Source organism: Triplophysa rosa, linkage group LG17, assembly GCF_024868665.1.
Source record: "Triplophysa rosa linkage group LG17, Trosa_1v2, whole genome shotgun sequence".
Taxonomy (NCBI): domain Eukaryota; kingdom Metazoa; phylum Chordata; class Actinopteri; order Cypriniformes; family Nemacheilidae; genus Triplophysa; species Triplophysa rosa.
The window spans coordinates 12229051-12300054 of NC_079906.1; the positions used below are offsets into that span (position 1 = coordinate 12229051).

General features: G+C 37.3%; 7 protein-coding genes across 13 annotated transcripts in view; 1 reads left to right on the forward strand and 6 right to left on the reverse strand.

Annotated features, from left to right (window-relative positions):
• Positions 1 to 2622: 2622 nt before the first annotated feature.
• mc3r (melanocortin 3 receptor) lies at positions 2623 to 5469 on the forward strand. 2 transcript variants are annotated; one of them, XM_057356822.1, is made up of 2 exons: positions 2623 to 3154; positions 3541 to 5469. In XM_057356822.1, the coding sequence occupies exons 1-2, from the start codon at positions 2894 to 2896 to the stop codon at positions 3790 to 3792; spliced, it is 513 nt and encodes a 170-aa protein (XP_057212805.1). In that variant the 5' UTR covers positions 2623 to 2893; the 3' UTR covers positions 3793 to 5469. The 2 variants fall into 2 exon arrangements, with proteins under 2 accessions (XP_057212805.1, XP_057212804.1); XM_057356821.1 differs by having other exon boundaries at positions 2623 to 5469.
• A 493-nt stretch (positions 5470 to 5962) lies between these two features.
• Positions 5963 to 16964, reverse strand: LOC130568531 (uncharacterized). 3 transcript variants are annotated; one of them, XR_008964707.1, is made up of 10 exons: positions 16846 to 16964; positions 15987 to 16144; positions 11586 to 14576; positions 11234 to 11346; positions 10869 to 11091; positions 9292 to 10321; positions 8557 to 8767; positions 8272 to 8453; positions 8021 to 8111; positions 5963 to 7710 (listed from the first exon to the last, which is right to left on the reverse strand). XR_008964707.1 is itself a non-coding variant. In XM_057357463.1 (5 exons), exons 1-5 carry the CDS (start codon positions 16862 to 16864, stop codon positions 14481 to 14483), a joined length of 621 nt encoding a protein of 206 aa, XP_057213446.1. In that variant the 5' UTR covers positions 16865 to 16964; the 3' UTR covers positions 13840 to 14480. The 3 variants fall into 3 exon arrangements, 1 of the variants encoding a protein (XP_057213446.1); XR_008964708.1 differs by lacking the exons at positions 15987 to 16144; positions 16846 to 16964 and adding an exon at positions 15369 to 15588; XM_057357463.1 differs by lacking the exons at positions 5963 to 7710; positions 8021 to 8111; positions 8272 to 8453; ... (2 more) ...; positions 10869 to 11091; positions 11234 to 11346 and adding exons at positions 15369 to 15514; positions 15600 to 15801 and having other exon boundaries at positions 13840 to 14576.
• A 7325-nt stretch (positions 16965 to 24289) lies between these two features.
• On the reverse strand, positions 24290 to 25674 carry tcf15 (transcription factor 15). The gene is made up of 2 exons (XM_057357167.1): positions 24988 to 25674; positions 24290 to 24582 (listed from the first exon to the last, which is right to left on the reverse strand). The coding sequence occupies exons 1-2, from the start codon at positions 25471 to 25473 to the stop codon at positions 24517 to 24519; spliced, it is 552 nt and encodes a 183-aa protein (XP_057213150.1). The 5' UTR covers positions 25474 to 25674; the 3' UTR covers positions 24290 to 24516.
• A 6230-nt stretch (positions 25675 to 31904) lies between these two features.
• Positions 31905 to 34172, reverse strand: srxn1 (sulfiredoxin 1 homolog (S. cerevisiae)). The gene is made up of 2 exons (XM_057356970.1): positions 33893 to 34172; positions 31905 to 33489 (listed from the first exon to the last, which is right to left on the reverse strand). The coding sequence occupies exons 1-2, from the start codon at positions 34034 to 34036 to the stop codon at positions 33280 to 33282; spliced, it is 354 nt and encodes a 117-aa protein (XP_057212953.1). The 5' UTR covers positions 34037 to 34172; the 3' UTR covers positions 31905 to 33279.
• A 1483-nt stretch (positions 34173 to 35655) lies between these two features.
• Positions 35656 to 47091, reverse strand: scrt2 (scratch family zinc finger 2). 3 transcript variants are annotated; one of them, XR_008964706.1, is made up of 3 exons: positions 46442 to 47091; positions 42330 to 43310; positions 35656 to 41862 (listed from the first exon to the last, which is right to left on the reverse strand). XR_008964706.1 is itself a non-coding variant. In XM_057357428.1 (2 exons), exons 1-2 carry the CDS (start codon positions 46605 to 46607, stop codon positions 42517 to 42519), a joined length of 960 nt encoding a protein of 319 aa, XP_057213411.1. In that variant the 5' UTR covers positions 46608 to 47091; the 3' UTR covers positions 35656 to 42516. The 3 variants fall into 3 exon arrangements, 1 of the variants encoding a protein (XP_057213411.1); XR_008964705.1 differs by having other exon boundaries at positions 42009 to 43310; XM_057357428.1 differs by having other exon boundaries at positions 35656 to 43310.
• A 12634-nt stretch (positions 47092 to 59725) lies between these two features.
• On the reverse strand, positions 59726 to 65942 carry slc52a3 (solute carrier family 52 member 3). 2 transcript variants are annotated; one of them, XM_057356808.1, is made up of 4 exons: positions 65763 to 65942; positions 63690 to 64816; positions 62416 to 62539; positions 59726 to 61060 (listed from the first exon to the last, which is right to left on the reverse strand). In XM_057356808.1, the coding sequence occupies exons 2-4, from the start codon at positions 64670 to 64672 to the stop codon at positions 60848 to 60850; spliced, it is 1320 nt and encodes a 439-aa protein (XP_057212791.1). In that variant the 5' UTR covers positions 64673 to 64816; positions 65763 to 65942; the 3' UTR covers positions 59726 to 60847. The 2 variants fall into 2 exon arrangements, with proteins under 2 accessions (XP_057212791.1, XP_057212792.1); XM_057356809.1 differs by lacking the exon at positions 65763 to 65942 and having other exon boundaries at positions 63690 to 65327.
• A 1121-nt stretch (positions 65943 to 67063) lies between these two features.
• Positions 67064 to 71004, reverse strand: part of peds1 (plasmanylethanolamine desaturase 1) — a 9718-nt gene continuing 5777 nt past the window's right edge. Inside the window, exons 5-6 of the mRNA XM_057356612.1 lie at positions 70423 to 70635; positions 67064 to 70337 (exon numbers count right to left, since the gene is read on the reverse strand). Of these exons, the coding sequence (XP_057212595.1) occupies positions 70216 to 70337; positions 70423 to 70635 (335 nt within the window). The 3' untranslated portion in view covers positions 67064 to 70215. The remainder of the gene's footprint in view (positions 70338 to 70422; positions 70636 to 71004) is intronic.

The window sequence follows — 71004 nt, forward strand, 5'->3', positions numbered from 1 at the left end:
AAATGGCAGCCCAACACCGTGGTATAATGAACACACTCAGGCTCTAAAGAAAGCGGCCCGAAAAATGGAGCGCAACTTTAAGAAAACTAAATTAGAGGTATTTCGTACAGCATGGAAGGATAGTATTCGAAAATACAGGAAAGCCCTAAAAACAGTGGCTAAATTAACAAAAAATAAATCGTCAGTGACTTCAGATTATGGATATCAGCATAACAGTGATGAATTTATGAACTACTTCACAAATAAAATCCAAGGTATTAGAGAAAAAATTATAACAATGCAACCAGAAGTGAAACCCGCTGAATAAACTAACTACAGCGCCCCTAAGGAGAAATTGCAATTATTTTATACTGTAGATCACCATGAGCTGTCTAAAATCATTAGATCATCTAAATCAGCAACATGCATGCTAGACCCTATACCTACAAATCTACTGAAAGAGATGCTCCCAGAAATTATAGATCCTCTTCTTAATCCAATTCTCTGACATTAGGACACTTCCTAAAGCTAAAGTGGGATATCGTAATAACAGCATTCTAAAAACACATCTTATCAACCATAAACCTACATTACGATGATTCTATTGTGCTGAGAAAGATCGCTTTTTATGTTTCTTAAAAGCAGTCATGTGATATATGATAGCGTGCTCGGGGCTATGTAATGTACAGTGAACGCAGGTCAGCGGCGGAGTGGAAATGTGACAATCGCGCTCCGGCATGTTTCAGGGCACGCTGAGATAGGGCTCTCCAATGCTTAGTTTGTTCGTCTGTTAACTTATCAGAGATGCAAGCACCACACAACAACTTTCGGTATCACCAGGCACAGTCATCGTCATCATTACAAAGCGCTAAGGCCAAGCGCCTGACAAGGTCTACACACGTTCGTTCAATAAACGGATATGACGTTTTTTGTGGGCGTTCCCAGTAATGCAGACGCTCGTTCACACCCACTAATTAACATGTAATTCTGACCTGAACAAGAAAAAGAAAATGAAAACGAAAATGAAATAAAAGAGAAGAGAAAATAAATAAAATGAAAATCAAAGTTACATTTTAATTTGAAGTGTCAGTGATTATTGCCTGAACATTAATAAAACCTTGTAAAAAATGTTTTTACAATTTATTTTCACATTTGCCTTTTCATTTTCAAATTGGCAGTTCTGCCTCGAGATTTTAGTGAAAATGAAATGTCAAATCACCAAATTGTATTTTCTTTTTCAATTTGACAGGGACAACGCATTGTCAGTGTAAAAATGAAAATGAAAATAAAATAATTTCATTTTATTTTTCATTTTGGCACATATTGTGCACGCAGTTGTGTATAATGAAATTGCTAATCTGGTTTTCATTTTCATTTTCATCGTTTAATTAATTTATTTAAATTTGGCAGGATTTGCCTCCCATACATGTACAGCTGCTTTGTAACAATGAAAATTGTAAAAAGTATTATATAAATAAAGTTGAGTTGAGTTATGGCACGTTTCTAAGTCATCATTTGTCATCTTAAATATCGCAACAAATATCGTACCGTTGGCGTTATACCGAGGTATTACCGTACAGTAGGGCTGTCACGATTATTAAATAATCGTCTCATCGCGATTGTTTGACCTCATCGCGATGATTTCGGATCATCGCAATTATCGCACATCTCTATAGAAGACACTAGGGGGAGCTGTAGTGCATCTGCATATTGCATATTTTAGTGTATATATTGTTACTAAAGCATGGTAATACTTGTAAAAATGTACCACCACAACACAATCACTTAAAAAAAAAACTAAAACATATACAAATTACCTGCAGTACAATTTAATATTATTTAAGCAAATCTCAGTGTGAAAACCAGTCTACCAAAATTTCATTAACACACAAGTAAAATTTTACTGTAGTCTTGCAAGTGAGAAAAAAACAGACTAGAAGCTTTTCTATAACTGATAGTATTTTAATGGTGGCTTCAATTCACACCTGATCAATTTACTTCATTTACAAGTATTTGGTGGTTGTATTATTGACAGGTAAAAGCCTAAACCTTAAATATATGATGACCCAATTTTTTTCGATGTATTTCCAAGAAAAAAACATAGTCTTGTATTCAGAACAATATGGTCGTTTCAATCGCTGAATCAAAAATGAATGAGAATTAAAAGTCAAAGCTCAAAAACAGACAATTAATCGTCATAATCGCCAAAGCCCTAAAACAAACAATTAATCGCCATAATCGCAATGATTTATTAGACAATTAATCGGCAATCAAATTTCATAATCGTGACAGCCCTACCGTACAGTGAGATTTTGATATTGTTACATCCCTACTCCCAAGTGATAAAGAATGGTTGAAAAAAATAAACTCTGTCCATTGTAGTAAACCCCAGGCTTCAGAGGGTTAGTATAAATAAACATAAATAAAAACTACCCCGTCTGATAGCTTTGGAATACACAACAATTAAGTTTGACTTTAAATTAAATAAGACATTTGTTACGTTTTTGCATGTGTGCAGTCACATCTTTCATTTAAAATCCTAAGGAAACACACGCAAAGAGTAGGGGGAGGCTGCAAGCGCTGACGTGTGGCGAGTGGCTGTGAGCGAGTCAGTTTGCTCAGAGCATCTGAATCAGACCGCATCTCTCCAGGAGCATCACACACAACAGCAGCACAGGATTTTTTAAAGAAACATCTGTTGAATTGACAAATCCGACTCTTCAACTACATCTTGCTTTACAGTTCTCCTTCCTTTCTTTTTTATCCATTCCACCATCTTAATCAGTTTTATTGCTCTTTTTATTACTCTTAGAAATTGCATTGTGCTCTCACAAAATCTCTATTTACCTTTCTCATTTTCTGCTCTTCTCCATCACGTTTTTTTCCCCCACTCTTTCGCCTCTATACAATCCTGATGAACGACTCATACCTGCAGATCCTTAAAGGACAGATATCCATGAATGCTACGTCCTTGCTGCCTTCAAATGGCAGTATTTTGGATTCTCCATCGGGGGCGCTGTGCGAGCAGGTTCAGATCCGGGCGGAGGTTTTTCTCACCTTGGGTATTGTGAGTTTACTGGAGAACATTCTTGTCATCTCAGCAGTGGTAAAAAATAAGAACCTGCACTCTCCAATGTACTTTTTCCTGTGCAGCCTGGCTGCCGCAGACATGTTGGTGAGTGTATCGAATTCTTTGGAGACCATCGTCATTGCAGTACTAAATAGTGGCCTTCTGGTAGTCAGCGATCAATTTGTGCGCTTGATGGACAACGTATTCGACTCGATGATCTGCATTTCGCTCGTGGCATCCATTTGCAACCTTCTGACCATTGCCATTGATCGCTACGTTACGATCTTCTACGCCCTGCGGTACCACAGCATAGTAACCGTACGCAGGGCACTGGTTGCCATAGCTGCGATTTGGTTGGTGTGCGTGGTTTGTGGGATAGTCTTTATAGTGTACTCGGAGAGCAAGACTGTGATTGTGTGTCTGATTACAATGTTTTTTGCAATGCTGGTTCTCATGGCAACTCTTTACGTACACATGTTTTTACTTGCCAGACTTCACGTGCAACGAATTGCTGCCTTGCCCCCGGCAGCAGCCGCCGCGGGCAACCCTGCTCCCCGTCAACGCAGCTGCATGAAAGGAGCGGTAACTATCTCTATTCTACTCGGCGTGTTCGTGTGCTGTTGGGCACCATTTTTTCTCCACCTTATTTTGCTTGTGTCCTGTCCACAACACCCACTGTGCCTCTGCTACATGTCCCACTTCACCACGTACCTGGTTCTCATTATGTGCAACTCCGTAATTGACCCTCTCATCTACGCCTGTCGCAGCCTTGAAATGAGGAAGACCTTTAAGGAGATACTCTGTTGTTTTGGATGTCAGCCTCAGGTACCTTTATGTGTTTGAAAGTGAAATGACAGGACAGGGAATGTGATCCAGTGGTTGCTGAAAAAATATATAAATTATGTGTTAATAAAGCCCTTAATGAGCACAAGTGTACAAAAGTCTGAAACCACACTGACATTATGAGATTTCATTATTTAAACTTCTAAGTAAACATAATGTTTTTTCGATTTACAAAAATGTGTATGTATGCTCTGAGATATGACTGTGAACACTGTACCGAACAAGACAATCTATGGAATATTCTCAATATATTCTTCATAAAAGTAAAAGATCGTGGACTCCATGCCAACTGGTGTGTCATGAAAGCAAAAATGGGACTTTTGATAATAAAATGTATTCATGTTATTTATTCGTTAATTTATAAACGTATTTACATGATTTGTGTTAGACCTTTGGACCCCACTGTATACACAAACTGTAATATGTATGTAATAATTTAAATACATGAATACTTATTTACAATAGCTGTGTAACTCTATTTTAGGTATCTGTGGAACAATGGTTATGATCATATAAAAGTGTATAAACACTTGTTTGATTTGCATCTTAGTTAAACCAGGCTAACTTAATTCAGGAAAAAGTCGAGGAACTTTCAGAACATTTAGCATTAAGGTGTCAACTGCTATTCAGAAAATATACAAATTTAAGCTCTGTCTCTCAATAACAATCAACCATGAACTTCAGACCACTGAGTCAAGTACTAAGTGTATCTCTATTTTTGCAATCCTGAGGTAAAATTTGTATCTGACAAACTGCAGACTCACCAATTACTTCTCGGCTGAGATCGATCGTCTATGACCGTACTTCCGGTTTACCCGGGCAGTTCCGTTTTTTTTAAATATGTATATATTTCTCCGTTTTTGCTTTTATGCTCACTTTAACTCTTTCCTCTGAAATACTTTGCAAGTAATGAAAATTTGCTAATTTTTCGACAACTCAGCAGTGTACCTGGTTGCCATGACACTATTTTCACGCGCTTGCTGCAGGGAGAGCCGCATCTAGCACGCACGATCTGTTTCCAGCTGAAGTAAACCGATTGATTACTTCGTTCCGTTACTGCAGCCTGTAGCTTACTTGTCTCTTGTTTAGCTAAAGTACATGCACAAGAACGTTTTTGCAGTACAATTTCTTCAGGAATTGCCTAGCTTATGTGAAATATTCCTATTAAACGTTATACTTCAATGTTTGTACAAATAACAAATGTGTAAATCAATGCACTGTTTTTAATGTTGAAAAGTGTGTGTTCTCTGTTGCTTCATGTGGGAAATCTGAAACGTTTTTTTTTATTGAACCATGTTATTACTGAGTGTATAAGTGAATAATGTTTTTATCAAATTCTCTGCCTTAAATGCAATGCACTAACATTTATGAACTCTGGAGCAAACTGATAATGCAAAAGACTTGACTCACTCATTGCAGAAGCTAGCCATTTAAATGTTTATGTGGCATTCTGTTTACCAAAGGCTTTAAATGACATAAGCTTTTATAATGAAATTAGTCTTGAGCTTGCTGTGGCTTTAAAACTCTGAATTTCATTGGAGCATGGAATTGTTTCTACTAATCTAATAAATGCTTATCCTTCTTGTCATTACTTGCAATGATTTACATTTGATATTTAAAATGTATACCAACATCATGTTTTTCATGAATAAACATTCAGGCAGTCATCCACACTATACCCCCAAAAGACAACTTTATGTCATGGATTTCTTAATTAACTCTGTGCACTTGTCCTGAAATAAACCATAACATTAAAAAGTGGTCAAAGTTCCTATACCAAAGATCAGTCGGTTAATGGTTAACTATCTGCATTCAGTACATAATTTATAAAACACTAGATCTTGTGAAATACAGGTGCGATGAGGAACAGAGTAAACATTGTATTGGAACAAAGGGTGGGGAGGCCTAAAATGATTTTAGAAATAGCCATGTTTAATATGTTAATGTGTGAGCCAATATAATTATTTATATTGATATTATTATTAAAGAAATTTTACTAAATGAATATAATACAATTGCATTGAACGGGGTTTGCAAAATATCTAGACATGGTAAAACCATTGACCTTCTCTCTTGCATAAAGCCCTAAAGATCCTTGTCAGTACTGTAAGATCACAGTGAATTCATGGAATACATTTTATCAACATATGTTCACCTTGCCAGAGAGATGCTCTACCAGTTAAACTATCACAAGACCAGGTAGAGAAGGCAAAGAGACCATAGAAAATGAGCATGTTACATCCAATTATTTATGTAATGTGTTAAAGTTTTGCATGTATAATATGCATCTTATGCTTTTGTACAAACTCATTAGTAAATGCAAGACTAATTACCCCAAGAGCCAAGAATGGCATAATAATATATAATTACGGCTATATTGTTTTGCATTTATAGCTTTAATCCCCCAACACATACACAAACAATACCACCTCCATTGGATAGCAGGGGTAAAGTCATTAATTTTGTACACACATCAGCAACATTACTGAATACACAAGCTGGCAATCCAATGACTGTGCTCTCAGAACTTCTCAACAGGACAAAGAACATCAGAGAATGCAGATGAATAATCAATGAATCATTATTTTCCCTCTACACTCGGGACCCCATGTCTGAAAGACAGAAAACTCTCACAACGTGATCATGAACTCTCCTTTAAAGGGATACTTCACCCAAAAATGAAGATTCTGTCATCATTTACTCACCTTCGAGTTGTTCCAAATCTATATAAATGTATTTGTTCTGATGAACACAGAGAAAGATATTTGAAAGAATGCTTATAACCATACAGACTTTGCCCCCCGTTGATTACCATAGTAGGAAAAAATACAATGGTAGTCAAAAGTGCCCCAGAACTGTTTGCTTTCCTACATTCTTCAAAATGTCTTCTTTTGTGTTAATCAGAACAAAAAATATATAAAGTAATTCTTCCTATTTTCCTACTTTCGTTTACATCATATTTATGCACTTACATGCATATGAGCTTTTATCCAAAGTGACTAACAGTGCATTTAAACTACAGATTTGTGTGTGTGTTCTCTGGGAACCAAACCCACAAGCTTTGCTGCTGAGGCTTCAAACACAATGCTGATACAGAATACAGAACAACGCTACAGAAAGACTTTTTCTTTATCTCTTTTAGCAACCAAGGCCATGTTTCAAAAACGTCTTACTAAGTGGAAAAATGTCTTTCTACATCAGTCTGTAGAACACAAAACCTTTCTGACCCAGAAGTTGGTACTGCAACACGCAGACAGGTGCGAATTTTCCATTTACCTTTTGAATCTTACGTTTGTTGTCTCCACACGCATTAAACACAAGAGGGCGCTATTAAATCTTTCGACGTGCAGGTCATGCCTATTCATTTACTGCCATCTGTTGGCCATCAACTTAATTGCTTTTTGCGATTGGAAATCTTGTCAAAAAGACTTTGCCAACTTTGCCAAGTATAAGATACACTTTAAATTATCACTTAGTGCACATGCAAACACAATACAGACCACAATGTATTCATAGTATGCATTCAAAGTAACGTTCAGAAATATTCAAAACTTAATACACAGGCAACAAATTGTGAATAGGAAATGTAAAATGTGCAATAACGTTTAAAAAATAATAACTTAGCTTAAGCTATAGAGTTAATATAATTTATTTAAATATCAAAATATGACTAATTTAAAATGCTTTAAAAAGTCTATTTACAGTTTTACCATATTTTACAAGTCACATGTGTGTTATTTACACAATGTAAGTGTCAAAACGTTGTCTGATATGTGTTTTCTTTGTCTTCTCCTACGTTCGCTGTTCTCCCTGAATACCTGCAAAGCGAAACATCATAAACCTTCAGGTCTTAGAGGTTTTTCCCAATAATAACATTTCATGGAAATATTAAAATAATTTGGAAATGTTTAAATAAACAACTGGTTTATTTAAGGTACCTACTACCAATTGTTTAACGTTAAAAGAATTATGTGTTACAGCATTTTGGAGATCCATAATTTACAAAGATACAAATAATATCACATATAATTCCGTAACAAATTCCAGACAGGGATGCTACTTAACATTTCAGTTTTCAGTCTATAATATACAATATAGTAAAAGCAATGTCAAAAAACAACTGTTCACCTAGCTGTTGTATATTACGCTGTGTAGGTCTCTGTGCATCTTAGAGAAAGCATGAAAAAACCCTCTTCCTAATATTTTTATAATGTAGCACCTGTAGATTAAAAATGAAAGGGAAATCTGTTATGTTGTTACTATTGACACAGCTAAAGAGGACTTGTTTGTTTCATATTTGTAGAATAAAGAAGACTTTTGTAATATTGAAACAAATTCCAAATGTTCAGAACTGAAGTTACATAGAATAAGACACTTACCCAAATACATAAGACACTGAGGAGTAGTTTACTCAAAGCCACTCCTAAGTAAGCCAACATGATAAAAAGATCTGCATTCTTATCCATATGAGTCAATGGGGTGCTCATATTCATTATTAAATTAGTGCTATTAGTGAACTGGGTGGAGAACTCAAAGTAAGGTAAAGTTGTTGACATACAATCTAAAAGGAAAAAAGTAAATGATTGTAGGCTATTTACTAAAGTAGAAATGAGAGGTAAATTCAAAGAATTAAAGTGTTTAAACCAAACATAATATTAAATTACCTGAAATATTTATTGTAATGAAAGAGTGACTATTTTTGTATCCAACCTTTGCGTGAAGGCAACACTCAAAGGTCCCAGAATTTGCAGGAGCAGCTTTCCATAAGATCAAAGATGCATTGTTACCCAGTGAAACAGAATCCTGTTTTTTGTCAGTTGGGGTGAATATATTTTTTTCATTAATGAGGACTGAAGAGTGGGTTGCATTGTGGACCTTCAAAAAATAGCACAAAGAGTCTCAAATCTGGCATTGCACATCTTCACAAGTTAGTGTGAGACATCTCCCTATAACCATAACTGCATTCATTAAAAATAAACAAAGCTAAATGAATAAACCTTCATGTACTTTCACATATAACTTTAAAAAAGTATTTCTTCTTTGTCAATTCTTTCTCATATAAATGATTTAATATGTACTACTTACAAAACTATTTAACAAGGGTTTTTATTTATTTAAACTAACTAACAATTCTTTGTCTGAAGAAAGATGTACATTGCACTGCATGCAGTTTAGGGAAAAAATTAAGAAAAAATTGTGCTGAAAAGGAAATGTTTGTGTTTTAGCATATTTCCTGCCTAAAACCACAGATGTTCAAACAGAATGATGCCGCAGAAAAGCAGGACAAACACAGACTTACAAACTAGTAAAGTATTTCAACTGTAATAGTTGAAATGCTTTAATTACAGTAGGCCTATCTCAAAAATATGAACATAGGGAAGATATTCACCAAGTCTTACCTTGTACCAAGTAACAGAGGTGAATCTTTGACTGTTTTGGAGGGCATCACATGGCAAGTTGATATCATCCTTGCAAGCTGCCGTGAGGTACCTGTATGTGTGCTTCTCTTTGCCAGCTAGTACTACGCTTAGGGTAAACGCTAAAAGAATTCAAATAAAACTCAAAAACACATTCAGTACTGAATGAATCTAATACTACAAAGAACATACAGTACATACACTTTTCTCTGTTGGTTTTCACGTGATAGATATCAATGTTGTGATAATAGATCTGTTACATGTAATGCGTCCAGTTGCCATTGCTTTTTCTTTCAAATGTATTACTAAGTAATATTGAAATGTTTCAGGCCTTTTTTTACCTTTTAATATTGATTAATTTAAAAGTACATAAAAAAAGAAAAAACTAAATAAAATGTAAGGAAAATTTACTCACCCCAGACCACCAAACGCATCATCATGCATGCTCATTCACACTTACTAACACTTCTTCTGAACTTGCATACCCCCCACTTCATTGGAAAGGTTTGTTCTAAACTCTTCGTGTGGCTTGGTGTGGGGTTGTAGCAGGATTGCTGCAGTCAACCCTTGTGGTTTGCCGAACAGTAAAAACACTTTGAAGATCATTTTTTGCTCTGTTTTTATTTGCATTAAGTACATTTAAGTAAATTCAAAACGTAAAGGCTTTTTAAACATACTTTCAGTAAGTATATCTTCATTCTGACAGAGTATATGATGACATAAAATATAATTTTTTTAAGTTTCATTTCAATGCATTTCAAAGCATTATTCCAGTAAACTGAAAGTACTGTATATAGTACTGTGTTTTTCTGTTAATTATTCTAAATGTTTTCATTAGTTTTCACAAGTGTTTTAGCTTTCTCTTTTGCTCTATTCCTCATTGTCATGTGTACAAATAACATAACAAACGCACAAACCATGACCACAGGGACTGCGAAGAATTTCACATGATTCATGACTGGTACATCGTTTCTGCTGCTTAGCACTGGTTGAATTTGAGGTTTCATGCAGTCTGAAAACACACACATTTACATTATATATTAATCACAATTAAAAATAAAGACAAATAAAAGCCAAACACAAAACTATAATTATTTTTTTAGTAAAATTCTCCTATACGATTACAAGTTTGTCATCTTTATTATATGGTAAGAATTATAATAATACATTTTTTGTGCTCTGGAAAATTAATTCACAAACAATAAAAATCTATCATTCTTAAATTATCCTTATGTTGCTCTTATATGCTGTTTTATTCCTTCTGCAGAACACAAAAGAAGATATTTTGAGAGAATTTTGTTTTTAAATTTTGTGGCCATACAATAGAAATCAATGGGGGCATACGTTGTTTGATTAATGTTTTTCGAAATATCTTCACAGAAGAAAGTAATACAGGTTTGGAATGACATAAGGGTGAATTAATGATTTTTTGTGAACTATCCCTTTAATGCAAGTAGCATATTCAAAATGTTGTATTCAAATTATAATTTGCAAGTACAAAAACAGCAGTACACAACTCAAGGTATTAACCCCACCCTCACTCCCAGCAGTATACTCACCTGCTGAATAATATTTATAATCTTTTTCCTGTATGTAATGGCCCAGCGGTGGCCACAGGGTACATCTGTAAATGCCACAATCTTCCCTAGCAGTCCTAGAGAACTGAAGAGAGTTATCTTCCCCTACCACATAGGAATGACTGGCAAGCTTAAAGAGTATAGTAATGTTTTTATTCAGGTCCTTCAAAACAAGTCCAGTCAGAACATCAGAGCCCTCTTCAACCTGTAGAATAAAGGCTTTTTCAAACACATATCCAGTAAGTATATCTTCATTCTGACTGTCTATATGATGGGATAGCTGCAGACCTGCAGGTTACATTTATGAGCACATTTACTGAAACACTGGTATTACTGAAAACACAAACCTTGTACCAGGTAACTTTCCTGTATTGTATATCTTGTTCAACATTGGCTTGACACGGTATTTTAATCCATTGTTGTTCCTCTTCGACTGACACTGAGATGTGAACCAGTAGCACTAAAATTAAGTATAAAATATAACGCTCATTTGATGCATTTAACTGCCTAGTTTGTGCACGTATTTTTTTGCACACGGAAATACAATCGCAAATTTACAGAGATCGCAGTAAATTATTTAGGTTAGTGTTCTTGTTGTTTACATGTTTGAATTCGTAACTTGCTCGAACACTTTGCAGTTATCCAAAACATTAAGATTAAGATAAAACGCATGCAAGATGTACTGCATGTTCTACTTACAAATAATATATGTGCAAGTTTTCCGCATGATCATGAATGTTTTGTTGTTTTTTGTATATTTTTTTTGCGTATTTCCTGCTTTGGGGTTTCACAGCGTAGTCAACGAGAAAGTGAAAGCTGCGATCTCATTGGTTCCGACAAAACAAAACTGTGAAAAACTGTGTGCGCGGTTATTTTAACTGTTACGTATATATTTAAAAAGACATTTTTATTTATTTTCTTCAAGTTTTTATTGCATGAGTGAAACTGAAATCATTCAGTATGTATACAATAATCTGCACTCTTGTGCACTGCTGTGAAACACAAATTTATTAATACATTATGCCCCGGTTTCACAGACAAGGTTTAAGGCTAGTCCCAGACTAAAAGGAATTTTGAGCTGTCTTAACTGAAAATATCTTGCCCTGACATATCTTAAAATATGTCAGTGCCATTGTTTTGTCTCAAGATGCACATCGGTAATGTTGTTTCTAAGGCATTTTAATAAAAGCGACTTAAACAGCCTAAACTAACTAAGGCATAGTCCTGATTTAGGCTAAACCTTGTCTATGAAACCGGGCCTATATTGTCAAAATATGGGCATATTAGCACGATTCTGTCAACCTTGCACTGGCTACCTTAAGCATCTCATTCTTGCTTATTACCTATAAAGCCTTACATGGTTTAGCTCCTCAGTACCTGAGTGAACTTCTCTTGTCTTACACTTACAGTCCTTCACGTGCACTACACTCTCAGGCATCCAGTGTTGTGCCAAGAAATGCACCCCTACCAGATTATGCATCCTCCCTCCCCACAATGGCTAGGATTAGGATTAGGTGTTAGAGGAGGGGTTAGGATTAGGTGTGGGGAGGGGTAAGAATTAGCCAATCGTGCAGGTGGTAGATCCTTTTCCTATCTAAACTTTTTTTATTCCTAAACTTTGGAACAGTCTTCCCTGCGTCCGGGAGGCAGACATACTCTGTCAGTTTAAATCTAGACTAAAGACGCATCTTTTTACTCTTGCATACACTACACTTCCATAATATAGTGTAAATCTTCTGAGGGTTTAGGCTGCAATAGTTAGATCAACTGGAACCAGGAACACTTCCAAAAACAAATGATGTACTTGTTGCATCAAAGAGTGCAGAACAGTACTCTACTCTCAGCTGTCTTGTCTCATTCTTCTGAGGTTACCACAGCGAGCAGGATGCAGTTCATACCCAGACCTGATGGTAGAGCGGCGAATGGAAAGCAGCGATTTGACAAGAGCTGAGATGATAGAGCTGGATAAAGAAGGACGCAGCGATTTGACACGTCTTCGCTACAAAAATTCAACTGCTACTAGATCATTAATGATAATCTTAAATCTGTAATTTACCTTATTGCTAAGTTTATTTTTATTTTTTTATTTAGCCTAGTTGTGCAAGCACTGTCAAGCTTCTGCGGAGGCTGCAGCTTTTGTCAGAGGGGAACTGGTTGGGTCTGGGTTCTCCTGAGTTTTTTTTTCTCCATTGGAGTTTTGGGTTCCTCGCCACTGTTTGCCTAGCAGGGGGGGCTGCTTTATTTATTTATTTAAAAGTTTTACTTAATTAATATTACATATAGGAATTTACAGTCTGTTTAATATTTGAACTGTGTTTCTCTCTCCCTTATCTTAAAGGGGTGGTGCAACGGTGTGTCATGCATTTTGACTTCTTTACAATGTTAAACGTGCTGTCTTCTCATGCTTAACATGGTCAACTTGACAAAAAACAAGTTTGGCATATTACGTAGTATTTCTGTGCTCAATACACTCCCCCAGCGATCGTACAGGTTTCAGAAAGTTTTTTTTTTTAAATGAAACTGTTTGGTAACAATTTTTCTTAGTCCGTTATTGGACGATTCTCCCGGAAAAGCACGCGGCGAGCCCACGCTGCAGCAAGGAGAGCAGGAGAAGGAGCATGCGCAGACGTCACTTTCACTTGTGTGCCTGAGAGAGAGAAAGCATACATTCGCGAAGTTCAGGTGTTTGTTTGTTCACTGCATTTGGGTGATGAATGTTATATAAACGGTGGATATAACGCTGGATTTGGAGATCGTTTGAAACTGATGGAGCTTTTAGCGCTGCAACTGATGCAGCGCTAAAAGATGCCGGACATGATATGAGATTGGCAGAAACCGTGTGTGTTAGGGCTGCTTTAAATGTGTGCTTTAAATGTTTTGCTTATAGTCAATATGTTTTATGTACAGCTGCTTTGTAACAATGAAAATTGTAAAAAGCGCTATATAAATAAAGTTGACTTGACTTGTTAACATTATTTAATGAACAATGAACTAACATGAACAATTGTACTGGCATTACAGTACCTAATATTTGCAAAGATTAATAAATGCAGAAAAACTAGTTAACAAAATGCAGTCTTATTGTAAATCTAGTGCCAAATGTGAACTGGCTCTCCCTGTTGAGTCTCCCAAAGTTTGTTCTCCACTTACAACAATTGGAGTTTTGGTTTCTTGCCAGTGATGCCCTTGGCTTGCACACTGGAACACTGCTGATTAGGTTTAAGATGTCATGCTTTCCATAACAGTCCAACTATAATAGACCCTTCTCTATTTTGTGTCTATTAATAATTCTTTGGTAAACTTTATAAAAAAATTACCCTTTGTAATTTGCTCTTCTCACTCTGTACATATATACGGTAACACTGATTTTCTACAATACAAAATGAAAAATGCAAACTGCTATAGAAATACATTTAAATAGTTTAAAATGAATTAAATTGTAAAATGTAGAGAACAATCTAAAAGCAAAAAAGCAAACGTCACAGTGAATGTCTTATGACTCCCACGACTTTCTCTCACACCAGCCATGATTTCAATATTTTATCTTGGTTAATAGAACAGGCAAGCCAAAGCCCCATCAGCTTCTTGTGAATCTCATTTTTTCCAGCTCGACTTTGTTCCGCTTCTTGTCTCGAATCCCCTTACTTCCTGTTTTCTTTGTGTTCTTCTAAATATGACTCGATTGCACACCTGTGAAAGGAAATGTTAAATCAGCCAGCCTTCAATCACAGACATGCAAAAAAACACTCTCCTACATACTTTCATCAATCAGTTTTGTAGAAATCGCCCACTTCCTTGTCTTAAAATAAATAACATAATTATTTTATGCTTGCAATGTGTTTGTTACAGCACATTTGCAGATAAAGACAAACCATCGTTGGATGTTTATCGGTAGCATAAGTGCAAGGAAATGTGAGCGAGGGGGGACACATGTGAAGCGAAGTCGGTTAAGGGGGTGATAGGCCTCACCATCTCAAAGTTTCCTGTTGTGCAACAGTTTCTATAGGCGTTAAATACCAAACCAAGAGTAAAATGAGGTCTGTTAGGTCTGTCTGCTGCATGCATATACTGTATACCAAAAACATATTTTATTTAGGAATAGAACATAACAACATAACTAATAGATCATAATCATCTTTGTCTTTTAATCAAGCTGTCCAAATGGAACCTTGTGCTTGAGACAGCACACAAAATCTGTTAACCAATTTCTCATTTCTGCATTATGTGACCTATTGTAAACATCAGCATACAAAAGAACTGAAAATAAGAAGCAATGTGGGAACATCCGTGATACTGATTGATGGGCTGTTTTCCTATTAATCAGAACTGACTCGTATCATGTGTGAAGGAGAATGCAGGACACATTTTCAATCTCTGATTATCAAGTGGTCTAATTTTACTGTGAAATGTGCATTGCCTGGATATCTGTGTGGGGGGTGCGAACTAAAGGTCTTTTGATTGTCAGGTAGATATGATACTCACCCCCACAGTAATAATGCAAAGTATGATTTTGGTCAGGCTGATGAGAGAGAAGCCAAGCAGAGCCCAGGAAACAGAAAACTCAAATACAGAAGGACAGAAAACTGCAGTAACCGTGGAAGGCTGGAAAGTGCTCAAATACATACATTCTGAACATAAGAGAAATATATATTTTTAATGATACGTGTATTATAAATAAAGGTATCGCACAGCACCAAATATGGCCTGAATTACCTGAAATATTTAGTCTAATGAAAGATTCTACATTTTGACCCCCAACGTCTGCAGCCAGGTAGCACACATATACTCCAGAATGATTGAGGTTTATTCTCTGTAACTCCAGGGTCTCCTTCTCTCCCAGAGATGCAGAGTTGTTATAATTGTTATAGGTTGTAATATCACTGCTTTTCTTTTTGATAATAGCTTTTCGATTTTTCTATAAAAAAGAAAGTCGTTTTGTACAATTGAGGGGATTTTGACAGGCAGCAGGTGAAATGTTACTGTGTTAAATGTTACCTGCTAAATGACTTGTTGAGACAATTCTATTTGGTAAAGGAAATGCACTGTTTACATACCAATGATGTTCTTAAATAATAACTTCATATTCTTTCATATACTTACTTTTGTGATTACTTTGTACCACATGCTGTAGCGGTATTTGTTTGTTTGATCAATAGCTTTACATGGAAGTCTGATAACATCATTACAGTTTCCCTCAATAGAATCCATTCCCTTCAATATCCCACAAAGCAATGTTGCTGTTATAAATAACAGAAATGCTGCAAAAAAAGAACACTTCATTCAGCCCCTTTAAAATAATCAAACATCAGGAGCTAAAGTAGGATGAGAATGAGTCATTGACTGAACAATACCAGGAAATCATCTGAACATTTTTTTATCCAAACACATTTTTACACGTAATACACTGATCCATAATCTACAGATTATACCCAATACTAACACTTAAAAGAAACAAAAGCAATTAATGTTAACTTGTTCCTGACTTCCTATACTGTAGGAAAGTAGGGACTCGAATGAGTAAAATCGTTTAAGGGAAACTTTCACTTACCACAATTCATGTTTAAAACTAACTAAATAATAGATTAATCTAAATGCTTTAAAAATATTAAGAATTTTTTGTAAAACAAGGTGGGTTAACAAAGCAGGAAGTAGTGGTCTTTAAAACTTAAACTCAGTTCTCTTTTCACAGAAGCAAATCTATACAAAAAGGGAATGTGGAAATGTATTTCCAGCTAAAAACATTTTACAGCACTAATAAAGAAATTACTAAAGACCTAGAAAATATTTAAAAAGCACATCCGTTTTATTAAAATGCATCATTTCTGCTAAAAGAATAATCGGTTACAGACAAGTTCATTTGTTAAAGAAGTTATGTTTGAATAATATGCTTCCCATATAGTTTGAAATAAAGTAAACCTAAACTTATTTTCTAAAATAATCATGTCTGTATTAAACTTACCTGAACATTGATTTATCATTGTTGTCAGTGTTTGTTAAAGCGCCATCAGTTGTTATAGGAAGATAGTGGTTTTATAGCACACATGAACAGACATGTTCATCAGTCAAAAAGGAGATAGAAGTATGACAGGCTACATACAGATTAGCAGGAACTAAATCAAACCGTGTATCATAGTTTTATTCATGTCTCAGCTATGCCCTCTGCTGTGCTTTACTAAACTGCTGCCCTGTTGAATTTCTGCTTATATTATTATGTTGTTAGTTAATTTATTTATTTATTTTACATGCATATGTGTGGTCAGGAATTGTTTTATATTTTTAAATGACATTGTTTTTAAGGGGGTTATATAGCTCTTTTTTTATGAGAGGGCTTTTACCGGACCTCAGTACAAATTTCGTTCCATTTCATGCACATGTTTTGGAATGACAATAAAAATCCTTCAATCCTTCAATCCTAAAAAGAAACACTTTAACTGTACCTAAAAGTAAGGAAGTCACATGGTTGATGTAAGTTTATGTTTTATGTATGGCACAATTCAGTACAGTATAGATTTTTTTTAAAGAAATCTAGAAATGCAACAAATTTTAGTAAACTGTTTAAATAAAATATTTTTTATTGATTACATTTAAATGTATTTTTTACATAAGTTATTTATAAAATAAAAAAAGTCTTCCAAAAGTAGTGTTCCAAACATAGCCAATATTTGTGAAATTAATTATTGAGATGCTCATTGTACATTTCTTTAATGAAAGTTATTTTAAAATAAAATAAAAATAGAACAATATATTTTGATTTGCTTCCCATTCATACCAATCAAAGTAAAGCAGAAATATGATCAAATAATATTTATTTTTTTTCAATTTCATTTTCAAATAATTACGTGCATCTCACATTTCACACACACATTTTTAATTATGTTTTATGAAGTTCTAAATTATATAAAAATATATTTACTTTGTTTTGTTATTTGTTATTTGAAATATTTTCAAATTATGCAAACGTATGTTATCTGAAGTAATGTGTGCTGTTCTTAATTTACACTGAATTAAGTGAAGTATATTGGAAAAAAATTTACGAAATTGTGAATTAAAAGGCAGATTTGCCCACTTTAAAGAGTCATTTCTCATATAAATACTATGTAATCTAATGGAATTGCTTACAGTTTAGAAACTGCGCTGCACGCAAAAGGTCAAGATGGAAAACATGACTGCATATTTTGCACATTTTACAGTAGGAAATTTTTTTTCAAGAAACAGTTTCTGAATGTGGTTAAGTTACTCCGCTGCCAGACTACACTGTTATTTTTATCATCTATGCAATTGAAAATTTTCTTACAAATTATACATTTTATATATACTGTACACACCTGCTCTGGTGAATTTATTTTTACCATAGATTTTAACCACTGCCTCTCTGTTCTCTCTCTCTCTCTCTCTCTCTCTCTCTCTCTCTCTCTCTCTCTCTCTCTCTCTGCTTCTCATTCATTCATTCACTCACTCACTCACTCACTCACTCACTCACTCACTCACTCACTCACTCACTCACTCACTCACTCACTCACTCACTCACTCACTCACTCACTCACTCACTCACTCACTCACTCACTCACTCACTCACTCACTCTGTCATCTCATCTCCTGCTCTTTTGAAGTCTTTGTTTTCCTTTGAGTCCCATTTTCAGTCACAAATGGCCGAATAACAGTGCTGTAAAGCTGCTCTTTTCCAGCAGTAAATAAGGCGTCTGTGAAAGTGGTTGATGGTAGACTTGCTTTTCCTCAGTCCGGATCTCTGCCCTCCTCTCTCTCTCTCATGAGACAGAGACCCTCCTGGTGTTACCAGCCGAAAGACATGATCGCTTCCATCCTGTTGTGCTGCACATTGGGGATTCCCCCTTTTCTCTTTCCCTCTCTCCTTCTCTCTCCGTCAATCTCCTTATTTGTGACAGGATAGCGGCCGATCGAGATATTAATAGGAGGCGGAATGAAAAGAAAGAGGAAGAGAGAGAGGCTTGTAATTAGACCATCTGGATTAAACAATGCCTTGGCTACTCAGGATGACAGGGAAGTTAGACTTTTGCCCATGTCGGTGACCTGTGATATCTATACCATGACATACAAAAACTAGCCATATTCCCATCCATTTAAAGATGATAGTAAATTTGTGGAATGTGTCCTCTGTAACCCAAAGCTGTGGTCATGTGATGTCTGGTTGTGTAGCATCAGTTCTTGAGACCTTTCTTAGCAACAAGAACATGCTGTTTTTTTTATCTGAGAGGCCTATAAGAGAGAGATGTATGTATGTATGTACAGTTTAAGACCACTTCGGAAATCTGGGATTAGAAACTAATTTTAACCAAAAATGTAACTTTCAAATTTAGCAATAAAACATAAAAAATGAAGAAAAAACAGAGAGGGGAGGAAAAGATAATATGACAGACGTGTATTTTGTTTACATGATTCTTGTCAGGGAGATATCTGTTCATATTGGTCACTGAGTTCAAATGTGTGTGTGTAGTTTGTGCAGTCAGCAGCAGGTCCCTGAGGTTATTAGCAGACACAGCTGTGAGTGTGTGCGAGTGTGTGTGAAGGCCCATGTTTCTGTCAGTGAGCTTGTTCAGAACGCTCTTTCTGGCATCTGATTGAGGATTTCCTTTAGATTATTGTTACCGCTACACACACACAGACACACGCACACACACACACACGCACATGCATGCACACACACGCACACACACGCACAGGCTTTGGTTGACTATCCCCATGGGGACAGTCCATAGGCGTAATGTTTTTATACTGTACAAACTGTATATTCTATCCCCTAACCCTATCCCTAAACCTAAAGATCATAGAACACTTTTTGCATTTTTAGATTTGTAAAAAATATTGTTCTGTACAATTTATTAGCTTTTTTGCCCGTGGGGACCTCAATTTTGGTCCCCACGGTGACACGAGTCCCCATGTGTTGGTGTGTATTCAGGTTTAGGTCCCCACCGGGATATACAAACATGAACGCACACACACACACACACACGCACACGCACGCACACACACACACACACACACACACACACACACACACACACACACACACACACACAGGGAGAGAAACACCCCAAATGTTCCATCAATACAGACTCACAGCTGAGAGATTAAATAAACACAAAGCAATGACAAAGTATAATAATAATAATTATTATAATAATTCAACATAAAATAGTATTATAGAATATAATTATAATAGCATAAATTATCATGTCAAGGGTTATAATATTGTATTTTTTTCTCACAAACTGTAAACTACACTAGAAAATGCATTTTTTTTGTTTTATTTCACATAATTAACATGAAAAATAACAACTAACTCTACAAAATAAATAATTTTATGTTTTTTTTCTGGCGCCCTAGCTGCTGAAATTTTACCGTTTTTATGGGTATTTTTTATGGTGTATAGCAGCTTCTATATATCATTTTGCTAAACATAAGCGATAGCGGACCAGAAGCACTCCCTGGTCAAGTTACATATATTTTTGCATACTAATTAAAGGAATAGTTCACCTTCAAACTTAAAATGCTGTAATTTACTCACCCTGTTGTCATTTTAAACCTGTGTGATTTCTTTTCACAACACAAAAGAAGATATTTTGAAAAATGTTGGTAACCAAAAACCGTTGGTCCCCATTGACTTCTATTGTATAGACAGAAAACCAATGGAAGTCAATGGGGAACAACGGTTTTCTGTTACCTACATTTCATTGAACATTTATAAATGTTCTGTTGGTGGTATTCTTTTCTAGCGTTGTGTGATGTTTAAAAACTGAAACAGGAATTGCTTGCCAAATGGTCTACAAATAATTTAAAATAATCCGAAAAAATGCTTTTTTGCATTTAAGTTATTATTTGAACATATTTATGTGATTATTAGTCTAAAATAAGATTACAGGGTGTAACATGATGTCTTTGATTATATTTCAACAATATTATCTTTTGTTTGACTGATCATTTTGCACATTCTGAAAATAAATTAACATCCTGACATTTCAACATATTCCTTTTCATTGATTTGTTAAAGAAATGTATCTGACTGTCTACACACAAGATGAAACATCATTCTCAAGCTGAAGGCTTGAAGGCTCCTGTTTTGGCTGAGATCCTTTACTGACCCAGTTTTATCATCATTCTTATTTTGTTTACTTTGATGATGTCGATAATATGATAATGATGATGGTCTGTATGTCTCACTCCACTCCTCTCGCTGTGTGGGTGTCTTATTGTTTGATTGTTTTCTTTCGGAAGCATTGCTAGCACGATATTGAAACTGACCTCTCACCCGTAACTCACCACGTCTGGGAGGGTCACATCTTCTGCTCAGCGGCATTCCGTGCTGATAGCCATGGAGCGTTTACATTGTCCAGCAATTCCCAACTCAGGGAATTCCGCTTCCAGACTCCTGAACATTGGACAAAAACAATAAGTGTGTGTGTGAGAGAGAGACTGAGAATGTCAGACAGTATATGCACTAATGATGCTTCCTCCTTCCTTCTTAAAGCCTGAAGGGGAAAAAGTTGTAAATAATTTACCTCTGTTTATTGTTTTATTTGGATGCAACAAAGTTGAGTAAATCCACAAGTGGAACTTTGTGACAGTGTCTACATTCTGTAAACACTTTTCACTTTCATGTGCTTAAATATAATGTCAAAAAACTTTATGCCTGCACTGATGAGTGTTTAAATAACATTTTCATTCTTAACTGAACAAATGTGGGCTTCTGACAGTTTTCTAATGGTCTTGAAGAGTTTTTTTTCCTTATATACCCTCACATATCCATTCATGAGGCACAGGTTCATTTTCACAATCAGGACACCACCTTTGAACCCACATTTAACAGATATTCATCATAAAAATGTGTTAAGAAGTAACATTCAATACAAAAAATATATACATAATTTACAATAAATCAATTGCAATTATGTATGCATCCATTTTAGGTATTTTATTAATTAAACACCAACATAAACAAATTTTCCACCATTAAAATCTTTCCTTGAAATTTAAGCTACCATCTTATGTTCTAAAGCAAGATCATTTTATAAACCTTAATTCAGTAAAAAAAAGTGTTTAAACTGAATCATTTTTTATTATAATGTTAATATCATTACTTTAGAGTTCAAAGTTCCCTCTGCTCCCTGGAAAAAATGACATCAGTGAAATATGTCCGAGGCTGATGATCTGGCATGGCGAGACGGTCATGGTGGGATCGGACATGCATGTTTTGCTTTCCTGTGTATCCGTGACAACTTCCTACAGAACAGAAGCCTAGGGGAGCCATCTCACGTCGGACATATGGGTCAAAAACACACACACCGGAAAGAGAGTGAGAGATAGAGACGAAGAGAGAGTTTTTCTCTATATTATTAACAGGTAATGAAGTTTCCGTGGACACGCAAGCACCAGGGAGTCTTCCTCATCTCTTCTTCAACCATTTACTGGCCTGTCTGTTCTAAGACTGTCAAACACTCTGTGTGTATGTGTGTGTATGCATGTCTGTGTCCATGCTGGCTGTAGACTCTTTTATCCTGCCAAAATTTAGAGGAGGGAGCTTCCTTTTGGGAGAAGTGTCACTAGGCAACCGCTAGACATTAGTAAACGGGCGTCAAGGTTTGAGGTCTGTCAGCAATGAGGTTGTTGGGTTTGTTAAGAAGGGTTTCTAATAAGCCCAAAGAGACCAAATCAAAATGCATGAAGCTTCTAAAATTGAAGTTAATCTGCATAATCTGCTGTGTTGAAACTGCAGCGTTACAGTACAAGCATCTAGAGATCAGTCACACATTAGATAATGCTAATCTGCAGTTTATGGGGGGAATTTAGACTGAGCTGCCATAACACAGAAGTGCCATCATGACAAACTGCTGAACTAGATGAAACTGCTAAACTATAATAGAATAACATAAAATATCAATAAATTAACCATTTGAACAGTTTTAAAACAAGATTTTTTTAAGCATTAAATAGATTAATTAGCACAGAAACAATGCATTTTAGTTTTTTATTTTACTTCTATTAATCAAATGATTTTCCAACATAATTATTTAGTAGTATAAAATAAAAAACATCATATTTTAATTTTGACTGCATGTTACAAAATTATTATTAAAAAAATGAATGATTCATCTAGTGATTATTCATGTCGCACCCAAATCTGTATGACTTTCTCTCATGGATCACAATAGGAGATGTTAGGCATTTTATTGTTGGACCGCTAAGTTTAATCTTTTTTAGGAATTTCTTTTCTTATTTTTATCATTTGCATTTGGAAATGATAAATATTAAGTCTTTATTTTGTACATTTTGAAAGACCCACCACACTGGATTTTACAGCAACCTGTGACATTTATGCAAAACTTATGATTTCTAATATTCGCCCAGACCATCTCCCTCCTTTATAATCAGCATCCCCCCATAGTTTCTCTTACTCCACACTGAAACCCCCCCCCAGGTTGACCCGATAGTGATTTATGCAGCTCAAAGATGCACAGCTGTGGCAGGTCCCTATGCTGACCGAAGGGTAGTATTTACCGTGACTAATCCATCCCAGATCTTAAAAACACATGGTGAGAGTCATAGGGAGAAAATGAGAATATGAGAGAGAGAAAAGGTATTTTAACATTTACGTATTTGGCAGACGCGTTGCGAGTTACATTGCATTGTAATATGCATTTGTTTCTGACTATGTGCAATCCCCTGGGATTGAACCCATGCCATTGGCGTTGCTAGGCCATGCTCTAACCACTGAGCCACAGGAAAGCCACAAAGTCAAAGCAAAGATTGAGAATTTCAATTCCAGCTGAGCAATGATGAAAAAACTATCATTTGTGTAAGGATTTGGTCAATGAGTTATCTGCATCTGATTCCATTTTTTCTTATGACTGCAGTTCGAGGGCCTCCCATGGGCCTACAACAGTCTCATGGCTGTTCTTTCCTGGCCATGTTTGGATGTTTAACCAATGGGAAATGAATCCAGAGGGAAAGCACCACTTAACAGCGGAAAGCTTTTTCTTAAACTTCAATAAACCTCATTTGCTTTATAATACCAGCTAGGCAATATTTAAAAAAGAACAAGTTTACTTTTACAACTTTATTTAGAATGAGACACATTCAAATAAGATTTAAAATAGAAAAATGCTGCAATCTTTATTTTTAACACTCTCTGGATTCTCTGGATCTACTGAACACAGCTACATGAGCTATAAAAATCTGTATAGGTACCCACCATTTTGAATTTTGTGCTGTAAAAATAATTTTATAGCTGTTGAAAATATTGGCAAACTAATAAAACGAATAATTTACTAATAATTTTAATAACGTTTTTGTTTTTGTTTCTTGTAAACCATGCAAAACTCACAAAGGACACTGGAAATTTGATAAAAAATATATTTTATTCCCTCATGGTAAAGAAACAATTTGAAGAAAATTTTATAAATTCTCTTTAAAAAATAAAGAAAACTAAAAAGTATGCACTGCATTTTAAATGTTCATATATCTATACAAAACACAAATAAAAAAATCAAATAAAAGCCTGTTTGAATGGCGAGTCTTTTGAAAATCCTGCGCGTGTTTGGCGAGGAGACTCGCTCACCACTCGCGCTCCCTGAGTTGAGGCTTCATTCTCCTGCTGCTACCGGCGCGTGACGCGGAGTGCAGTGATGCCCCGGATCCGGACACAGTCCATTCCATCCTTCACCTGCCAGGCAACACATGGTTTGGTTTTAAAGGCATACCAACTAAATATAAATGTGGCCATGCATGCAAATTTTCAAGTCATATATGTGATATGGGCTACTTTTTCTATTTTGTATAATTTATTTCTCACTCACAGACTCATTAATCATGAATTAGTATTATTTATATGGTTAACAAGAGCATGGATGCTAAAAAACAGTGACCAAGACATTAAATATACATGTTAAAAAGTTGTTAAAAGGTGTATTGTAGGAATATTGCAGACAATTGTAGTTCGTCTTGCCCACTTGTCCATAACAGAGAAACCAGTGTTCAGCTTCTACAATTATAGCCTCAAGGCAAAAATTGGTTCTAGGGTTTTCTCTTCGCGTATGTTCATATACAGTATTTGAAAGGCATCTCTTACCCCTTTTCGTTGGCTGCTGAGGCAGAAAGTACAGATAGTGCGTGGCTGTTTTCCTCCGCACTCCGGCTGCGCGCTGTACACCGCACTCACGCATGGTTGCGCGTCTTCTCCTCCGTCCCCTATCAGGAGCACATTGGCCAGATGAGAGATATAACTGGAAGCTAAGCGCAAAGTCTCAATCTTTGACAGCTTTCTGTCCACCGGCTCGGTGGGAATTAGAGTCCGTAACGCCGTGAAAGCCGTGTTGACGCTCTGCGTTCTGTCTCGCTCCCGCGCGTTTGCAGCGTTTCGCTGTTTTACAATCACCACACCGCTCACGGTGGACTTGCGGGACATTCGTCGCAGCTTCTCCGCGCTGGGACAGCAGCCGTAACTTTGCTCCGAGCTGCCGTCGCTCTCACTGCGATTTTCATCATCTTCGGACATCATGGCAACGTCCGGATACGCCAGATGAGTCGCCAACGGCCGCAGCATGGCGAATGCCATCGCTTCTCAGGATTCCAATGAAGAACTCAAAAGAACTCGATCCCACAGAGAGGGCACTATCCAAAATATCCAAAAACGATGGCTTGCTGTCAAGCACTAGCCGCGCAAAGACTGCATTGTAAAACCTCGACGCCTGTTTTCTCTGATCTATATTAACAGATCAATCTCATTTGATCAGAAACATGTTAGCAGTCCTGTCGATGCGCCTCCATGCGCGAATAAACCAGGATCTTGGCGCACAGAGTCTTATAGGCTCAGGGAGGAGCGCATGCACAGTCATATGCAAATAACCAAATCAGTCTCACAAAACACATTGGGAAAACATGAAAAACATATTCAAGCAAAAGGCATATTTTCAACTCTCAAAAGAAAGTAAACATACAGCGGACTGTGTGTGACCCCATGTATGATAAAGAAAAAAACATTATAATCAAACGAGATCAATTAACGCGTTTAGTGTTTTGTGCAATTAAAAATAAAAATATGAATAATAGCCTGAGTTAATATTTATTCTATCAATGTAAAAAGTTTCCATCTTGTTTGCGTTTTGCATCATGTATTTCTTGATCCCAAATGTTAACAGCACTTACTATCTTTAATGAATGAATAAAAGTCTACTGTTATTACTTTTAACACATTAACAATTACGTTTACATATATTAGTATGTACTAGTATGTATTTTTAATACAAATACTAGATATAGGCTAGATATTTGTGGCCTAATATGACATTTACAGAAAGGTGCACCTGCAAGTAACGCAGATCTTAGTTATTCCAAACTTTACTGCCTTGAATTGCCTGGCCATTTGACAGCCAAGCGTTAAAAACAAACACGGGCCTAATAATTCACGCGCAGTAAACACACTGGCAAACGCAACTTAATGCTACACATCAGATCAACACATGATTGTTTACACACGGGACACCAGTACGTGACTGAAAAACAAGAAAATACGTCAAATGCTTATTTATCTGCGCATTTGGGTAATTCGACTCGAATTTCTAAACAGCAGTAGACAATTGTTTTGAAATACCACACAAACTCTTAATTGCTCTGAAAATCACATTATTACAGCAAGTGAGAGTTTTAGACTTGCTGCCGTTTGTTTTTCGTCAGTAGCTCGAGTACAGGCAAGATAAAGAACCAACAACATAAGGGTCTCTCCCCCATTTTTCCCTCTCTTTCTCAGCCTCTTTATTTTTTTCCATTTTTTTTGTTCCTCATGCTTGCATTCCCTTCCTTTGTCATACACATTAGGTTATGACTAAATTATATTTGTATTAGGGTATTCTGTCTATGTCTACGTTTAATTTTATTTAGTTTTAAAATGACTAAAGGACATAGTTTAGTCACATTATTAATAACATTCACACATTTGTTTTTTCATGCTCCCAAGTTTTTACTTTTCTTTAATAACCTATGACTAGATATATAAAGAAAACTGTCTCTCTGTGTCATGACCATTCTTTTGACTTCTGTTGCAAAGGAATGTAAGATCTTAAATCAACCATATGGTTTTATGTGACCAGACTCAGTAACCTGTGACCTCTCATCTTTTAACCTCAGCTTATGTGGTCATCCTCATTTGGTTTAATAATATCTTCCTGTTTCTATATGCATAACTAAATGGTGCTTTATTGGACCAAATACATTTTGATATTCAGTCCATTTTTAACAAGATCAAAAAAAGTGTCAAAAAAGTCTGAACACCACATAACAACAGCTGAGATCAACATTTTCTCCATCACTAAATAATATAATATTATATAACAAACTGTTCAAAAGCATTACAAAAATGAGCCAAAAAAAAGTAAATTAGAGAAAAGGTTAATAAATGTCAGCAAAATATAAAAGGAAATTAAAGAAGCAAAATTGAATGTAGTTCACAATGGCAACTCTCAATAGACTTAGCCAAGATTTGACTTTTATTACTTTTGTGCATTACTTCCAACTGCAGTGTTGAAATGTTTGCTGATCTCTCAACTGTTTAGTGGATTGTCAAGCAGTAGTCCTGCTTGAGGCTATGAGCTTCTGCAGGGGCTGATCTCATGCAGAGATGGTTTGTTTATAGCCAGAAGCGGGTGTTGGGTAAATAAACACGGGGCAGATGTTTAGGGTGATCTAAGAAATAGAGAGTGAAACAGTGGCAAATGGTTTCCAGACCATCTCATTTATTTTCTCTGCGCTTGCACAGCCCCGTAATATGTCACTTGGAGCAGCTTTCACAAACATGCCGTGGTGTCACTTAAACCCATTATCTGTCCTTTCAGCTGCACCAACAACCACCCCTCCCACCATCTACAATGTTTTTTAACACCTGCATTGCAGTTTTACAAGCCGGGGGGCAGTAATCTATGAAGAAAGAGCGACACTAATCAGCAATGATCATAAAACCAGTCAAAACAAACCTGATTCTATATAAACTATGCATAGAATACATAAGCAAAACTGAATTTATACCGTATCTACTCGAAATCATCATCAATTAGAGCAAAGATGCTCGCTCTGAATTTTTTCATTTTTTTACAAGAAGGGGGAACAGTTTTTGAACATGTTCATAAATAGTTAAGATTCATATACAGAATAATTCTTTACTAGTTATTTATCACAGACAGACTAAGGGTTCCCAGGTGTGTTTGATGGGGTCACAGAGGTAAAAATGCAGCTGAATACACAAGTTTACAGGGCCGATAACATCATGCCAGAGATAAACTGACAGTTTAGGGTTCATATATTTGAGTGAGTGGAACAGGTGTGTGTGTGTTTTGGCAAAAGGGGGTTGGTTATAAGAACTCTATAAGAACCTCCCCTCCACCTAACACAACACACACTACTGAATTATGCTCATGAACTGCTGGCACACACGTTTGTTCAACGTCTGTGCATATAGTGAATATTTTGCTTTCGCGATGTAGAGAGTGTAAGGCCAAACAGAAATTAAATTAATATTATTAATTGATCATAGCATGATATTATGGTACATAACTGTTTGACCTTGGTCATTCTGTGCATTTGTTCCGATAACTCATATTGTAGCCACATGGGATGATGGGGTGTGAGGAAAAGAGGAAGAAAAATGTGTTTTCGGGATAGCTAATTTTTCACAGCATTTGTAAGGAGACCGTTTGTCCATCCAGAGGGGACGAAAGGTCCATTATTCATATGTAACTCACAAGCATACCGAAATAGTTTCGTAGATGTTTCTGTGTAAGTGATGATGGGAACCTCCTGGACTGTACTGACAGCAGGGGATTAGTCCAGCACACAGAGCCACAGTGTGAAATCACATGCTATTCAGGGAAAAGTTGACTGACCCCTGCAGGTAAGGGTCAATGGTAGGATCCTGCCAAAAGCTGTACAGGAAACGGAAGTCTATTCATGTCCTATATTGCTCCATAACTCTTTGACTTTGACATACAAAACAAGACCAACGCGCACACGCGCACACACGCACACACGCACACACACACACACACACACACACACTTACATGACACCTCAAAACAAGAGTAAGGCAAGTCAATATTAAATGTGAGCACTAATGAGCTCATATAAATGAAAACGGTGAACAAATCTATTTCATTTTTATATTGTGAAAATGCTGTATCTAGTTTGTTCTAGAAAATGAAATTCATGTATATCTGAAACAGATTTAGATATGGCGTGACATTACCTTGCAAATGATAACATGTAAACAATACCTGACATAACATTTATATATAAACTATACATTCAAATACCACAAATGAATGTAAATTTAAATTCAATGTTTTGTATTACTGTTTCAACCTATGGAGGTGTGTGTAGGTTCATTCTTAAATGTGCCATAAACTGAACATTTCTGCCGTATTTCTTTACAGTATCTGCTACCCAGCTACCAATTTCACAGTTCGCTTCTTTGTGTACCGTAAACCAAAGAACATTTTCACCATATTTTTTTTACGGTTGTTTTCTGGCAACCACAGCTGCCAGTTTTTTACCGTAAATTTAACCAGTTTGCACGTTTTGTTGTGTAGCTTTTTGCCAATCCTCCTTAAATTCTTTTCAAAGCTGAGCTTCAATTTACACTTCAAGTCCAATTATGCAACACGCATGCAAAGTTGAATAAAAAGCAAAGCCGTAAATTCACCAAAGTTGGAAATCACTTTTGGACAGGGCTGTATGTTGTAAATAATGTCTGGTTCAGTATAATCATGACATCATCATCAACAACAGCCATAAATTGTATCAACATTGCATTGCATTAACATCTACAAAACATTTAAATCTTTATGATCACACATTTAGAATCACATGCCCTGGATCATATGAAAAGAAACGGAGTTCTGCTTCCAGGTCAAAGTTAGTGTCCTGTGCCCTCATGATTCCAGAGTGGATTTGAGTGAGAGATCATTGTCACACCTGTCAAAAGCAGTAATAACATCAGTCAGCGGACAATGACAGGTGCCCGTGAGGCCAAGATAATCACTCACAGCAGTCCGTCACATTCACTTTTTCAAACACATTCTTAAAGGGAAAGTTTAACCAGAAATGTAGTTTTAGACACCATTGACAGAAATATGGACAAAAATATTATTCAAAACTAAGAAAACATTAATTACTTAACATATAAAAGTCATATGTTTGGAACAACAAAGTTATCAGTACTGGGTTAGTTCAGTTAAGGGATAGTTCACCAAAAAACTATCATTTTTTCCCCCTCATTTTGTTCAAAACCTACAAATTATGCGTTCTTTTGTTAAACATAAATAAAGATATTTTGAGAAAGTCTCAGTGGTTTTGTGTCCGTTCAATACAAGTCAATTGGGACAAATGTTGTGGCAACTTTCTTCAAAATATTTTCTTTTGTGTTCGGTAGAAGAAAAAAAGGCACATACATGTCACATGTTTAAAATGACAACAGGGTGAGTAAATGATGATAGAATCTTAATTTCGAAGGTGAACTTTTCCTTTAATCTGCAAGAAAAAGTTCACGGAAAATACAGTTCCTTCTACCTTGTCTTCGCTTATGGTCAATGTAAATCTCGGTCTAGTTAGAACACATCTTTGAGATGTAGGAGACAACATTACGGCTTCCTTTATTTCCCCAAAAAGCAGCAGGTGCACCCCACTCTTCCTGAACTGGGTGTGTAACCGTCTCTCTTTATTCCATCTCCTCAATCAGGGTCGTGCGTGTCAGGAGATTTCTAAGGAGACATTTTTTCTAGGCCGTGAGGAAGCCACAGGAAGTCTTCTCACACGCGACCATTCTTCTGCCAGAAATTTACAGTCGTGCAGGTTTGTTCCGCCGAGGCCCGGGGCCCCGTCTTCACTTCCTGAGGGGCCCCAAAGGGAGGCCAAGATCAGGGCCGGCACCCCAGGGACTCGTATATCGTCAATGGAGAGACTCTGTTATGTTCCAGCGGTGATCTACAAGGTAGAAATCAGCAATCGCTGGCCTGTACCTTCCTCAGTGATCAAAGGACACGGTCGTAAAGACGTGATTCCTGTAATCAGCAGCTGTTTGTATCCTGTTAAACGGTCTCACTACAAAGACTGCGACAAGGTCTCACAGGGCAGAGTTTAAGACCTTGTCGCTCAATGTTACATAAACCCCTGCATTGATGCACTATGAGAAGCATGACTTCAGAGCTGCAGACATTTTCACGATTCTATTTTGTTTGTTTCAATGGGAATTTTTAACTAACGAACTTTTGTTTTCATCCCTCAACAGTAGACATTTTGGATGTCATATTTTATCTGTCACTTCCACTTTTTTTTCTAACGATGTGATGGATTTGATCCTTTGCATTTGATTCGGGAAATGCAATGGTTCCCAACTATGGCCATAGTTGAAAAATTCAGAATACAATTCTCATATCATGATGCTCTTGCATTGACAAACCCCAAAATAAAACATGACGATTATTCTTGCAGTTTATTACTCAGCATTACTTTGTAGTTAGTCACCTGCACTCAGAGGTCTTCATTGTTGACATGGTCTTCTTGCCTGACAAACCTATGGTTATGGATATCAGGCCGAGGTCAGGGGTCAAAGGGAAGTGAAATGCCGTTAGAGAAAAAAATCTGAGAATGGCCGTCTCCCGATCCTGTGGACCACAGCTGAGATATCAGAGCGGAAATGACTAATAGAACTTCCCATCTATTACTCATAAGTCAAGAAGCAATACAGCAGTTCCACTCTTAATATCTGACAGAGAGTTTAAATCTATATATAGCAATGCAATAAAACAGTATTCATTCCTTTCATCGCTCTTCTCTGCTGAAGAGAACATCGCCGGCCAGTTCTCATGACCCCAGACGTGTCCTGCCCTTATGGATAAGCTTCAAAGAACATTCAACCATTCTCATGCCAATGGCATATAAAAATCAAATGTAGTTTTTAAAAAACATTTAATATTTAAAATAAACAGCACAAAATTTGCAGTTAGTATAACAGGTGCGCCAATAGCTTTAATTGCGGTTTCTAAGAGCAGATTGTGTTTAGCTGTAGTTGTAAATGTACAGAAGTGATTCAAAACAAAAGGACACAGTATGAGGAGCAAAATTCTTTTACTATCTACTGTGAAACCTCTTGTGGCCCATTTTCAAAGCTTCCGGTACAGAACGCACAGTATATAAGTCCAGTGGTCAGCACACGCCTGTGGTCATCTTGTGGATGTTCAAACTGTGGTTTGGCATAAGAAGTTGAAATGACACAGATGTTTTGAACTGGAGTTTAAAACCATAATGGGTCAGAGACGTCTGGAAACAAATCCACTATTCCAACCCATTACTTTTTAAATAAACATTTTTTATTTACAGAATAAAAAATAAATTACTTTACAAATGTGACCTAAAAAAATAAGAATATAATCTGCATGTTACCAAATCACTTTTTTTCACCCAAAAATGAAAATTATGTCATCATTTACTCACCCTCTGGTTGTTTCAAACCTGCATAAATTACTTTGTTTTGTTGAACACAAAGAAAGATATTTGGAAGAATGTTAGCAATGTTCAGTTCTGAGACATCCTCCACTACTATAGTACTAGGACATTTTTTTTAATTTTTTTGTTCTGTTGAACACAAAATGAGATACCTGAGGGTGAGTAAATTATGACAGAATTTTCATTTTTGGGTGAACTGTCCCTTTAATGCATTTGGTGCATAAATATATCCATTTATGAGTTTATTCATTGTTTACAAGTATGTGCATCCCATGACTTGGCAAAAAAATCAATTAGGCTATCTGAAGAGTTAGATCAGTTGTGTTAAGGGAAACATCAAAGATTTGTTAAGAACAGTTTGACAATCTGTTCTGTGGGCCACACCGTTGGAAGAAAATGTCACTCTGTCCGTGAAATCCAGGCTAAAGTATCATAATGTCATAATGAGATTAGGAACTTTTCACAGGCATGGTCACATATCACTCTCATGGTGTTATAACGCTGCCATCTAGTGGTGAGAAGGAGAGTATGCAGAAAAAGGAGATCTGTTTAGTCATGGTGACTCGTACACAGTAGCCTACCTGGAATTAAATGTCAGATTGTCTTCTCAGAAACATATTTTGGGCATAAAAAAGCCTTTAAATATTCATTTGGTGAAAATCGGTCAAAAATATGTAGGCCCCATGTATCTGAGAATCTGTGTCACTGTCTTCGCACTTCTTTCCATGTTTCCTTTCGACAAAGGGATGTATGAATTTTCCCATTACTATAAGCCCTAAATAAAAAATTTTCAAAGTATAAACACTTTTGTTAAAAAAGTTACATAGAATAGATAAATAGATATACTAAAAAGAAAAAAAAACTATTATAAAAGTCACTGTAGATTTGGCGTTGATGCTCCCAGGTAGGTCCGCAGGTCTGAGATGTTTGATTTGATAATCTTGGCTGGTATGGATGTCATCTCTAACCTCTGATAGGCAGCGAACCGATGGCAGCCTCCAAAAGAATAATAATAATTTCCACCCTTTTCTCCAGTGATCCACAGTACATCTATAGGAGGCACAACTGAGATTCCTGATCCTCCCTAGAAAAACCATTTTCAGTCTAGTTAGGAAAAATGAAGACCAAATATACACATCAATTTTTCTGTTTTAGTAACTAGAGGATTTGTCTTGTACCATAATGACACCTCTGCTGAAAAACTCAATATAATTTCTTACATTGCACATGGTTAACATTATAACCCCCAAATTGCTTTATATAATGTAAAATCCACATTTATTGGCGTTATACTGATTTCCATCTGCCAAATAGCATCCAACCAACAGAACCCAACACACATCAGACCATTATAGCTTCCATTAAAACTAATTCCAATTATAATCATTAAATCTATTACAACTTCTGTGATGGTTCCAATTGTTTTTTTGTTTTGTTTTTCAGGAAGGACAATGTAAATATATTAATTAGTGGAATTGTTTATGTACCTGTATGCTCGTCATGAGACTTTGGATCTTCTGCTCGTCTATCACAGGCGGAATGGGTCGTATGATCACATCCATTGGGATGAGATGAACGTCCGGAATGTTGTAAGAATGGATCGAGCGGTTTTCTCTCATTAAACTTCCCATATTACGGGTGTATATCCAGAACGGGTTCAAAGTTGGAGTGCCAGTGCACTTTCTGAAAACATCTCAGAGTTTGAAGCATCACTGTTTAATGTTTAAGAAACGAGGAAGTGTTGTTCCTGCGCATGCGCTGGTAAACCCCGCCTTCTCTCTTCCGTTTGCATTACAGACCAATCAAAACAGCAGTTGGTGCATTCTAATGAAGTGGTATTAAATAATATCATCAGTGTTGGGTGTGACTGGTTACTAAGTAATTAGTTACTGTAATTTAATTACTTTTCCCTTGAAAAAAGTAAAGTAAGGGATTATTCTTTTTTTACTTTTACTTCTGATGTAATTGAACTAAATACTGTGTAATATATGCAATAGTGGAACTGACATCAAAATTATAAGTCTAACTTTAAAATCTGTGCCCTAATGTATAATCCTCACATTTGTAATGCTTCAATCAGTTAATAATACTACTTTATGTAGTTTTATATCATTTATATTAATGAATTAAAAGAGCCGTTTCATGTTTATCCTTGAATCACTTAACTAATCAAGGTTGATGTAGGATATAGAAAGTAATTAGTAATAAGTAATTAAATACTTTTGGAGAGTTATTTGTACAGTAATCTAATTACACTATTGAATATGTAATTAGTAACTAGTAATTAATTACTTTTTCAAAGTAACTTGGCCAACACTGAATATCATGAACCCAAATAATTGTTAAATCTTAAAAATAGTATTATTAATTATAAATGTATTTTAATGTTTTAGCTGCAACAAAATGCTAGAGACTACCCCCTGTAATATTTTTCTGTATGTAGGTTGTTTTAAGATAAACTCAGTCGTGCACTTTGCTCTCTGTGGACTGTTAATGGTAAGTAACACATGAACATTCGGATCTCTAAATGCTGTGACCTGATTCTTCTGACAGGAGCAGAAGGGAGGTTTGGGCCTATACTGCCACTGCCAGCAGGCTGTAACGGGCAGATGGGTTTGCACACAAACAGCAGAAAACATCAAGAGCAGTCAGGCTGGCACACACAGAAACTGAAGAGAAGAGAAGGTGAAGAGAAAGTCTGGATAATGAGGCACTGCTAGAAGGAGATGTTAATTTATTCTGTGCTGTAACAAGACAAACTGTCCACTCGGATTATACCCATTTATATAGCTGTAAACTTTTAAAGCCGTATTTAAATTCAATTAATATAATCCATAATTTGTTAGAAGCAATCTAAGATGTCATATTGTCGTAACTGCACCATGAGCACTGCACACCACATCACATCTAGCAAACATCTGCTAATCAGTTTCTACCTTCGTAATAGCTACAACAAAAACAACAATTCAAGAAAAATAACTAAAATAATGAAGGTTTCATATTTTGCCAATTTTGCTGTTTTTCCTTAGCTTTTCAAAAGAACAATGAGATTTGGCAAGTGTGAGCTGGGATCTGACTGCAGTGAAACATAACTACCAGCAGATGTCATGCAAACGTCATTCCTGTTGACGTCAATGCATCAGAGTTATTAATATAATAAGTTCCAAAACAGCCCTGAGCATTTATTATAATTAACTACAAGTAAAATGTTCTGTACAACATCAACACATTTATTATATGTTTAAAATATATATAATATTAGGTTACATTGTTAATATTTTACATTTTATATGACACTTTTCATATATTGAAAAAAATAAGCACTTGGTTCCAATATATAGAAATGTATTACAGTATTTATTACATTGCATTATGTTTCCAGTATATTCCCAAATATTTTTGTTTCATAGAGGTGTAGCCATATAACCATACCAGTTTCTTTTAAACAAGTACACATGATTGGATGGTAATCACTCCTACTTGTTTTACATTGTATCAGCAAATTCATTCTCTGGTATCTGAACCCATGATATTGCTGTTGCAAGTACAGGGAAACATATCTGAAAGTGACTGAGAGGCAGCTCTTGTCTCTTTATCTCTTTATATTTAATCAGTAACTTGAACTTGTATAGCCTTGAGACAGGAATATTTTAAACACATGCCCACAGCACGCACAAACCATTTCCACACCACACATACTGTATTATGTGTTAATTCTACAGGGTTCCGTCAACATTGTGATTCTCTTTCCATCTTCCTTTGTCTCTTGTATTATACGATTCATGAGAACATGTGGCAGTAAAAGATGAAACTCTTAGGATGTGTGTTATCAGGGTTCTTTACTGAGAGTTGAGTGGTTTAGGGTTGCATGTTCAATATTGTAGATGGTGGTGTTTAATAATTAATTCTTATGAATTCTAATGGTTCCACAAAGGGACGTAGCATCACCACACTGACTTTAGTTACACTGAGACCCCCCCACGAAAAAAAAAATCTTCAGGTTTACACGATTCACATAAATGAACCTATTTTTTTTCAAAAGGCGAATTTCGAAAATTACGGCGAAGTTTAAATAAAACTAATTAAACTTAGACTTCATTTATATTGAAGTTAAATAGTTATATACATGGGACATGAATATATACAACTGGAGGATATTGTGGTAGCTTTGAATCAACTTAAAGGGACAGTTCACTCAAAAATATTCTCTCATCATTAATTTACCCTTGTGTCGTAATTACACTTTATTCACCATCATTTTGCAGTAAACCTGCCACAATACAATAATTGGTCATAATGAAAAAGAAGGAAAATATGTGCATTACAGTGTATCATATTTACATGTGGCATGTGTTAATAATATTAATACTGTTAATAATACTGCATTTTTTTAATTCATTTTAAAGTACAAACTAATGCAGACTTAATGGACTACTCAACCCCAGCTGTTCTGCATGAACAGTTCATACATTTTTTAATGCTTTTAGATGCATCTCCGGTCTGAAAACATGACCCATAAACAGCATTGATCTGTTTCTCGGCTCACTTTGTCTCTCCGCTCCGCTCTGACTGTCTGTTTAATGAACCGTCTGACTGATGCTTAAGCAAAACTTATTATGTTCACTTTTTAAAGACATGTTATTACATTAAAAACTTTTATTAATCTTAAATGTAGGCTAATAGTTGAAAAACAGATGTCTCTACCTGGAAGTTAATGTATTTAACCAAGAACCGTTTAAATGCCCTTAAGGGGGCAGAAGAGAGCCAGCCTTCTCTCATTTTTACATTTTTAACTGCATCACTTGAGGGAACTGTTAATGTGATATAACAGTGAATTCACAGCCATCTGTTAAATCGCAGGCAACACAGGCAAACTAAAACAGTCCCTTCTCTGCTAGCGCTGCATGGCAGCGAAGGACACAATGTTTGAATCTGACTCCTGTTTCCAATTTCCTGGACAACTGCTCTCTCCTGACGTCTCTCTCTGTCTTTCTATCTTTCTTTCTTTCTCGGTGCTATTCAGCTCTGAGTGCTGCATCTTTGTAGGGCCAGAGAGTAACATAAAATCAATGTTTCATTAACATTTAATGAGTTAGACTGGCTTAACAGCACCAGAACAGATGCAGTGCCAGCTTTCAGATTGACTTTAGCTGCTGACTTGACAACAGTTTTGAACTTTTTCTCAGGATACTTATAGGCTTGGTGCATAAAGGGAAGGCTGATCCCAGTTCAGCATCAAGTTCTTTCATTATTGCTGAGATGAGTGTTGTGAGAGCAGGGCACACGCGGTGTCTCTGTGTTTATGCCCTTCATCTACGTACACTACAGGCTTCGTATCTCAACAACACATCCTCACTCCCGACTCGCTCGGTCAGCGCCCTTCGGAGTCACTTTTGAACGCGCAGGGTACCCCTTTGGCGTCGTTTTTCGACGTGAGGGGCACGCGAATTTTACCGTCATTATTAAAATGTATATTAGACATAGTTTGCAATGATGATGTTTCGGGGATTAATTTAAGTTTAATGGCCAGGATAATTGCGTTTACATGACGCTAATCAGACAGTTTGAGAAAGTAATGTAACCGTTTATTTATCGTAATATAAAACAAATAATACAAGCATGTCGTTCAAAAATACAGATATTCCAAGGATACCAACGCGAAACCATCGATTTCCGAAAGCGATAACCGTCCAAAGTAAATCTCAAATCCAGTGAAGAACGACGTTCAAATATTGCCGCCAGAGGAAGTTACGATAGCTTCGATGCCATTGGCTCTCCCGTGTCTCGTGACCGCTCGCGTCATTTCGTTGGCTTTGAACGTGAAACGGTATTGGCTCCCGCGACCGACTGCATCTAGCTGTTCCGGTTTATCTTTTCAATGGGAGCCGACTTCATGTATTCACGAACACGCACGGCATCTTCAGGTAAAGTTATCGTACGGCTTTGGTGCAAAAAGGTCTTCAAAACGAGTTGTTTTTTGTTATATTTTGTAATGCTTTTGGTCAGTTTGTGCAATAAATACACGTGACTGTACTTTTATTCGCGTGTTGTGTTTTAAATGGCTGAGAAGTGGATAGGGTTAGGTTTAGGGTGAGGTTGGGGTTAGTTGCTACAAAATATTCAAACCATAAAAAATTATGAAATGCTAAGAATTGCACGCATCTCGGTCTGGAGCATTTAGCAAACAGAAACGCAGTTCCCTGTTCCCCGAAAAACGACGCCCTGCGCGTTCAAACGTGACGCCGATGGGCGCAGACCGTGACGAGTCGGGAGTGAGAACGGGTTGATCTCAACGCTGTGGGCAAGTTTTTACATTATATAACCATGATCAGTGTTTGTGGGTCTGTTTGAATTGTTGCTCTCTTTAAAAAATGGATGAATGAGGTAGAAAGTCGATAAAATGGAACAGACACATCAGACTGCTTGTGCTATTGATTTTATTGTTCATAAACATCACTATTGGCTTTACCTCTCATAACAGGCCAAATGTAGTATCAGAAGTGGAAAAATCTATACGTCTTTACACAGAGAGGAAGAAATAAGCTAAAGAGAGAAGGCAAGGGAGAAAATGAGAGACAATTTGAAATCTCTCAAGGACCATATGGAGGGCTGTGAGTTGCCTACCATATGCTGAAGGCTTTTGTCATGGAAATAACTCTTTATTTTTTTGGCACTTCATGTTATTGTTCAGCCAGGCTGGGCACTTCCACAAAAGAAAAAAAATAAGAGAAAGAGAGACATGGAGAGATCCTGGTGAACAGAGAGAATAATCAGCATTGTTAATATTGCTGGTAGCTACAGCAGGTAATGAACCGATGGAGTCCCTGATCCTTTCCAACCTGTCCAGGGTTCGACTGTTCGGAAAAGGTAAAGCAAATGTCTCATGCGACTTCTCATTATTGCTGAGATCTATATACACATATACATTTACACTCGTTTCAGGAATAATGCTTTTCTTTCTTTGTCTTATCAGGTTTCTGACATTTCGTCATGTTTGTGGGAAAATATTTTTCTGGAAAAGAGAATGAAGAGCTGATGGTAGACCTTTGAAACAGCCTTAAGAAATGCTCTACATTACAGCAAACTTTGCATAATCAGAATTTCCTCTCAAACCCTATTATAAAGATTGACAATGGAACAAATCCAAACGTAAAGTAACTTTCAGGTCATAGAAGACCGTGTGTTGATTCTCAAACAGTGGGTGTGTCAGAATAATGAAAGATGGTTTCAGAACAAAAGCGGGATGGGTGTCCATCAATGATGCTGAGCTCTGCTAGGACACGGCATGCCAATGTACCAGGTCAGAAATGGATGGATAAGAGATGAAGTGCAGGAGAAAAATGGGAGGGGAAACTCGTTATCTATTCCCTGCAGGTTTTGGCCCATTACTTAGATTGTGCCGTCCTTTTTACAATATGTAAAAAGCTGACAGAGCCTTTGGCTGCTGCTGCTCGACCTACCTCCCAAGGTCAAACGCAGACTCAATTATATTCCTTGACTACTGTCTGTCCACCAACACCTGTTAACCCCTTAGGGATCTGCCTATTCACTTTGACATGAGCTACATCTGTATATGTTTAAGTACATGTGCCTGTATGTGAAATATATGCTGATTCATATTTTTGGATCCAAAGTAACTTACAATGAGAGAATGTACTAATCATATATGGAGAGTAATGAACTTCTCTGTCACTGAAGTACATTTTTAAGGTAAAACAAACAGTAGACTCTAAATTCTAATTGTATGAGCTGCATTCAAAGGTGTAAAATGACTATAACTGCACACCTGTGATCTCTGCCAAGATGACATAAGTTAGGATAATTAAAAAATCTGAAAATTATTCATTAAAACATATTCATTGTTTATGTATTATTAATTTGTTTACTGAACTTTTTGGTGTTTTTATCATATTGCTATTGCTGCAGTAAAAAAATGAACACACTGCTTGTCATGGTTTATTGCTTTACACTCTTTTCCTTCTTAATGGTGGTAATAAAATATCATTATTATAAAGTAAACTGTTCCACGGATGTAAAAAGAGAGACTGATTACACAATTGTACCTCTCATCCTTTCATCTCCAAACACCTTCTGATCTTTATTATACAGCAGCGGCACATCGATGCCATATGCTCAGTTATTACCAGCAATTCTGCCATTAAGCCTCTATTTTGTTTCATCTCCATCCTGAACTCATCACCCCCTCACCCCAAACACCGTCTGGCTGAATACAGCATTCTGATTGGTCGGTGAGAGGGGCGGGGCTGTGGGGTCATTATTTCTGGGTCTACGATTTGGGACTCCTATTTTACATGTCACTGAAACTGTCATATTCATGTCATCATCTGGCAGCTGTCGCTTATGATGGGATTTATTTGGATAGCGAGCTAAAAGCAATGAATATGTAACGCTGTGGGTTGGTCTTTTGTAATTACATTCAAAAGCTATTGCAAGACAGTAGCATTACTCCTGTAAAAAATATTGGATATGTCTAGTTAAAATTATTGCTGCTGATTCCATTATTAAAGTGTCATTTAAATTTGTAAGTACAAAATGAAGGTATTATACGTTGGATTTGCTCCTACGGGGAGCAGTATAATTATATTTTGCTGTGTATGTCATTCCTGTTTTTCTTGGTGTTTAGATATATATACTGAAGTGTTTGGCCTTAGAAATGAATTGTAATGTCACAGACATGTGGGTGGAGTCACACAAGCACTTATAGACACTCTGGGTGGGTCCTAGCCTCAGCAGGAAATGGAACAGAAACAACGAAATGGAGAAAATTACCTTTGAGATATTTAGGAGGTTTCGTTTATTGCCATAAATGACTGCTAACAGGACAGCTGTGATTATATAAGTGGCTGTACCTAAGAAGAATTATTGCCCATTATTCAAAGCATCATCACCTGAATTCCTCTTTATTAAACACTGCATACCGTTCCTCACCAAAAAGACTAAAATTCCTCTACAGCTGAATCATGCATATAAAGAGTTTCATTAAAGAGCAGCATCTTCAAGTTCAACGGCAGTTCAGAATCCACAATAAAAAAACAAAACAATAAATAAATAAGTACATAAATAAATACACAATAATAAATAAGGAAGGGAAAATAGTGCATAAATAAATAAATACTCAACAACAGCAATATTGGAATGGTAGAAATGAGGTTTGTTTGATGGGTGTTTTAAGAGCATGGACAGAGCAGAGGTTAGGGGTCATACCTGCCTCTGGGTGAGGTAATCATGGAGCAGGAAGACAAGGGGAGGAGCTCCTGTCACTGGGAGCACATGTAGTCTGTTTAAGTGTGGTTTGTGCAGGAAGACCACCAGAGTGAGTGTTCAAGTTCTTCAGTCGTTCATGATGTTGAAAGTCCCTGTTGTCCGTGTCGTAATGAGAGATGCTGTATCCTCAATGTATCCATGCCAACCGTGGCAAACTTGATCTGCGGTCACTCTGCTCCATCATACACCAATAGTTAAAGGAAATGATTGGCACAATAAATAATTCAATAAATTAAAATGGAACCAAGTATTTGTGGGAATTTCAATATAAAAATGACACTTATAAATAAAATACCAAAGTGTAACAAAAGTTTTCACCTTTTAGAGGTCTACAATCTTTTTTCCTTTTCTTTTTTTGCCAATACTGTCAATATTCACATTTTCATAAAAAAGTTCATGTTGGCAGTTGCAAAAGAATTCAAAATAAAAGAGCAGCATAAAAATACAAATTGATTTTCATTTCTCAAAAAGCACAAACTTGTTGCTGTCCTTTTTTATGTTTTTTTTCTCTTTTTTTGTATTTGCTATAAAACATCAGGAATCTAAATATTATTACTATTGTTAATAATAGCATTATGCTCATAAAATTTGCATGCCAGGCCTCATAATTGTAAGTGTCTGTATGAGTGAAGTCTTTACCAAAGAAAAAAATCCAGCATCTATTCATTAATGTCTTCTTATTATTGTTTTTTCTCGGTGAAAATATTGCTTTCTAAAAAGGGGAGAGTGGGGGAACTTGTGAAGGAGTAAGTGGAGGGTAGAGGGATTTGTATTCTCATTTAACTCTTTTTAATCTTTCTTCTCTCTCATGCTGCATCTGCATTTGTTAATTCTCAGATCCAGACTCATCCTCGTCTCCGGAGCCTCTGAAGCAGGCGGACTCGTAGTGCTTGTTCAGGTACGACTTCAACGCAAAGGTTTTATTGCAACGTTTGCAGCGGTAGTGCTTGAAGGCCGAATGCGTCTGCATGTGCGCCCGTAGATTGGAACGGTCTGCGAAGGCTTTACCACAGTGGGCGCAGGCGAACGGTTTTTCACCCGTATGTGATCGCATGTGCCCCTGGAGAAGCCACGGCCGACTGAAGGCTTTGCTGCACACATGACATCTGTGCTTGAGGTTGTGGGTGAGAATATGCATGGCCAGCGCTGGCATGGACACGTAGACCTTGTCGCAGGTGGGACACTTGCGGGCCATCTTGCTGTCGAGGCTACGGTGGGTCTGCTTGTGTCGGCTCAGGTTCGAGGAGGTGGCGTAGGTCTTTCCGCACTCGTTGCAGGTGTGTCTGGGGCCTCCGTTGCTGACCCCGCCCACTTCTTTATCTTCTGGGGCAACTTTCTTTGCTTCGACGACCTCTCCCTTCCGCCTCGATCGCCCATCGGATATGAAGAACGCGTCCATGGTGTAACCCTCAGTGAGGGACTCGCTCTCGCTGCTGAAATATCCGGGGGCCGTGAGGCCGGACTGAGGGCTGTCCGGATGTTCCAGGTCGGGTTGGCAGTATTCCCCTCCACCACTGCTGACGGGGGAGTACAGTGGATCTGACAACCCAGAGCCCAGCTTCATGTCGGCCTGCTTCTCCTCTGAGTATGCTGAAGAAATGATGTAATCCTGGATGTAGCCTGCAGCAGAAACATATTACCAATGAGCAAGTTATTCATTTATTAACCTCTTGCTTCTCCACTGAACTGTAGGTGTGTGAAAAGCAATTACAGACACTACAGATTACAGGTATAGTGAGAACAAATAGACACAAAAAGAAACAGGTACAATGATATTGAAACACCGCTACCACAACAGCTATATCGCGTCATCTCAGAATCAACACCATCAACAAGCATGTCCTATTGCAAAGTTTTAAGCACGTGGATTTTCATAAATAAAATAAAATATTTCTATTATCATCAGAAGAGAATGAATAAGTGAGTGCGTGTGTGTGTGTGTGTGTGTGTGTGAGAGAGAGAGAGAGAGAGAGAGAGAGAGATTTTAATTTTACTTTAATGTTTGTCTTTTGGTATATGTTCAATACTTTGGCAATATTGTAAGAACAAGCAATCATGCCAATAACGTACCTTGAAATTGAAAAATTGAAAATTGAAAATTGAGAGAGCGAGAGAGAGAGAGAGAGAGAGAGAGAGACCCAGAGGGTTCTAACACGTTTAACACAGGTTAACTGTAGTGGAAGCATAAGTGCCTATTTTCTTTCTTTTTCATGAGGTGAAGAAGCCATTCAGTTATAGGATAGGATGTGATAGGATTAAGCTATAGGGCTCCAATAGTTTTGTGTTCATTTGTTTATTTAACTGTACATAATACAATGGTAAAAGTAAATGGCGGTTAACATTCAAAATTGTGAAAAGGAAACTAATTAGTTAAATGGATTCCATAGAGAACTGGAGCTCTTTCACAGATATTAAACCGTCAAAACACCGTTAAATACTACAAACATTGTAGAAATATATATTCAGTAAGACAGAATAGCTTGATCCATATACGTACTGAAACAAATAAACTCACACTAACTTCTCTAAACGGATTATTGAGCCCTATGGCAGCGAGGATCGAGCCTTAATGCATCTTGAGGGTCATTCAGGACCCGCTAAAAGGATTTCTGGCAGCCGTGGGGCCCAGACACACATTTATCGGCATTTGAATTTACAGAAATAATATAGCTTCCATGCAAGGTGCCACATCTTTGAACAAAATCTTTTTAATTCGATATGTGCACTAAAAGGGAAACCCAAAAGCATTAAAACACAATTAAGAATCAGTTTTGAGCTAATAAACCAGTGAGAATAAAGAAGGAAAAAGGTCACAAAATATGCATCTAAATTTACAATTTAAAACATTTAATAAATGTTATCTATTTTAATTTATTATGACCTATAGTAGAAACAATAAAATAATAGTAGCCTTGGTTCTCATTGGGTTTCTTAGTGGGTATAATAACCTAATCCGGGTTTATTTTTCTAAAACTGCTGAGAGATGCTTTTTCTTATTTATTTGTTTATTTATTTATTGGTTAAATCTTAGTAGTATTACGATATAAAAATGTATTAAAATAATATAAAATATATTGACTCTTCAAAATATATTGTTAGGTCAAATGAAAGCGTGCAACAAGTGTCAGTCAGTATACTGTCTGTCAAACAAAAGGACGCTCGGATCGCACTTGCGTTTCCAAAACATGTTGTCTAGTCAGCCAGCTCACTGTGATTTTGAGATGCATTCTTTGTTTCGTGCCTTTCCTCGACAGCCCATAAAAGGCGATCGCGTCTCCGAGCAATAGACACACGTTTTTAGCGTTTCTTGTCAGCCTTTGTTGACTGTCGTGACATGAGGAGTTGTTCGTTCTTTGTTAAGGAGGTCTTGACGCTTGACCTTCACGATGCCGCAAAAACGTTAGTCTGTCACAATAATGACTGAAGCTGAGGACGAAACCCATATATAACCGAGAGAGAAACACCATGCGGTTCGTATGAAACAAACGCTTTCTCTTTTTATTACAAAGTTTTAAAACGCAAATGCAATAAATAAAATGTTATAAATTAAATATGTCCCAAATAAAACCATAGATGTAATTTTTAAAGGAGCAGCGTAGCTAAAAGTTCATATCTTGGCCCAAATAAACAACAAATGTCTGCTGTTTTTGTAACAGGTGGGATGATATCCCTCTTGTCTTATCTCGCTTATCCCTGAAAAACATCATAGCAGGCCAGATAGAGCCACACATCTGCTACTAAAATCTGCCTGTTAGGACAGAGAGCTCATGGACTCACTTTAGTCTCACTAGACTGGCTTAGTTTAGCTCAGCCTGTCCCATCATGCCTACTTAGAGATGCTGGGGATGCTGTGATGCTATTTGTCCCATTGTGTGTGTGTTTGTTTGTGTGAGTGAGTGTGTGTGTGTGTGTGTACAGTATATGTGTGCGCTTCCTGTACCCTGCTGCCTCATGTGACAAAAGTCAGTGCTGCCGCAAGCATTTTCATCCTCTATTTCTCCTTATCTTTCCCCCAAGCAGTACAATACTGTACAGAAATGTCTCGGGAGACATCAATGATGGCTGAAATTCGAACCACCCCCCACTCCCCCAGCAGCACTTAGATTCATGTGCCCGGAAGAAGCAGCGAGAAAAGGAGAAATAGTTAGATGAGGCAGAAAAGGAGGATGGGGGAGGAGTAAGAGCAAGAGAGAGAATACTGAAGCGATGCTGTGGGGTGGGGGGATTGAAACTCAAGGGCAGTATGAGCTAAGGACAAACACATCAGCTCCACAAAGCGCCAGCATCCACAGCGCTTAGCCTGACTCTCGAGGTGTTAGCGTTAGCATTAGCTGTTACAACTATAAACTGGTATCAGCCCGTGTGCTTTAGTACGGCTTTATTCGAATAAGCTGATCTCCCCGTGTGACCCGATTTGCATCCGCACATCTGCATGTGTTAAAAAAATACAAAAACAAATGGGGTACAATGGGAGACGATGAGGATGGGGGGGGGGGGGGGGCTGGGGGTGAAAGGATGGAGGCTTTTAGGGATTAGTTTGGATCCTAAATCCAGAACAGGATGCTTTATGTAACATCTGCTGGACTTTAAATGTTCAAAACACACTGAATTTTCCAGTCATGTAACATTTTAAGTAGGGTATTTTTAATGGCAATGTCATCTGAGCTTTTGGAGACAGGATTGAACATCAAGTGAATCTACTGTATGTGTAACTGCATGGAAACAATATCTGGGACAGACACCGTACTCACCATTTTGGCAGAGCCGGACACCCAGGCTCGTCGTGGGACGGGAACGGGAACGGGAACGTGCAAAGGAATCGTCGAGTTGATCATGATGATGGTGATTAGATGCTGTCACAGAAGATGAGGAGAAATCATCCAGTTTGATTTTCTTCACCAGAAACGAACGCGGCATGATTCACACACGGTCGCTCGCACACGCAGACGCAGCAGAAATCCCTCACATCGGCCGCAGACAGAAAGCCAACACGAACAAAATCCCTAGGAAAATATCGGTGCTGTCCCAAATGAAAATTCTCTCCACTCCAACAAAAAAAGATGGTCCACGTCCAGGAAACAAAAAAGAGTCAATGTAGGAAATAAAGAGCACGCAGGAGGCAAGAAAGATGTCTGATGATACAATAATGCGTGTGTGTGTGTGTGTATGTGCTTGCTACTGTACACACACACGCCTGCTTACGCTTTGGAAAAAAAAAGAAAAAAAATCACTTGTTCAGCACTGGATAGCTCCTAGCCTGCAGCGGAGGCGGTGGAAGAGATAGAGAAGAGAGAGAGAGAGAGAGAGAGAGAGAGAGAGAGAAAGAGGGAGAGAGAGGCAGAGAGAGGAGAGACTGTGAGACTAGCTGAGATCAGCAGTCAGGCAGGTTTTATAGAGGCAGGCAGTGGGAGAGAGATCAGGTGGTACATCGCAATGGAGCTGCTCAGCATTAATCCATCAAACATCCCTCGGGACACACATCACATTACTACTGAACCGTCTGTGCCTTCACACGCAGGCAGACAGACAGACCCCCCTCTGATACCCCCCTCCCTCCTCTCACTCCCCCATTCTATGAGAGAGAGAAAAAGAGGAGGAAAGCCTGAAATGACACGCAGATCTCAAACTGAGTTGATATAACAACCCGCATGCATTCTGTTCTGTTTTGTGTCCCGTCTGTTTCGCTGACAAGCGCATCAAATGCCGGCAAGCCGTACCTGCTTCCTCTTTCTCTCCAGCCCTGTCTAAATCAGCAAACGTCAGTTATAGTTTATAGTCTGTCTGCAAATTCTTCAATAGCGGAATAGTGAAACTTTTGCAGTTCTTGTGATTTTGCAGCAAAACCTGCATGCATGCATGTTAACATGCAGCTAACATACATTCATACATTTTTCAAGCTTATGATATTTTTTATTCCCCGACCCCAGCACTACCCTTTAACCTACGACCCTGACAGCAATGTCATGACTTTGATTGGTAAGGAGAACACAAACAGATAAATTAACGCAATAAAAGTCACTTGAAGCAGCTGTCAGAAGCAAAAATTTGAAATGTGAAGTAACCAACACAAACCAGTTACATCTGTAGATATGAAGCAAAACGTGATTTGTGCAATTTAAAATTTGTGACACTTCATTCCTCAAAAGCATAGCCGATCCTGCACAAATGATCAGCAACAAATGCAAGAGTGTGTGTACAATGAGGGAAGGTGCAGGACACAGTTGCTGTGAATGGATCTTCACAGGACGGGATGATGTCGGCATCTGCCTGCATGCTGCAGCCTTTATGTTCTTTATGTCTTTGTGCTCGTGTGTAAAGCTAGAGGGAGTCTCTGAAACCAGCCCCCCATTCACTTAATGAAGTGTCTGAATACATCACATGCCACTCTCTCTCGCCCATTCTCTCTCTCTGAACAGTTCTCTAAAATAATAATACAGTCCAAATGTTCTACAACTTGCTTCTGGGATCGATTTTAGAATGTTGTATTAAAACTTTTAGCAGGGATTTTTGTTACCTTTTTTCCATACAGAAATACAGAAATGCAGATGCAAATTTAAATTTCCTATTTAAATGAAATACAACCAGAATGCAAAAAGCAAATCTTTACACAATAGACCCGTATAGCCCTAAAAAATACAGTAAAATTCATTCTATTTATTTAAATGTTATTTTTTTATTATTATTTTGCATATTTTTAAATAAAATTCATCCACAAATCACTGCAATTATCAACAAGTGAAATGTTACAGGTTGTGTGTATGAACCCCCACCTCTTTCACACACAAAGAGGAAAAATCCCAATCTTTCATTTGAGCATCTGGTCACTGCCCCAGGACAGGCGGTTCCCTGCCCCACCCCCAATGCCTGCGGGCCAGATCAGATCTGCCTGCTGCGTGCTATGAAAGACTTTGGGTTTCATCCAGTGATTATTGTTTGGGGGGATTTATTCTGTATCTCCATCCATCTCATCCTCAGATGAAGCTACTTTTCTGCTCCCTTCGCTCTATCCATCTCCATATCTCTCTCTTCCTCTATCATCACTCTTTCTGAAATGCTTCCTGTTTCTCAGATCCCCGGTGTCTGATTCTCTTTGCCTTCTGTGTGGTTTCATTTATCCGGAATCTTCTGCTTGAAGGAGAAACGCAAAACCCACGTTGGGAGATGCTCTCCTCCTCCTCTCCTCCTCTTTTCTTTTTCTCATTACTCTCTCTATATCCTGCAGTCTCTCATTATTTTGTGATTCTATGACTTTGTAAGTCATAGTACACCATGCTTCCCCTTAATGTGTCTCAGTAATAAACTGAGATTGAATTTTAATTCTTTTTTTAGAATTTTTTTGATCATATTGTAGACTGTTTTGTTCCTGGAGCTCTAAAAGCATCATTATGTTCTGAAACCCTTTCTTTGGTCATTTATCATTCCATGTGTAGGTTATGTGAAGACGCTGGACTACTTTCTCCATGTTGTAATATCATATTCTTTGTACATGTAAATAAGAATTACGTTAAGCAATGATTGGATCAGTAAAAAAGTGTTTCACCAAGAGACTCAAAAGGTCATTTGTGAAAAAATGACACTTGTGGAAGCCCTTAGCATCTAATTGCATTCTCTCTCTCTGTTCTGGTGTCAGCCGATGTAGATAGCAGGGGAATGGGGCCTCAGGGACCAAGAGATATGAATAAAGACAGTGGAACATAAACAGGGGACACTATGGAAACATTTTGATATATTCTTTGATTTATAGCTAGATGTGTGAGTAGCATCATAGTTTCAGTTGTGTTTTAGGACTCTGGGGTAGAGAGTGAGGGAGAGAGAGTATAAGTGGAGGAATATTACATGAAGAAAGAGTGCCACACTTCCTGAAAGCCTTGCTCTCTAAAACAGGCTCCAGAGATGCCATTTTGGGCCAGATGACAAATGGCTCCTGTCTGCATCACTGAAGAAGAGAAGCATGCTGGGAGACTGCTCATTTCCACATAATTACCCTCCTTCTCTCTTTTCAAGATTCTTTTTCTTAGTTTTCTCTGTCTCTCTATTGTCTGTCAGTAGTAACTCAGTTTAGAGAGTTTTTGATCTTTATTATCTTGTTGTGTCTGGATAACAAAAGTGAAAAATAGATTTTCTATTGTGAAGACTATTTTTATTATTTCAAAGTTCTTACAATTTGAAACGTATTGTACCTTTAAACTTTAGTGCTTCAGTGCAAATTGTACTTTTACCTTTTTCTCTTTGTTTCCCTTTTTTTTCTACACTGAAAAAAAACTTTTTATTTTTTTTAAAGTAAATTTTGCTTGTAAAAACTGTGTGCAAAAACTTTACACAAAAAATGTAAGTCATATCTACTTTAAAAACAGTTTGCAAAATCTTGACAAAATTTTTAAAGTAACATTTACTTTACTAACTGTGTGCAAAAACATGCGCAAATGAACACATTTTTTTTATCAATCCTATTAGTTGTTTTTTCAGTGTAGTGTTTATCATTTAATGTATTCTAGTCCAGTCTCAGTTGTTTTATTCTATTATTTAATTTATTGATAGTAATTTTTCTTATTGATAGTACGATGAAAGTTATTTCGGTTTTACAATTGTATTTGTGTTTTAACAACAAGAAAGCTGTCAAGGTAAAACTTGATTTACAAACAAAATCTATTATTGGCGTAATTATAAAACATAAGATTTAACACCCTGGCCAGAAAACAGTTGAACTAGCTATATTAATACTGCATAGTGCTAGAAGTAAATGGATTTGATTCCCAGGAAAAACAAATGGTGTGGCTTTGAATAAATGCACCTGCCAAATGCACAAACAACAAAAGTCTGTGAAGCTTGTAATGGGTACAGTTTGTCATTTACAAAGTAAACTCAGGTGGTACCGTTGTTTTTGTAATGAGACCTGTCAACCACTAGTGGAAATTGTGTAATCACGAATCCCGATAAAGACCACAATGTGTCTGAATTGGCTCTTGTCTCTGTTTTGTCTGAGATGTTGAATAATAGTATACATAATTGATGCTGTTAGTTCCGTCTCTTCAAAATGTCTTCAGAGAATGAAGGGCCCTACAGCAATGTCTGCACTCAGCCAAATTACACTTAAGTACCTGCTCAATATTTTAACAGGAATCTGGAGTCGGACGGGTGGAGTGGAGTTAAATGATGGGGTGTTGGATGCAGGTGCCTTTATATATGACAGAAGCACCAGGCAGAAGCTCTTGATAGCACTGCTAATGGGCCTCTTAGTTAAATACAATCTATTCAAATCCCAAGTCCTGAATAGCCCGTTTGGACGCCACTCTAGCACTTCCTACACATCAGACAGTCCATTACATCACACGTCTACACGTTACACAGTGTTTGGTTTTTTATTACTCCTCTGTCAACTTTGTCAGCTAACAAATTTTAACAAATTATTTTATACATGTGCACAAATGTTATAATGTGAACTGCAAGCACTTCAGTAAGAGCATTCTCAAGATCACCTGAAGTGTGTCAGTGGCCGGTCTCAGGGGTCTTTTGCCTGCAAAGAGAGCATCCAGCCATGATTACAGACCTACACCGCAATCCAGAACGACTTTCACCCCTCTAGAAGTCCCTCAGGGTTAGGGAGGTCATTTCACAGGACGAGACTTTAGGTTTGTTACATATGATCAATAAACGTTCAAAACTCATACAAAAACATAAAGTCATAATGCATCTGCATTCATATAAAATCTAAATCAAATTCAGCATTAGATACTACTGACAATATCATTATACAGCATCCCTAAAAACTATTTAAAGCCTTTTAGACATTTTAGTCAAAATGTATGACTTTCATTGCATTAGTGTTATCTATAAATAATGCTGCCAGAGTTCAGACATAATGACCATTTGTTTTAACGTGAAGTTCAAACATTTTTGTTTTCATAAATGTATCACTTGCCAACACTCTTTTCAGCAGAAAACTTGAATTGACTTGAACATTGAGAAAAAATTCAATAGTGCACAAAAAAATGTAGTTTTATTAATGTTAAAGAAATATTTTACCTAAAAATATAAAAAAAGATGTCATTATTTATTTATCCTAATTTCTTTCAAAACCCATGAGATTGACTTTTGTCTGTGAAACACAAAAGAAGATATTTTGAGAAATGTCTGAAGTCAATGGGGTCCAGTGTTGTTTGGCAGCGTTCTTCAGAATATCTTCTTTTGTGTTCTGCAGAAGAAAGAAAGTCATACAGGTTTGAAATGACATGAGGGTGAGAAAGTGATGAAAAATAATGTTCATTTTGTTAATGAACTTTCCAAGAAACTGGATAGAAAACACACAGCAAAAACAATGACATTTATTAGGTACCCACAATCACAGCAACCCGGGGGTACGACAATATCTTTTAATTTCTGTGTTGAACTCCATCAGGGATGACAAACATAAGGATTAGAGTGGAGACCCTGTGGGCTGGTTCTGATCCTCACGGTTTTGTTCTGGTGTTGATTTGTAGCTTGTCAATGAGCAAATTGACTTCAATCTTCTTGATTTTATTGAAGACTGACCCACTGAACCCAGAGATCTATACACCTGCTACCCCAAACACACATGCACGCACACACACACACACACAGAGGAGTAAATAGAGATTGGGTAGGGAGACTGAGAGGGTGAAAGATGGTGTGAGAGAGCAAACCAGAGTGGTGCTGTTATCTAGTAAATCGCTTTGAATTGAAGCATCCTGCAGAAAGTGTACAATGAGTGTGTAGTGTAGTGTGGTGTGTTGTGTTTGAGTGAGTGATGAGTGTGTGTTGTGGTGTTTTCCTGAGTGTGTGTGATGGGGGTAGGGTGGAAAAGGGGGGTGCTCTTTGTTCCAAAATCCATCTGCTGGAACATAACAAAGGGTAGTAAGAGAGGAGAGAGAGGGAGGGGGTGTTAAGGAACACTGCACAGATTGCCTGATGTTGAGCGCTTGGTGTTTGAGGGTGTGCTGGTGTGTGGCTGAAACAATTTAATCTAGTGGTAAAGTGATGTGGTGTGTTTTAACATTGTTGAACACATTTCACGACAGGGCAGAGGTTTCGCTTTTTCGGTATATGTGGGTGCAGGTAAAAAGGTCTCGGTGACGTGCAGGATCAGGAAATCGAAAAAACTGTATCAAAAAAATATAAGAATTAAGTTAATGTATTAGGATGAAGCTATTGTTCCCTAACATAAAACGAATACTCCAAAGCCTAGTGTTGTGAGAAATGAAAGAGATAGTTCACCCTAAAAATGATAACTCTTTTCATCATTTATTCACCCTCATGTCATTTCAAACTTGTATGACTTTCTTTCTTCTGCAGAAAACAAAAGACGTTTTGAAGAACGTTGATAACCAAAAATACTGCCACCATTGACTTTTATCGCAAAATCCCTGGGACAGTTCTCAAAATATCTTCTTTTTTGTTCTGCAGAAGAAATAAATGAGGGTGAGGAAATTATAATTTGTTTTTCTTTTGTGTGAATTATCACTTATATTTCACACAGTCCATGCAGTCTCTCTACAAATATGAGCTCTTAAAAATGCATGCATTATACTTCAAATATAAACAGCAGCATGGTAAAACACAGAACATATTTCCATAGATTATTTAAATTAGTGACCCATAGTTGTTCATTTTCAACATTAGCAACATTAAATCATTCTATTTAAGCTTTTTGGACTGTAAAGTAGAAGGCAAATTATATTGTTTTGAAGGACACTTTCTGTTGGACCTAAAGCTCTGTGTCCTTCAGTGCCCCATTCGCTGCTGTGGTTTTATGAATGTGACTTAATGGGTTGTAACAGGTGCTTTTGATGCTTGCAGAGGCAGAGGTGCATGTTCAGCAGAATGACTGACACACTTTTCCCCATCCAACACTGACATGTGTGACTGAGGAACTAAACCTGATTATGACCCTGGAAACATTACTGATTTGGCCAACCATTGAATTAATAACTGCACCACCCAGGAGCACTTTACAATGCTGCATTAGTCATATCTCTATGACACTGAAAACACATCAGCATATTTTCTTTCATTATTTAATAATCAAGGCATTATTTCAATTTGTATTTAAAAAGTATTTGAAAGCTTTTGCTCCATACAATCATGTCAAAGCATTGCTCACATTTCTTTCTCTCTGTGTAATAACATTAAGGTCAGGCTTTGGTTATGTTTCATTAATTGTGATTTCTTTTGGGGCCATTTAAGTTGCCCTAGACAGTTACATTGCGGCAACAGTGTGTGAACAGTAGACCAATCGCTTTAAGACCAGAGCCATGGCCTAATTCCAATTGTTGAAAGCAGAACTATGTTTTAAAAGTGACTGTTTGGCTTGACTATTAAGTGGCATTTAATTATAAATAGAAACTCATCTATGTATAAAACAGATCACTTTTTCCAGATCACTGGTCAAAATGTGAGTCGGGCAATAGCATCTTTTACAGTCCAAAATCAGTTTAAAAACAATCTAAGACAAATTTTAATACTGTATGACACTTATTTTAACCCTGTCATAAATCTATATCTAATTTATCTATTTCAATTTTGACATCATATAAGACAAATGCAGACACACACATACGCACTCAGTACAGTCCTTAGCTCAGTGGTTCTCGAACTGGGGGCCGTGGCCCCCTAGGGGGCTCCAAGATGGACCCAGAGGGGCCACAGTTTTGAGGCAGTTTATGAATTATAGAAATGTATGATAATTTTGGGCAATCAAATGTTTGAAAAATAAGACTACCAACCAAAAGAATTGCTGTTCCAGCATTCTATAATTATTAGTGTTTTTTGGTTTAATTAAAATTGGATCACAAGTCATTATTTGGGGGGCACAAGGCGATACACCCTACACACAGGGGGCCTTACAATGAAAAAGTTTGAGAACCACTGCCTTAGCTTTTTCCCCTTAGTTTGCCTCCTTATCCACTTAAGGTCACTTTGTTTCTTTCTCTGAAATGAAAATGGAGCTTTGTAGCTTTATAAATATGCATGAGCGTGATTGCCTTCCAGCACTCCGACTAAAAATATTTAGCATCTTTAATCATGTTTATTCAAAGGTTCCTCTTCTCTTTTGAAGAGACGTTTCTCCAGCATAAGCTGAAACATCAGATGTTTCGACACAGGGTGACCTTGCAAAACAGGACAGCCGTTGTCAAAACTGAAGTGTCTGTATTGCACAACACCTCTGGACTTGTGCAACATGTGAAATGTGCAGCCAGCACAGCAGAAAAAATGTGCGACTGAATAGTTTAAACTCGCTTAAAGATTCACAGTGTGCAAAAATCTGTGGGGGAGTCTGACGTGCTGTCATCCTGTAGCTTCAGGTGAGGCGTTAAGGTGTTATGGAATGAGAAAAGCAAAAAGCAGTGAGGTAGAATAAACAACAGAAGCTCAGTAAAAGAGAGAGCGAGAGAAAGCCAGGAGGCAAACATTGGCCTGAATGTGAATTTTTCTCTATTGTATGTGTCCTGAAATGAATCTCTCTATTTTCCCTCTTTCTTGGTTTCTTTGTGGTTATTTACTGACGTTACAATACAGAAAACATTGGAGTATTAAAAGAAGGGAAGAACGTGCTGCATGTAAGAAGAAATGAGAGATTTTATTTATGTGATGTAGTTGAGTATCAATGTTTTCCCCCTCATTCCAGCCCAGTATAGCAACATTGACTCAACCAATAAAGCGATCCTGGGGCGAAAATAACTGTTTAACTGACCAGTGTGAAACAGAACAAAGTTTTATTAAACGTTCATAAAGTTTGCTAATTAATTTGCTTATGCTATTGCAGAAACACACTTTACCTGTAATAAGGATAGTTTCTCCATAAATGTTTCTCATCTTCACCCACACACTGCATCTCAGGGGTCACGAGAGCTTGTTGACATTTTTGTAAATTGCCTCGTGCCATGACAGTGCAAGTTTAGAGAGAGAGAGAGAGAGAGAGAGAGAGAGAGAGAGAGAGAGAGAGAGAGAGAGAGAGAGAGAGAGAGAGAGAGAGAGCGATGCCATTATAAAACTCAATGACAGCAGAAATGACTCTGAAAAGGTGAGGATCTCTCTGAAGGTTACCATGGTGATGGGCTCATAGTATTCGGCTGGCTCGGGTCCAAATGGACACTCTCATCCTTTCATTATAAAGAAGTGGCCAGTGTCCTTTCCAGACATGGGTAAAAATCATAAATCAGCTGGACGAGATGAAGTAGGAGAAAAACAGAGAATGGGTGGAAAGATAGACAGGGGTGTGCAGGGAGAGATGAAGAAATGTGAGGCAGAGAAATAAAGAGAATAGATAGATAGAGTGAGATAAGAAAGATAAGGGTTGGAGAAGGAGACAGAAAGATGAAGCTCTGAGTGGATTCAATTCTACACAAGTGAGCAGGAGATTCATAATGAGGAGATAAAACTTTTAAGTGAAGATTTAAAACTCACAGTGTTTCTTTCAGGGCCAAAACAGACCAAGAGGACGACTAAATTATTATGAAAGTCTTCACAATGTCAAATAATTGTTAAACAAATAAATGATGCTCTTCTGAAAATGTAAATATGCAAAAAGGTTGTACGGTACAGTTTAAAAGTCCAACCTGATCTCACAGGAATTCGTAACTATTTTACGAGGTGGCTTATTTGGATGAATTTGTACATTGTGAATCGTACAAAAACGTACGATTACTAGAAAAAAAGCAATACTGAACCCCCATTGCCCCACCCCTAACCCCGCCCCTAATGCTAACGTCAATGGCGCAAAAGCAAAGCATACTAGAATGTACGAATGAGATTGAATTCATACGAAACCGCCAAAATTACCCACATAGTTCAGTTTTTGCCATGAGATCGTGCTGAAAAGTCATTTTGCCTATGTAAAGTCCTCATGATGTAGTGTATTTCAAAAACAAGTGTGTGTGTGTGTGTGTGTGTGTGTGTGTGTGTGTGTGTGTGTGTGTGTGTGTGTGTGTGTGTGTGTGTGTGTGTGTGTGTGTGTGTGTGTGTGTGTGTTGTGTGTGTGTGAATGTGTTCATGTTTGATAACCCGGTGGGACCTAAACCTGAATACACACAAAACACATGGGGACTCGCTGTCACCGTGGGACTTAAAATTGAGGGTCCACATGGGCAAAAAAGCTAATAATGTGTACAGAACGAATATTTTTTTAAAATCTAAAAATGCAAAAGTTTTCTATGATCTTTAGGTTTAGGGTTGGTTAGGGTAGGGGATAAATATACAGTTTGTACAGTATACAATCATTACGCCTATGGACTGTCCCCACGAGAAGTAGACTTAAGCACAGACAGTGTGTGTGTGTGTGTGTGTGTGTGTGTGTGTGTGTGTGTGTGTGTGTGTGTGTGTGTGTGTGTGTGTGTGTGTGTGTGTGTGTGTGTGTGTGTGTGTGTGCATAAAGTACATGTTGTGTTGACATGCTTATGATCCGCATGGTTTAAATGAAGAATTCTGGTTTTGTTGCATCTGAGCTTTCATATGTACTGCACATATAAAGACATATACAGAATAATATTTTCATGAAAGCCATATGTTGTGGAGAAATGTGGAGAAATACCTCTGAAATGTCCTTATAACAAATATATGTGAGAGATGATTGAATATAGCTGTGTGGGACTATCAGGGTTACTTACGTTCTTTTGCATTAGCGTGCCGGGCTCGTGCTAATACAGTTAATGCACTGTACTCCAGATGCGCCTGTTGTCAAGGTCATCCACAGCTTCAAACGCAATGCTATTTAGCATTCAGACAGCCTGGAGGGGGATTTCTTAGATTTTATCCTCTTTTAACATCCGCAGGGTGCAGGTTGCTGTTGGGAAATATAACAGGTGAATTAATCATCTCAAAAAGGTTTGCTATTATCTTTTTATAAAACCATCTTTATATGTGGATGTTCTCCTCAGGTGTCACAGCTCTGTCTGAGAGAACATGTTTACCTCACATTTTAGATTTACACAAAACCCCAAAAGGCCATTTGGACAAGAGTTGTAAATATCATTAAACAATGTACGTCAGAGATTTACTGACCTCAGAAATGTGCTGACCACGACAGACCTCGAATTCTTTCAATCATAAGTGAGCAATAATGAACTCAATACAACAGACTAACAGGCTCACTTCCTCACAGTGTTTCACATCCTAAAAGGTCCCCATATGTCCCAACACACACCGTCAGCAAATAAAGGTTCCCGTGGGAGTCAGTTGACCCTTACTGGACCTCTACGGTACAATAAAGGGAAGAAACATTTTCATCTGCCAGACAGTGTGAATGACACAGGGAGCAGTTTATTAAAACATCATTAATGATCACGTTAGCGTAACGCTTAAACAGCTGAACGCAGAGGAGCAGAGGATTGTTCAGCTCCGGAGGAACATGCAGAAACCATTCCGTGTTTCATAATGAGGAGTTTTGTAACATAGCACTTCAGAACATTGGCCGGCAGGGAATTTTTTTGTTGTTAAATTCACTTGTGGGTTGTAAAATACATATATAGCGAGGTTTGCAGGTTGCTGATATTCAGATATTTTGGAGCAAGTTCATCCGTTATTTAACAATATGCCTTCACTCTAAAGAATGTGGGTTTATTTAACCTAACCGTTGAGGTTATCCATTTTTTGATCCAATTGAAGCCATTGAAGTGCTTTATAAAGTCATATAATCACACTTCTATCTTTCCTTCGTCTTTCCCGTCTTAAACATCAGTGTGTCAGTTTTATGTTGACAGTATGTTTTTGTGAGGTTAGAAGACTTAAGGGCACGTTCATATCGCTGAAGTTCGGTCTAGAGCAGATGGAACTCGCAGCAGTGATTTTTAAAGAGCCCTCAACCCTTTGCAGCTCTCACGTGATCCAAAAGAAGGAAACCAGGTGGCTACACGCTCCCGGACCAGCTGGAAGAGTGAAAGACCATCTGACACTCAGCCAGAAAATCATACACTCTCCTCACCAAACACTTTGCATGTCAATACCACAGGAACACAAAGGGAAAGAGACAGACAGAAAGAGAGAGATGCAAGAAATTGAGCTAATTATCCGGACTCGCTGCTATTTCTATCCCATTTCTCATAGCTGAACAATTGGGCCCTTAAATGGTTAAAATAGTAAAGTGGTTTGTGAGGGTCCTCAACCTGTAAAGTGACACACAGTGTGGATGCGAACAGGGTTATGAAGAGTCAGTCAGATGATTTTTTAATATACACAGGGACAGCTGGAAATATTTGTGTGAACAACAGCATGCGCTTGAGCACGTATTGAGAACACAGGATGAAAATGAAAGAGATGTCTAAATTTCAAGGGGTCATAGTTGTTAACTGTCAAAATTGAAAGTTAACAAAAAAAAAACATAACTACATTTTGTTATTGTGTACTGTTAGCATCTGAACTGTCTCATAGACAGAACATATGAACATCAGATGTTTCATTGTGGAGATTTCAGGAAACGCCTGCTTTCCCCTGAGATGCTGACTACAGTGAGAAGGGAGCATCTGCATGATCTCCTGACCTCTGACCTCCAGGCTTTGCGTGGGGTGGATGGATGGAGGGTAATTTAGGCTTTTGACGTCCCGTTAGGATCAGTCAAGCATTCCTGAGTGCCCGAGAACCAGGGTCAGCAGCTGACACTCCTCTCATGTCCTCTCACTCTCTCTGTCCCTTTATCTGTCTATGTGTCTCTTTCTTTCCCTGTCTGTTGAATTTCTCAGTAGAACAAGCTGAGTGCTCATGTCTCTCCTCATCAGTTAGTCATTTTTGGCTACTCACCTGTAGGGATCTGTCTGTATAACCTACCACAGCTATGGGTCGGACTTTAGTTCATTTCTAGGGTATGTTTTATTGCAGTCGCATTTCTTCAGACTGAAAAAGAGCAGCTGATCAACTCAAAACGGCATGTGGGTTGGTGGGATACGAAATAGGCTGTTAACTCAAGAGCTGCCTGATGGATTCTAAACTGGTGTAAATGAGGATTTACTGAGATTAAAGTCACACTTTGTGTCCTTGAACAAGGCAAACTCTCAAAGATACAGGGGAGTTTAAGGTGTCTGCGACCACCAGTGAACTGGACATTACTTTGACTAAAAGCAATTAAAGTTAAATGGCAGATGATAAATGGCACAAGTAAAATAAATGCTGTGCTAGTATCATTACCACTAATTATTTTTCACTCATTAGGCCTATTAATGATGGCCAAGTGTCTTGGTTTTACTGCTTAGCACGCTTTCATGTTGCAGGCTGCTTTATTACATTCATACACTGACTGACATAAACTCAACAACCTATTATGAAACCATCAAGCATCAGCAAAAACAGCAGATACATCAATACATATAGCAATTGAGCGCCATCTAGTGATGAGACGTATCATGACAGTGTCGGTTATGACGAATGTGCGGCGTCTGTGACATGACGTCAATAAACATAAACTAATATGCCTAGTTGGGTCGTCTCATTTACAGTACTGTACCATAATTATTTTAACACAGAGGTCTATGGAACAAGGTAGCCTACTGCACTAAATTAAACGTAAAAATAATTACTTTAAAATTAGAATAATAATTAAATCCAAAACAAAGTATTTTATAATACTATAATTTTTATGGTGATCTATTGGTTGCCATTCGGCAGATGTCATCCCACCGCAATATTATGCAACATAACCATTATAGACCCACAGAGAACACCTATAATTTCCATTTAAAGCAAAATATTTGCCATTCTTATAATGTTTCTGTTTTTTCACTGAAAGGGTCTGTTTACATACAGCACATTTCTTTAATACCATCCTCAGTCTGCACTGACAGTAGAACACAAAACTGTTCAATGATAGGCTTGTTGTATTTTGCAGAACACATAACATAATATTCACAGGAAATATATATACCAGAATGAAATGTTTTTACGTATCAATAACACCATAAATAATCCACAATACTATATAAATATACAAATGTGTAATAAAGCAATGGTGAAAATAATAGAGCAGAGGGTCAAAAAAGAGAAAGGGATAGCAAACATCAGTGAAACATTTTATGGTTTTGTTCTCAGGATGCCCTGACACATACTCGTTTTCAATGATAAGGATTTTAACTCTACACTGATTTTTATTAGCTGACAGAGTAAAAGCAAGTAGATTATTCCCTTTGTTAATTCCCTTATAAATATGATAAAAGATTTTACTATAATGGACATTCAGTGTTGCAGATATCACCAGACTGAAACAGGTGGAAGGTGTTAACCAGAGGAAACATAATAACAGAGCCCAGCAGCGAGCCTGCCTGCGCTGCCGCTCCACACCACACGAGTGCGCTATGACTCCTGTCCCTGAGGATCACACCCACCATCACCTTCACATAAGACATTAGGCCAGTAAAGAACACCCACGACAACACCTGAAACACACAAGATCATTTGCACAACACAAAGAGCAAGGGCGTAAGTTTGATTTTGACATTTAGCGCCGTTTACATGACTTATTTTAACAATATAATAATTGAACAATGTTTAAAATAGTTTTATTTGAAATAGTTTTCTACACTGGTTTTCATTGTTGTTACTCTCATTGTTACACTGTCTATTGTTGTCTACAGCAGGATAAGTTTCCTTTGAAATCCACCAGAATACAACTAGCTACTTTTGATATACATGCGTATTTATGCCTACATTGTTAAAACTACTGTATGTATGACTGAGTGCTTAATAGACCTCTATAACAGTGCAATCTTAATATAATGCACAACAAATAACATGATCATGTTTTATAAGCCTAATCACATGTGACCCTGCCTCTGCCTTTCCACCTGGGCTACAGCTGCTTCTGCCACCTAGTAAAATTACACAATTGGTGGTGCATGGTATCTAAACCATTCAAAGCTCTCATTTTAAACACGCACTAAGAAACTATACTGTAGATTGTCAACCTAACATTTGTCACAGTACCGAATTTCACAACTAACATAGGCCTACTACTATGTCATTGTTTGTCCTCACCTGTGACCCTGCCTCTCCACAACATGACAGGCCTGCTATTGGTAGGGACAATTTAGTGTTCCCTGAATATTGGTAAGGACACATTCCAAACGGTCCCTACCCAAATCGAAACCCTTGACAAAGAGAGATGAGGAGTGTTGTCTTTGACAACTAGGCTCTGAGTCATAAACATGACTCGGGACATGCTGTGACATTCATTAGTTCAAAAGTGGTCCGTTTATCAGAGTTAAATTGTAAGAAGTGTTGAGAAAGTGTTATCTCTCAGCTCATTTCTGATGTTAAAAAACTAACCAACTTAGCACCCAAACGTGAAAAATCTTTAATTATTTACTCACTCTCATGTCATTCCAAACCTGTATGACTTTCTTTCTTTCTTTTGCAGAACACAAAAGAAGATGTTTTGAAGAATGTAAACAAAAATAGATCCCACTGTCTTGCATTATATGGACACAAAACCACTGCGACATTTATCAAAATATCTTCCTTTGTCTGTTCTGCGTAATAGAGAAAGTCATACAGGTTTTGAACAACGTGAGGGTGAAGAAACGATGACAGAGTTTTTATTTTCAATTATTCAGTCAAATGCAAACACTTGAAACTAGGAAAGGCTATGTAGCTATCCTTGTAGCCAAGATACTTTTATGTTAAATTACTGTAGTCTGAATTGAACCACTTACAAATGGCTGTTTAACATTTTGTTCGTACAGGAACACAGATACAACATTTTGGGTTGAACATAATACTATAGGTAACTTACAATAATAGCGTCCCCTAGAGGTGCATCTTGGAGTAATGGACAAGGACTCATGGCAGCCATGGCCATATTGTATCCTCCAAAAACAGAGCCCAGCACACACAGGAAACCCAAAAATACCAAAGACCTGAAAGAGGACACAGACTCGTCATCACTAAGGACATGTCAAAACCTTCAAAACACACCATTGCATTAAAAATATATATATCTAGGTTAAATGTCATTTTGACTTTATTGGCAGCATCTATGCCCTGCGGTGGATTACAACAGAAAATGTGCTGACTCTTTCTGTCTCACTTTCTGACATGTATAGGACAGATGGAGGATTTAGAAGCAAAAAGGTTTTGTTTAATTAAAGCGCATGCACTAATAGACTTTTTTATCTTCTCCTTTTATTTATTTGTTTGCTTATTTTATTTCTGTAATTTAATTCTGTCCCGTACTAACACATTCTCAATGTGATTTATTTTGTTGCAACATTTAAATGTGCCAAATGATGCCATAGGTCAGGAGAACCATCTCCGGCTGAATGGACTCATAAAGAAGTTTTGACATCTTTCATTTCATCCACCCAAAAGGTGAAAAAAAGGTTATAAAAAGTTTGGAAATGGTCTTTTAGAAAATAATAATAAAAAATAGGTATTCTATAGTACCACTGCATTCAAAGAACCATTACAGAGCTCCTTTTTTTCATAGAGTTCAGGAAACATTTCTATTCTGTTGTAATCAACAGCAGATGCTGTTAATAATGTATAAGACACATTTAACATGGAATGTACCTTAAAGGGATACTTCACCCAAAAATCATCATTGTCATAATTTACTCACCCTGAGGTTGTTTCAAACCTATATAAATTTCTTTGTTCTGTTAATCACAAAGAAAGATATTTGTAAGAATGTTAGCAATTTTCAGTTTTGTGACATCATCCACTACCACAGTAGGAAAAAAATATTGTATATTTTGTTGTTCTGTTCTGATATTTTGAAGAATTTAGGACACAAGCAGTTGGGGCACCTTTGACTTCATTTAATTTTTCCTACTATGGCAGTCAATGATGTCAGAATTGAAAATTGCTAACATTCTTCCAAATATCTTTCTCTGTGTTCATCAGAACAAAGTAATTACATGAGGGTGAGTAAATGATGACGGAATTTACATTTTTGGGTGAACTATCACTTTAATAATTTAATAACCAACCTACACCACATAAAGTGTATGCAACTCATAAACAATGCTCATATATTACAATCAAAATATTGAAATAGTAGAGGTGTACCGTTTAGGGAAAAACATTGCAATGATGCAAGCCACTGGATTGGCTACTGACGACAGAGCGGCCGACAGGTGATAGGCCATATTTCCATAAGGCATACAGGAAAACGACTGTACAGATGGCAACAGTCCATTCGTTGCTCCATTCATCCACACCACCATTAAATAGATAAATGCAAGCTGGTATCCGCTTTCCAGCATTACAGCCTTCTTTCCAACTTTCTCTTTACTGTTTGTGCATGGACTGGCTTCCACAGAGCTTTCCAAACTCTTGCAGACTGTCGCCACAGCATCTGGAACAAGATTCTCGGTGGACAGTTCAAAGGTGCGAGGCACACGGTTCAACATAAAGAACGCACCTAAACTTATTGCTGTCATTACAGCCAAAAATGAGAAAAAGATCTCTGTCGAGAAATTGGGAGGGAGGTAATGCGTCTCCACTATGAAGGGCGGGTGTCCAGGCTCAGTAAGGTTATTCGACACGTTGACACATTTTGACATTCCAACCCCTTGCGCCAGCGCAACAAGGCCTGGAACCAGACCGCTCAGACCCTCTCCAATGAAGTACGTGGTGATGTATTTGGCAGGAAGTTGCATCATAAATGGCAAGAATGTGACAGAGGAGGTGCAATCGACGAGGGCGAGAAAGAACGTGAGGATAAAAAATGCTGTGCTACGTGGTTGCCCTAGAAACACGGTGGTGTGCTTCCAAAAAAAAGCCAGCAGAACACAAGCCACGATGCCGATGGACAGGACTGCATAGATAATCAGATTTTCCCGCAGTCGTCCAGGGCAAAATTTGTGTGCCAGGGTGACCAGCAGAGGACTGAGGTTGGCAAGCTGAATAATAACTGTGAGGTAAGAGGGTAAGTCCCACCTCTCTGGCAGAACGTTGACTATCAGAGGAAGCTCCACCCACAAGCCATTAATGGACACCCAGGAACCCAGACCAAAGGCACACGCCAAAGCATGGATGTACAGATTCATTCTAAAACACTGCTTATCAGATAGGAAAAGAAAAGAAAAAAGAATCCAAACTATTTGGGATGTTTTCCTTCCACGGATTTTCTGTCAGTATTGTGGTCTCCCTGTAGCTGTGTGCTTCTAAGTCTTCCTGCCTTATTTTGTCACCTTTATATAAAAACAGAAAAGAGAAATGAAAAGAACAAATCTTAAAGGTTTGAAACAAAGTATTAAAAATTGAAATGTAAATTAGTCAATAAATGGTCAAATCAGTGCTCGATTTGAATCATGTCTAATGGAGGTCGCTACCTTTTTGTGGGCGCATGACAAGTTCGGTACAGTAATAGACTAATGGATAATTTATTTACAATATTTACGCCTGCACAAAATTTTGATTTGTCATTATTATTATTATTTTTAAATATATATCTGAAGTCTATTTTGTACTTGTTATTGGGGGTCCCGGATCATGGACACTGGTTTATGTGTTGTATCAATTTGGCTGGCTTATTGTGTACAATGTTTGTACAGAACGTGTATTTCCATGTTTGTAACAGCCATGTTAAAGTTTTTAAGCCATTGACAATATAGCCTTGCACTCAGACTAAAAGCTTGTATCTCCATTTCCCATGATATTTATTTGTTATAAATCATTACTATTAGTCACTATTCATGTTTGTCTGTGGGTTTTGCAATAAAAAGTATTCAAATAGTATTCAAAAGAGATTGTCAAAACAGTGTTTAATTATTTAAAAACTGCAGTTTTCCTGTAAAGTGAAAATTTGTTTTTATAAGTGGTTGATGTTGAGCAGATACAGGTAAAATTTTATACATAAATAAGTGTTTAAACTTAGATTTACAAACGTATATTCAGGAACACTTTGGTCAAAGAGAATCAGATACGCAGCAATTAACGTTTGTATTCTCTGCAAAGGTTCCAACTTGATAACAATAGTGCTGCATTTAATTTTTTTTACATTTTATTATATTTAAATATATATTTTCAAATTTTAAACATTTTTGTTTGAACAAATCTAATTCTTGTACAGAACAAAAGGCTGATTTGATCATTGTTCCTGTTTTCTCACTGGATCAGCATTAAACAAATACTCACAGTTCCTAGGAGGCAATGACCCAGATTGAACAGCCTGTTCCTCTTGGCAAATACATAGCTTGCTTTGCACACAGGTAAGTCACCTTTAGTTTAGCGGTCCGTTATCCAGTTGTTACCGGTTAACTTGTGAATCTTAACTTGAAGTGTAAAACGTCCAGTGACTTATTTTAACCTCAGCGTCAGTGTGTGGGCGGAGAATATCGCCGCTGTAGTGAAGTGTGTTAATTTCCTGTCACATGACCGAACCACACAAATTATGTTTTATTATTCAATTTTTCTATTTGCTAAATCAAAGACAGATTTTTTTGTATGTGACTGGTATATTAACTTCTCATTCAAAATGTATATCTGTCTCGTGTTCAAGAAGAGCGAATGAGATTTCACTAATAACGTGAGCAATTTCTCCTGTCCTACATTCCTTTAGGTCACCTTGACCTTAATTTTCAATCTGGAACTTTGAACACACAATAGAACACTTCAAACCCTGTCATAAATCTTCATACAATGTTTATTTTTATGCTCACTTTTATAGCAGGAAAAAAACAGATGTATAAATTACAAAACAATACAACTTGTTTGTGAAGACGGTAAGCTTTTTTAGCCAAACTGCTGGCAGCTTTTCTATTGCTATGAAATGTACAACTTTCATTGCTGATTAACAGCTTGTTTTAGAGATCTCAAACAAAAGTTCTAGAGAACTTAAAAGTTTTACCCGAACTCTGACTTCCTCTTTACATCTGAATGTAAGTCCAAAGAGAAGGAGCTCATATGCAACATTATTTAAAAACATAATCATCATTGAAATCATAGATCGACCTTGTAAATAGCTTCAAATACTGTAAAACACTTAGAATCGGAATGTATAACCACATAGCAAGGTACAATATGCTTTATTTTCTCTTGGAGCTTTTTATTTCTCTTTTGGTTGAGGCACAACATTATAAAATGTGTAAAGGGATGTATCTGTGGAACAGGTGTATCTGTGCATGATAGTCTGTGACTGAACTTTGGAATGAAGGTTAAAGGTAAAAGACGGAGAGCAGAAACACGTGTTACACGAGTTTCCAAATACCTTCATTCTACTAAGGTTCCTTGCGAAGTAGGAATTTGAAAAGTGGAAGGACGTACTGTACTGAACACAGGTCTTTGAAAAGTAGGCTAAAGATTTTCTCCCAAATGCAGACATTTTTATTTGATATGCTATTGAGAGGAATGCTATTGTGTATGTATGATGTGCACAAGCATGACAAACTATAATCAAATGACATGCAAAATAAGTAACGTACACACATCAGGCCAAAATCTTGCAAGTTCTTTATTAATTTCATTATAAATATGAACTTAATGACAAACGTTTTTGAAACAGGAAACAACAAAAAAGCATTAAGGCGTCATTTTCAACAAAGAAGCCATCCTACAAAAACTTTCTGAACATGAATTGCAAAACCAGCCGACGCAGACTTTTAAAAAGCTTCTCCCAATAAATCTTTAAGGATGAACATTCAGTAACAAGTGTGAATGCCAAAGGCCATCAATCAAATGACCCAGTAACAGTTGCGTCGAATTCTCTAAAAGTCCCCAGTGAATAAGGGATTGGCTTAGTTGTGTTATCCGAAGGAAAATACAATATTTCTGAGCAAGCACAATGTGATTCGTTCAATATCCTCTCATCTGCACGGGCAGATCTTTGTTGCTCGCGCTATGCATGGAAATGCGAGGTATCTCGTACGAGAACTGAACTTTAACACTCAACTTACATGATCAATAACACAATCAGCCTATCATCACAATATTAATCTTCCTTATGCACTGCACACAAATCTAGTAACTTCTCTTAAGTACAATGTTGCAATAGTAGAGCTTTGCAGTCATGGGATAACAATACTCATATGTTACAGCTGGTGACATTCTTATTTATATGTATATTCAGTGTATTAAAGAACTTTATCTTGATATGAAATATGATATGACAATTTATACTCAAAAGCCTTGAATGTAGGAGAAAATGTCTAAATAAAACTCAATAGAAACCAACAATCTCAAAATTGTATGAAAGTAAATAAATGTAACAATTTACTGAATTAAAGTAACCAGAAAAGTTCCAGTTTCCCTGTACAGTGAAAATTTCCACTGGAGTGTCCTCTTCACATTAACACCAAACACACCACAACAGATCTATTAACTGAGCAAAAATAAATTTGGCATCTCGTATCATTATAGAAATATATAAAGATATTAGTCAACTGTCAAAAAATACTACAATATTCCACTGAACAAATCTTCCTGAATTCAGATATGAAGGAAAAGAAAACGTAACACATGACAATATGAATCAGCTCAAAACACTTCATGTCCTCTTTTACAGTTCGGGCTGACCTCTTTGTAACAGAGTTGGACAACTTGGACAAAGGAATGTACTGTACTGAACACTTTCTCTGTTGTTCTGATGCGCTGACCTATCTAAACATTTACTATCATCACACTGACCTTTCACTGACTGACCTGTTGAAACAAATTGCCACAATGCTGCCGACAGTAAAAAAAAAAAAAAAAATTGGCATGAAAACGCACACAAGCAAAAACCAAAGCTGTAACTTATTTGACAGAATGAAGGTTAGAAACAGTTTCACTAATAAAATCATTTGGTGTAAACGGGATGCGAGTTATTCATATGACATTATGTTTGGGGAAAAAATTATTCTAAAAAATAAATGGCACACCCATAAACAATCACGATTATGTAACAAGTGATATAAAATGTTGCTGAACTGTTCTTGAGACACAGAGCCTCGGTCACTTCCTCTTTACTCTTGGATAGCTCACCTAAAAATTTAAATTCCGTTATCATTTAGCCTTAAGTTGTTCCAAACCTGTATGAATTTCTGTGTTCTGTTGAGCAAAAAAGAAGATACTTTGAAGAATGTGGGAAACCAAACAGTTCTGGGGCACTATTGACTACCATTGTAGTTTTTTTCCCACTATGGTAGTCAATAGTGCCCCAGAACTGTTTGGTTCTGCCAAATATCAATACAAGATTTATACAGGTTTGAAACAACTTGAGGGTAAGTAAATGATGACAGCATTTTCACTTTTGGGTGAACTATCCTTATAATGGAGGACTGTTACAATGGTAACCACACACGATGAATACTGGCTAAACTACATTGCTTGAAAAGCAACACTTACATTCTAAGCAAAGCCAATATATTTTTTATTAGATAGAAAGAATCCCTAATTATTTCTATATTAAAAATGCAACTACTGTTTTAGATAAATATAGGTCAAATAAAATTAGATTTTTTTAATTACAAATTTACACTTGACCATGTATGTGTATGATCAATAAATTACAAGCCACTAGACTAGTACAAGTCACTAGACAGCCAAATTGCTGTGATGGGTCCGTCTTGTTTATCATGCGATAACTGCCACTAATGTGTTATACTACTATTAAATAAGAACTAGGAGTTGTGATTGAACATGCCTCGAACTAGATTTTATCTGTTTTGTAACAAAGTACGCAAACCTAAACCTCAATTGAGTTTAGGTTTTATTTGGCTGGTCAGGCTCACCTAAAACTTCCCTAAGGTAACATTAATACAACGTGAAAAATGATGAATGAGACCACAGAGGGATTTCATATGGGCTTTGTGATCTACATCTCGGAGTCAAGCAGCAACATTGCTCTCGTGGTGTATTTACACTGCAAGCCGAAACACAAATGATCTGAATATTGATCTAAATGGAAACGCTTATAACGACGCACATCTTACAGTCGACCTGCATACAGCACCTCTGAATTTGCAACTGTGCTTCAAAAGCAAAAAATTTGTGACGTAAAAACATTTGTATAAATGTGAGGATGAAGCCAAGCGAAGCAAGGTTCTTTACTGCAATTCATTTTTTAAGGCGTACTGAAGAAAGACTGCATATGATGCTGCTCGGTCTATTCAGACACAAGCAACAAATGAAGACACCGGTTTTGTAGCCCTCTGTGGCCAAACTGCCTTTAAGTTTACTGCACTTTAGCCCCATGCAAGAGGAAGGTGAGAACAAGCGAGATCAGTCCCGAAGGCCAGCCCCCAGAGACCAGTCAGGCAACAAAGCTTTGACAGCAGTTGAAAGTTGAAGCCCACTTTGTTCAAGTATTGACATTTTGAGTGATCTTTTTTGCACTTTAAAGAGTCTGTAACATTTCACAGAAGTCTCAAGTTTCCAACGAGGATTGGGATTTTTTTATCAATAAAGTAAGCAGAGAGGAATATTGCTTTCAATCGCTTCGTCAACCCTCTTTCGTTCAACATCTTTCTAAGAATTGATGGCTTTCTAAGTTGGGCTTTGATATCTTGCCGTTCCTCTCGTTCTGTGCGAGGGAGGACAATTAGATGGAGAACAAAAGATTCTCCTACGAGCAGATCTGAGGTAGGGGAAGTGGATCAGTGGCAGAAGATCGTTACTTGGTTTTCTGGGCCCATCTGAGGTCATCCGATCTGGGCTTCTCTCCAGTCAGGCTTTGGATCAGATCTTCCAGGTTTCTCCAGAATCCCAATTTCTCCAGAGGATAGTTTAACCAGCCTACACGTACAAACAGACATAGACATGAAAATGAGCCTGTGGGTGAGAGAATGATCATAACTGTATGCAAAAAGCGGGAGTATACCTGTGGTAATGCAGAAGTAGGTTTCGTGAGGTGAAACGTGGTGAACTCTGTGGTGTTTTCGTGGCAATATGATGCAACAGTCCTGAAGTAATGTCACCCAGCGCGGGAGCCCAAAATATGTGTGCGACCATTTGTGGATCTGATTGGTCAATGTAACAAAAATGGCCAAAGCAAAAACGTAACACAACCAGGGGTAGTTCCGATAGATCTCCGCTGGAAAGATTGAGAGAGAGTAGAAGATGAGATCAGATCCTCAGAAATGTCAATCTTGGTTCATTATTTGTCCCCCCATGGAACAAAGTGACTGATTACACAGTGTAACAAATTTTTGTTTCGCACGACCTTTTTATAGTTCTTGTACAATTATGTGGTGATAATTATTGTGGCAATACTTATTTCATGTAGCATCAATGTTTTAGTGCATATTTAACTCAAGTAAATTTTGAGCTTTATACATTAATTACGAAATATTCATATATTGCAAATAAACAAAAACTGTAAAAATGTTCACATATTTTAAAATTATTTTCCAATCGTCACTGTCAAAAAATTCTAGAAATTTCTGTAGCACAGGGAAGGTGG

Excerpts from the sequence above, each read along its gene's own strand:
- mc3r (XM_057356821.1), top strand. The coding sequence starts at position 2,894 with ATGAACGACTCATACCTGCAGATCCTTAAAGGACAGATATCCATGAAT.
- LOC130568531 (XM_057357463.1), bottom strand. Across the intron at positions 15,802-15,986 it reads GGTACAAAGTAATCACAAAA|AAAAATCGAAAAGCTATTAT; the intron begins GTAAGTATATGA and ends TCTTTTTTATAG. Across the intron at positions 15,515-15,599 it reads CATTAGACTAAATATTTCAG|AATGTATGTATTTGAGCACT; the intron begins GTAATTCAGGCC and ends TCTTATGTTCAG.
- tcf15 (XM_057357167.1), bottom strand. The coding sequence starts at position 25,473 with ATGGCATTCGCCATGCTGCGGCCGTTGGCGACTCATCTGGCGTATCCG. Across the intron at positions 24,583-24,987 it reads TCAGCAGCCAACGAAAAGGG|GTGAAGGATGGAATGGACTG; the intron begins GTAAGAGATGCC and ends GTTGCCTGGCAG.
- srxn1 (XM_057356970.1), bottom strand. The coding sequence starts at position 34,036 with ATGGGAAGTTTAATGAGAGAAAACCGCTCGATCCATTCTTACAACATT. Across the intron at positions 33,490-33,892 it reads GTCTCATGACGAGCATACAG|GGAGGATCAGGAATCTCAGT; the intron begins GTACATAAACAA and ends TGGTTTTTCTAG.
- scrt2 (XM_057357428.1), bottom strand. The coding sequence starts at position 46,607 with ATGCCGCGTTCGTTTCTGGTGAAGAAAATCAAACTGGATGATTTCTCC. Across the intron at positions 43,311-46,441 it reads TGTCCGGCTCTGCCAAAATG|GCTACATCCAGGATTACATC; the intron begins GTGAGTACGGTG and ends TTTCTGCTGCAG.
- slc52a3 (XM_057356808.1), bottom strand. The coding sequence starts at position 64,672 with ATGAATCTGTACATCCATGCTTTGGCGTGTGCCTTTGGTCTGGGTTCC. Across the intron at positions 62,540-63,689 it reads GCAATGTTTTTCCCTAAACG|GTCTTTGGTATTTTTGGGTT; the intron begins GTACACCTCTAC and ends GTCCTCTTTCAG. Across the intron at positions 61,061-62,415 it reads CTCTAGGGGACGCTATTATT|GTGTTGTCGTGGGTGTTCTT; the intron begins GTAAGTTACCTA and ends TGTGTGTTTCAG.